The 72,089-nt window shown below is 36.4% G+C and overlaps 1 long non-coding RNA gene across 1 annotated transcript; it reads right to left on the bottom strand.

Annotated features, from left to right (window-relative positions):
* Window positions 1–19,556: 19,556 nt before the first annotated feature.
* On the bottom strand, window positions 19,557–36,293 carry LOC141425455 (uncharacterized). The gene is made up of 3 exons (XR_012450473.1): window positions 36,040–36,293; window positions 20,113–20,151; window positions 19,557–19,577 (listed from the first exon to the last, which is right to left on the bottom strand). It is a non-coding gene; the product is annotated as an uncharacterized lncRNA (long non-coding RNA).
* Window positions 36,294–72,089: the final 35,796 nt, after the last annotated feature.

The raw sequence follows: 72,089 nt of genomic DNA, 5'->3' as shown, positions 1-72,089 counted from the left end.
AGCACAGTATACATTCTTCTCAGCAGCCCATGGAACTTTCTCCAAAATGGACCATATCTTAGGACATAAAGTAGGTCTCAACAAATATAAGACAATTGAAATAACCCCTTGTATACTATCGGATCACAATACAATAAAACTAGAACAAACAAAAGTAGCCACAGAAAATACTCAAAAAATTGGAGGATGAAGAACACATTGCTCCATGATTAGTGGGTTATAGAAAAAATAAGGGAGGAAATAAAAAAGTTCCTGGAATTTAATGAAAATGAAGATATAACCTATCAGAACCTATGGGATTCAGCAAAAGCAGTCCTAAGAGCAAAATTTATAGCCAAGAATGCATATATGAAAAACACAGATCTCAAGTAAACAACCTACTACTGCTAATCTCAGACTCCTAGAAAGACAAGAATAAGCTATACCTAAAACAAGTAGAAGGAGAGAAATAATAAAAATAAAGGCCAAAATTAATGAAATAAAGACAAAAAAACCATACCAAGAATCAATGAAACAAAAGCTGGTTCTTTGAAAAATAAACAAGATCCACAAACTCCTGGCAAATCTGACTAAAATGAGGGAAAAGACCTAAATTAATAAAATCAGAAATGAAAAAGGGGAGATAATGACAAGCAACAAGGAAATCTAGGGAATGATCAGGGACTACTTTGAGAACCTATATTCAAACAAATTGGAAAATCTAGAAAAAATGGACAAATTTCTACATACATATGACCATCTAAAACTGAACAAGAGGATATTAATCAGCTAAACAGATCTATAATACACAATGGAATTGAAGCAGCAATAAAGAGTCTCCCCAAAAATAAAAGTCCAGGACCTGATGGATTCTCTGCTGAATTCTACTAGACCTTTAAAGAAGAACTAATACAAATACTCCTTAAACTTTTCCATGTAACAAAAAAGGATGGACCACTGCCAAACTCATTCTATGAAGCCAGAATTACACTCATCTCAAAACTGGACAAGGACATATCCAAAAAGGAGAACTACTGGCCAATCTCCTTAATGAATATTGATGCAAAAATCCTCAGTAAAATAATGGCAAACCAAATCCAACAACATGCTGGGAAGATCATTCACCATGACCAAGTTGTCTTCATCCCAGGGATGCAGGGATGGTTCAACATATGCAAATCATTAAATGTAATGCAGCATATTAACAGAAGCAAAGATAAAAACTACCTGATCATTTCAATAAAAGCTGAAAAAGCCTTTGATATTATACAATACCATATCATGGTAAAAACTCTGATGAAACTAGGAATAGAAGGACTGTACCTCAACATAATAAAGGCTATCTATGACAAACCTATAGACAACATCATATTTAATGGGGAAAGACTGAAACCATTTCCCCTAAAGTCAGGAATGAGACAAGGGTGCCCATTCTCTTCACTCCTTTTCAACATAGTCTTGGAATTCCTAGCCAGAGCAATAAGGCAAGAGGAAGAAATAAAAGGAATGCAAATAGGTAAAGAAGAAGCCAAACTGTCCTTATTCGCAGATGACATGATCTTATACCTAAAAGATGCAAGAATACTTCACCAAAAAACTCCTAGATACAGTAAACAGCTTTAGCAAAATAGCAGGATGCAAAATGAACTTACAAAAATCAGTAGCCTTTCTATACACTAACAATGAACAGATTGAGAAAGAATGTAGTAAAACAATTTCATTTACAATAGCCTCAAAAAAATGCAATACCTAGGAATAACCTTAACAAAGGATGTAAATGACCTGTACAAGGAAAACTACAAACCATCAAAGAAAGAAATCATAGATTACAGAAGATGGAACAATCTCCCAGGCTCATGGATTGGCAGAATCAACATAGTTAAAATGACTATACTACCAAAAGCAATATATATGTTCAATGCAATTCCCATAAAAATCCCAATGACACTCATCACATAGATTGAAAAAAATCTACCCTAAAGTTCATTTGGAAACACAAAAGACTGTGAATAGACAAGGCAATATTGAGCAAAAAGAGCAATGCTGGAGGTATCACAATACCTGACTTCAAACTATACTTCAGAGCTATAGCAATAAAAACAGCATGGTTCTGGCAAAAACAAAAAACAAAAAACAAACAAACAAAAAAAACCAGATATGAAGACCAGTGGAAAAGAATAGAGGGCCCAGATAGGAATCCACATAGCTATGCCCACCTAATTTTGACAAAAGTGCCAAAAACATGAGATGGAAAAAAGACAGCCTCTTCAACATATGTTCCTGGAAAAACTGGATATCTGCCTGAAGAAAATTGAAACTAGTTCCATGTTTTTCACTCTATGTAAGTATCAACTCAAAGTGGATTAAGGACCTTAATATCAGACCCGAAACCATGAAGTTAGACAGGAAAAAGCAATGGAATACACTGGAAGCAACAGACATTGGCAAGAACTTCCTCAGTAGAACACAAGTGGTTCTACTTGTTAAGCAGTTAAGAGAAAGGATTGACAAATGGGACTACATGAAATTAAATAGCATCTGCATAACAAAAGAAATGGTTTCTAAATTGAAGTGGCCACCCACAGAATGGAAGAAAATCTTTGCTAGCTGTACATTAGACAAGAGATTGATAATGAGAATATACAGGGAGCTCAAAAAACTAAACTAAATAAAGAAATAGGCAACTGAACTGAAACGAACCTTTTCAAAGAAAGAAATTAAATGGCTAAAAAACACATGAAAAAATGCTCATCATCCCTGACCATAAAGGAAGTGCAAATCAAAACCACACTAAGATCCTATCTCACTTCTGTTAGAATAGCTATCATCAAGAACACCACCAATAATAAATGTTGGCGAGGATGTGGGGAATAAGGAACCTTCATACACTGCTGGTGGGAATGTAAGCAAGTACAACCACTATGGAAAACAGTATGCAGGCTTCTTAAAAAACTAGAAATCGATCTGCCAAACAATCCAGCAATACCACTCCTAGGGATATGCCTGAAGGAATGTGAGGTTACAACAAAGGCACCTGCACGTCAATGTTTATTACAGCACTATTCACAATAGCTAAGCTATGGAAACAGCCAAGATGCCCCACCACTGATGAATGTATTAAGAAAATGTGGTATCTATACACAATGGAATTTTACTCAGCCACATAGAAGGATGAAATTTTGTCTTTTGCAGGTAAATGGATGAAATTGGAGAATAGCATCTTAAGTGAAGTTAGCCAGGCTCATAAGGCCAAAAGCTTCATGTTCTCCCTCATATGTGGATTGTAGACCTAAAACAAATGCAGCAATATTATGGGACACACTAAGGAGAGGCTCTGCAAGAGAAGGATAGGGCAAGGGAAGGAAATCAAAAGCTTGAATGTGGTTGATGTGCTTACTGCACAGGAATAAATACAGAAATTTTAAACTGGTCCGGGACACCATGGGAAGCAAACTAGGAAGGAATTAAGAGGACTGAAAGAGGTAAATAATACACATAAGCATAGGAACAACATCAGGAAACTCCCTGTGTAGTTATCTTCATTTCAAACTAGCAAAACGTCATGTTTCTTGTTTTATCATTAATGTTTTTCTTCTACAAATTCAGAGAATGGGAAGGTGGAACAGGTTCTGCCCTGTGCGGGGCAGGGCGGGTGGGGGAGAGTGGTTGGCACCAGTGGGAGTGAGGAGGTCTTGGGAAAAGGTGTATGAGGATGAATATAGTACAAACAATGTATTCACATGTATGTAAATGAAAAAATGATATTGTTGAAACTATTCCAGGAATGGGGGAGGGGAATGGGGAGAGAAGTGGAGGGGGGGAAATTCAAGTATGATAAATTTGATACATTGTAAGAATCTTTGTAAATGCTACAGTGTACCCACACCCAGAATAAAAAAAAAATCAAGATTCTATCAGCACATGCAATTAAGTCAAGAAAAGGAAAAGAATCTGGGTGCCCGTGGCTCACACCTGTAATCTTAGCTACTTGGATGGTTAAGATCCAGAGGGATCACAATTTGAGGCCAGCCCTGGCAAACAGTTCATGAGATTCTCCTCCAAAATTGCCAGAGCAAAATGGCCTCTGAACAGGTGGTAGAGTGCCTACTTTGCAAGTGTAAAGACCTGAGTTCAAAACTCTGGTCCTACAAAACCAAAACCAAAACCAAACCAAACAAACCCCCACAACAACAGAACAAGAGACTCAATGGGAAATGATTAATTAATCTTATTTTCTGTATGGGGAAAGTCAATGGAGAGAGGAAGGAAGGTGGCAGATTAAAGAAACCCAGCAATTTCCTGCATCTCCATGTATCTTAAACATCAGGAGTGTGGCTTCAGAGAGAGGTGGTGTACAAAGGCACAGGAGGGCAACAGTAAACACTAAACAGTTAGAGACCAGGTGAAATCCAGAAATACTGAACTTCAGATTTGTAAAAGAAATCAAGGACCATAACAGTGGACACTAGGCAGCATGCCTTTCACTGGGGCTTTAAGTAAAAGAGAAAAGAAAAGCCTCAGTGATCTCCATAGACACACAATCTTAAAATAAGTCATGTCTCTAATGGAGGGAGTATCAGCTTTACCTGGGAAAACCTGGGACATTGAGGGCCCTACAGTGGTGACCCTCCTCCTTTTCCCTCCACCCCCAGCCTGGGTGTTACCTTCTGTAGAAGTTTTATTATATAGCTACCCTGGGTTGTGTATTACTTTTTATGGGGGGGTTTCATGGTTATTGCTGCTCTTGACTCCTTGGTACACATCCCTAATCTCAGTTGTTTTGACTTGGGATGTGGACACTGTGTGGCTAACAGACTTTCAGTAGAGCTCTGCACTGTGGGAATATTTAGGTCTGAACTTGTACAGGTGACTCTGTTTTCACTCCTGGGGCAGATAGGTGAAGATATTTTATCTCCTGTCCATAGACAGGTAGGCCATTTATGTTCTGTTCCCATCTTCACTTAGGATAGCCCAATTTAAATTCTCCATGTTGACTACCATCTTGACATTGTTCTTAAAACCCTAGCTCTGATCCTGAGACTGTTTTTGCATCTATTTCCTTTTCCTCTCACCTTTCCTGATAAGAGTTTAACTTAATCTTCTCCTCACAGTGTATTCAGTTTGTAGTTCTTGGAAATCACTCTACTCCCATTTTTATGCTTAAGCTTGGCTGTGCATTTATATTAAAAAATATCAGACAGGATTAAGATTAAGCCATACAACAAGATGGTGGCATAGTTCTAAATTACTTTGGCATACCTTTGTTCCTTCTTCTAACCCCTTGGGTCATCAATTTTTGCCTCCACTGAAAAGGATACTATTCATTCAGTTCGGAATCTGGTTTGTAATTTCTAGATACAACATGCTTCTGTTGACTTCAGGTTGGCCTTTGTTTCTGTTCCCAATTTTAGGTCATATGCCCAAACATAAACATGTAGAATTTCTAACTTTGTCCTTGGGTCTGAGCTACTGACTGTATTTTCATCCATGTAGTGAGACTATTTAGCTTAGATTTGTCTTTTTGCTTATGACTCAGAAAGGATATGTGGATAGGGACTTTAGAGGGACACTAGCTCATTCTCTGTTAATAGTGCCAGTTCTCCTCCCTCAATACTAATCCCTTTGTCCTAACATTGAAATTAATAAAATGCTATTATTATAAAAATAATATTCAGAGTGTGTTTAGATGGAAATGGAGGGAAGGTATATAGGGATGTTTGCAATCTGTCAAAGTGATCCAGAATCTATCATGTTTAAAAATTGGGAAATTTTGCCCAAAACTTGGGTTAAGGAGCTGCTTTGGAACTCTCGATCTGTTTTCTTGCATGGGCAAGTTGGCTGGAGTGGAGTGGCATCTACACTGTTTAGACTGCATGGGACCTCCCACTTTTCCACAGTTCTTAGGAAATTTACTTCACCATACTCATTTACAGTACCTGCCTATCCTTTCTTAGCATCTGAATTTTAACCTTGACAGGAACCTTGCCTTTTAATATTAATGTGATTTAGTTTAGTCTGAGAAACCCTGGGGGATATTGTGTTTGCTTAAATATCATTCATAACCTAGGTATGAGAACAGACTTTTCATCTTGGAAAACTAGGAATAGTGTGAAAAGTGGCTTTATGAATTTTATACTTAATATCACCATTGTTAATGCTTAATATGGTTCAAGAATTGAGTCACTTTTTGGCATCTGTTACCTGGGAAATTGAGTTAAGAACTGAAATAGTATGAAATCCCATAGTTATGAATCAAAATAGCTGTCTTGCAGTCAATCTGGAGGTCCTTGTGTAATGTGAAAACAAATGAATATGAGAAACTTAAGTCTCATCTTTTGGCACTTAGAAATAGAATCATCAAAGCTAAGAAAAAGTCTCCGTAAATTACCAGCTGAGAAGTAAAGAACTTACTTGATGTTCTCTGTGAAATCACTAAAAAAATAAAAAGAAATCCATTTACTTTTTCTTAAATAGAAACAACACAGTGTTAGCTAATTATTTTGCTAGTTTCTGTGAAGGGAATATTGGGTTTGCATAAGAAAGAAGAATCCAAAACAACTAGAGAGTAGATGTAAGATTAAGCAGTGATGATGAAGCCAAAGGTAGTATTTCCCTAAGGCCCTCTTCATTTATTGGACTTGATCAACTTTGGGTTATAGTCTTAGGTAAAGACTACTGGATCTTTTTGTTTCCTTTGAATTGTACTGTAGTCCTTGAGGGAACGCTCAAGACCTCTCTCTGTTTTAACCAACAGTATAGACTTCATCTAAAAAATTCTACTTGCCTTTTTTATTTCATAATATTCTTCAGTTTCTTTTTTATTGAAAAATGTTAACTTAGTCCTTCTTTAACCAGTATTTTCTTAAATTATCTACAATGTAGGGGAAGCTGGGTAATAAGGAAGCAAGGCAGGAATGAGAAACTCAAATCACTTTACTAGAAGTGAAATGAAGGGAACCAAAGAGTACTAAAGTAAAGAAACAGATATAATACTCACTTATGGGTGCCAGGTATGGACCTAAAAGGCAAAATTAGATATCAGTGATTTGTATGAAAGGAATAAGTTTCCTTTTGGGGAGGCATATTTGTGTAGGCAGGAAGCGACACAGTTATACAGTTCTGGGTTTGAATTATGGTTCTATGGCTATATATTCTCAGGAAAGCACTGGGCCTCAGTTTCTTACCCCTTACAAAGAAATTAATGGAGTTCTTGTAAGTAAATAGGATAACGTGATAAAAGCATGCTCTTAGTTCTTATGGGAGGTATAAAGTAAATCTGTGTTTAAATTAAATAAATGTACATGGTGAGGCTGGAGGAAAAAAGGCAAAGGAAACTGGGACTCATATGTCTCAGGTTAGTATAGGTTAATGCAGAAATGACCAGTGCAGCCACAGGTATTAGGCCTTATAGAGAATAACAACAACAGAAAATAGTAGAAAACCAGAACATACTGGTAGGCATTGAAGGTGGACCAGCTGAAAAACAGGGAAGTATCTTAGCAACTTTTTTTCTCTTCCACTATTTTTCCCCCTTCCATTTGTTCCTTCTTGGTAGGGCATTATAACAGTAGGGATAATTTTCCCTTTGGTATTTACTTTTAATGTGAATCAGAGGAGCTTGAGCTTTCTAAAAAAATCATTAGTAACTTCATGGAATTTTGATAATAGGAAGATAAATGGTTAAAGTGATGTATACCCCAAGGGCAGAAATTCCAGCAGAGCCAGGGGAAAGTAGATATTCTGGGGCACCACAGAGTTGGAAACATGGACTTACTGACGGCAAGCTGAGTCGATCCAGCTGGTAAGTAGAACAAAGAAAATTGTTATCACCTTTTTCTTTGTTCAGTTTGTTTTTCACTTTGTCAATTTCCTTGTAACATTATTTTAAACTGAGAAACTTTCCCCTCTGCTCTTTATTTTTATATAAATCAAGTTTGGTTTTTTTCATAAAAATTTTAAAAAGCTGAGAGAATTATGGAAAATGTGAAAGTAAGACATTAAGGAAATGACTACTTTAAGCTCCAAAAATCTGTATATGGTCAGGGAAATTTTATTCAGATATTATGGAATTCAAATGGAAAAACCCCAAGTAGGGCAACAAGTCCAAATGAAAAAGATATGAATGTCTCATTTCCTCTTTTTTTCTCCTGTCATTTTTTTTCCTTTCCATATGCAGTCTTTTGCTGATAACTTTGTAAAATTTTAGAACCATGTCAATTTATTCTCTGCTGTAGATATTTTTTTGTGGATCAGTGGAGTTAGAATTTTCTAATACAAATAGGTTTTGATAATGAGCTGTCAAGAGGCAAGATGTGCCAGAAACCATATGCATCCCAATGTGGCCAGATAAAGATTGTTGGACCTCCACACGCTAAGGAGAGAACACATACAGGAGGAATATGGAAAGGTAGGAAACTCAAAACTTGAAAGCGTTTGATGTGTCCACTGCAGAAGAGTTAATATAGTAATCTTAAAATGACAGCTGTCACTATGGGCAGGTGACCAGGAAGTAGTGAAGAGTTCTGGTTGAGAGGAATCAATTCGGGTGGTAATACACAAGTACATGGAAGCAATGCCAGGAATCTCTGTATAGCTGTCCTTATCTCAAAATAGCAAAAACACTATGTCTTTCTTATTATTGCTTATGTCTTCTCTTCAACAAAATTGGAGAAGAGGGCAGAACAGGTTCTGCCTCAAAGCGAGGGGCATGGGGGGACAGAGAGGGGATAGGGGCGGGAGGGTGGCAGAGGGGAAAAATGGCCCAAACAATGTATGTACATATGAATAAATGAATAAAAAATTGTTATTGTATGCACATATGTATAAAAGAAAAAAATTTAAAAGACCCCCAAAACATTGTTGGATCTCACTGGAGGCCTACATAGTCCTATGGAAGAGAATGAAATGAACACACAGACTTACTGATCATATGAGAAGGTGTTCCAACTGAAAAGAAAGCAGAGAAATTTCTTATTACTTGTTTATTTATTTATTTTGGCAGTCCTGGGGTTTGAATGGAGGGCTTTGTGCTTGCTAGGCAGGTGCTCTATCAATTGAGTTATACCACTAGCCCATTTTGCTTTGATTATTTTGGAGATAGGGTCTCACTTTTGGCCCAGGCTGGCCTGAACTGTGATCCCATTTTCCTGCTGAGATTGGGATGACAGGAGCACACCATCATGCCCAGCTTTTTTTTTCCCACTGAGATAGAGTCTTGAAAACTTTTTTGCTCAGGCTGGCCTGGAGCCATGATCCTCCCAATCTAAGCCTCTAATTTATCTTGGGATAACAGGAGCTCACCACCGCGCCATTGATTGGAATGGGTTCTAACTGTTTTCCTACACTGGCTTTGAACTGTGAGCCTCCTGATCTCAGCTACCCAGGTAGCTAGGATTACAGGCATAAGCCAGTGGTGCCTGGCATTAATTTTTTTTTTGAGGTAGGATCTTGTTGCATATCACAGGCTGACCTTGAACTCTCTATCCTACTGCCTTTGCTGCATAAGTGCTGGAATTACAGTTATGTGCCACCATGCCAGGCCATTATTTGTTTCTTATTTTCACTCCTACTCATTTTTTTTTCTATTGGTAAACTTCTTAATGATATAATTACTTGAGAATTTTTCTGATCAAAGGCATTTGAAATTTCTAGAAAACTGTTAATCAGCCTGTGGAATTCTTGATAATGGAAAAATAAAAGGTTAAGAAAATAGGATCTTCAGGTTCTTTTTATTAGAATACAAGTTCTAATTGTATGGACTTTGCTGGACTTTGAGAAACTACTTACTTACTGCTTATATAGGTGAGCCAGCTAGAAAACAGAAGTATTATTTATATAATTTTTTCTTTAATTTATGTTTTTCCTTCTATATGGAAGGTTCTGAATTCACAATCTTTATAATCATGGGGAAAGTTTTTTTCTCTGACCTTCAATTTTTTTTATGTTAGTCAGTGAACATTCTAGAAGCTTATTAATAGCTTGAAGAATTCTGGGTAATGGAAAAATAAGGCATCAAGGAAATCAGAGCTTTTGGCCATTGAATCCTAACATGGATAGATAAACTTTGGTTTAAGATCTGTTAGACATTGCTGGAGATCTTGAATTCCATCATGAGTGGAGATAGACTTACAAGTGGATCTTGCAGCTGAAAAACAAAAAGGAGAAATCAGTGTGGACAGGCTAGTGAAAAAGGAGGTAGTCTTTTTTTTTTTTTGTTACTCTTCTTGGAGGAAACAACAGAAATGGCAATGGAGGGACTATCTTTCTCAGTGGAGGTGCATAGAGTGCTATGCTGAGAGAAAATGAATATCATCATGCCTTGGGGGGAATTCTGCCTTCTAGTTTCCCAGGATAGGAAGATGATTTCTCTGTTCTTTTTTGCAGTGACTGATAACCGCTTGAGATCCTGAAGAAGATTGGTATTTTCTTTAAATTGTGCTACCTTCACCTTTCTTCTCCCTATTTTCACCAGCTTATGTAGATTTTCATTGATTAGTACAAATATTCTCCCTCCCTTGCTGACAAGTCACTATAATCTTTGGATAGTTTCTTCTGATCTCTAGATTTGTGAATAATAACTAAGATTTGTACTCTTCTCAATTCATTCATTTCTTGTGGGGTGGGGGGGCAGGCACCAACTAGACAGTGAAATAAGCAAAAGAAATGGAGGACCAAGAGTTTGTACATCCACAAGACAGAAGCAAGCAGAAAGTGAAAGAATTCCAAACTCTGCACCAAGTTAATAGCATTCATCAAGCAAGAATAGGTGTGAAACTTACTGGTCGTTTCTGAAGTGTCAGCTGGTAGAAAAACAGAAGGGAAAAGGGAAGAAATCAGCATGCATAGAACCAAGAGACCTCTGTTATCTCATGGTAGGTTTAAGAAGATTAACTACAGAGAGGATATATGGTTTCTAAATCCTGCCTGTTAGCTCAGTGCAGTTTTTGTGGTTTGCAGCCTCAGGGCTGCTTCTGCTGATTTGGGACAAGAGAGTGGCTATAAAGTGAAAAAGTGAGGATTTGTTTATTCTTCTCACTTTATTATGGAATGGTAAATGCTCAGCTACATGAAGGTTCATAATGTCTTAAACTTGTACTGTGTGCTTTCATCATTCTCATTTTCTTAACTCTCTTTCATTCATCAAATTTTTTTTGTGGTACTGGGACTTGAACTCAGGGCCTACACCTTGAGCCACTCTGCCAGTCATTTTTTTGTGACGGGTTTTTTTGAGATAGGGTCTCACGAACTATTTGCCTGGGATAGCTTTGAACTGTGATCCTCCTGATCTCTGCCTGATGAGTAGCTAGGATTACAGGTGTGAGCCACTGGCACCCGGCTCCTTTCATCAATTTGAAAATACCCCCCTTTCCACTTACTCTCTTTACTAGGCTTGCTTGTTAAGAGCCACTATTTTTTGTTAAAATTCTTTAAATTTTAGCCAGGAAATTAAAAATTTTTTTCAAATCATCCATAATTTGTAGGAAAGCTAGAAATAGTAATACCAATATAATTTTCATTTATATGTTGCTAAATTTAAATGTATTTACATAAGGGAGAGGGAATCAAGCTGGGGAGAAAGGAAGTGAAAGCAGTCAATTTACCCATATAGATTCTCTGGTACATGGTTGCTCTTAGGCAATTTTGACACGAAAAACCCTTCCTTTAGCCCAGTGAGATCCTTTGAGGTGGTCTGGCTTATGTTTCCCCCCCGCCCATGAGATTTATGGGACATTCCAAGGCTGTAGGTCTTGGGGATAATTAAGAGTACTAAGGGAGGCAGCCTCAATTCGGGGGAATAGCAAATTCTTATACCAAAGCATGTTTAGAATCAGAATTTAGGGTAGGAAGCATTCAGTGTTAGTGATCACAGTGGTCATGATTGTGTGGGAGGCTGCCTGTCCTCTACATTTTGAGTTTGTTTTACTAAGATAATCTTACAGAACTGTCCATGGCACCAGAGACCAACAACATTTTTCTCTCTCTATTCATGGCTTTATTTTTAGTGCTCAGCTCTGTACTTGATATCTGGTAAGAGTTCAACTACACGAAGGAATGTTCATTTGAGTACACTTGATTTTGACTTCTGATAATTTCCTTCTGCTTGGCTCAAACTTTAGAATGCTTTAACTTAATTTCTAGACTCAGAATTTCCCATGTCCTGGATTTGGTTTTCATACGTTAGATTTGGACACTGGTTTTTCCCTAGCTAGTCACAGCATGAATTTTTCCTTTCCTTTCTTCCACATGTGGTTTGTGATTGCCTGATGTTTCTGCCAATTCCTATAATTGAAGTCTAGCTACTGTCATATCCTGTTCCCTGAAATCCCGTTCCCCAAAGTGCTTGGTCCTTCTCTGGAGAGTAGAGGTAGATAAATGGTATTTGGGACTTTAGGGAAAGATAAGACCTGAGGAAAGTGTCCTTGGAGGAGAAGACTGTGTAATTCAGGGTAGACTAGACTCTAGGTAGCATTCCCTGTCAAACTTGCCTCAGAAAACTGACAAGGCTTAAGTATGTTTAAATTTTATTATTATATTTTCCCCCTTTAAACTTATTTTTAAAATTTGCTTTCCATTAGCCATCTTCTCCATGCTGTCTCCATTATTGCTATTCAGGCCTTTTGGAAGCTACATAGCACTTCTGAACTAGACAACTACTATGACAATTCTTTCTGTGGTGCTTTAGAAAATTCTGTATTGTTGCGGAAGCCATCATAACTATAACTGGGGGGAGTTTTCTTATTCCTTTTCTTGAAAAGATGACCAGAGGATTCTCAGTATATATAAACTGGGAAGCATGAAATATGTCCAAAACTATTGGGTTTTTTTTTGGCAGTACTGAGATTTGAACTCAGAGCCCCATGCTTTCTAGGCAGGCATCCTATCACTTAAGCCACAACTCCAGCCCTAAAACTATTGTTCTTATGGCAATAGATACAATTAGAACAGGGAATAGGCCCTCTAAACACTATAAAACACCAAGCAACGCTATCAAGAAAAAATAGGTAAGGGACTTACCACTGGATCCGGTATATTGTACTAAAATAGAAACAAATTATTATAGTTGTTAAACATAAAACCCACATATACTATTGAAGTTTTCTAAAGGAGAGCAGTAAAAATTGTTTTTCCAGGAATTATTCAATCTGAATATTCAGAATTGACTATTTTTTACTGTACTACTGCTGTATATAGTCTCTTTATAAGAACCAGATCTTCCTCTAGGAGACTTGTAACTGTTTTAGTTAGAAGGAAGGATATTCTTGCCTTTCATTATTGGTATTAGAGGTGAAATTCTTAATTATTTTCCTTTCCCCATCTTCCTCCATCCTTTTCCCTTAAAATCACTTTTGCTTCAGTCTCTTAGCTCTCTCTGTTTTGTCTTCTTGCTCATTTATTACACCTTGGATTCTCTTTATTGCATCTTTGCTTTGAAAGCTCTTCTAATGATTATTGACACATCATTACAGTCATCATTACAGAAAATGGCTTGCAGCCTATTATGAATTTTAAGGCAATGAGGTTTCCACTTTCTAAAATATTATGGGTTGTTTATAGAGCCAGTAAGGATATGTGGAAATGAATGTCAAGAATCTTGATTTTCGTGAAGGAGTCAAAGTCCTCATACATAGCAGGAAGCCACTAGAGAGGAACTAATATGTATGTATAGGCAACTTACCAATAGGTCCTGGAGCATGCACTAAAAATAAATTCAAATTGCATATTACTGTGGTTATTTTGCTGAAGAATATATTTTTCATTAATTTTTTTCTAGGGGTGGGGCTTTAGGAAGTAGAGTAAGGAAGAGAAAGTGATACCTGTTATGAAATCATGAGAGAGACCTAATCCAACTATATTAACTGTAGAACAAAAGGGATATTTATATTTTCTGCAATATTTCAACCTGAGGTGAAGGTTTTTGTAGGATTCTTGTCAATGTAGGAGACATTAGAGAAAGGCGAAATTTGTACTTGTACTTTCCCTTCCTGCTTGTAGAAGATATTGCTTTCTCAAGGGACTGCCCTCATACTAAATCTTTCTTTCTCATCAACTAATAATGTTCCAGAGTTAGGTATGAGGGTAGGAGGTAAGGACCCAGTTCTTTCTTTTCACACTTTTCAGCTTTTGGGGGAACTAATAGAATAGTGACTGCTGTTTTGATTGGCTTTAGAATCTCTGAGCAATGGGTCAATAAAACCTCCAGTTTTTAATGAGAATTTAGTCCTTGTTGATTTTCTAGCTGTGATCCCTATCATGACCTGATAAAGATTGAAAACTTTATGTTATTTAGAAACATTACTTTTATAATAATGATCCTTGATTGGTAAACTGTATCCAAACTGGGAGAACTATAAATATCCAGTAAGAAGCCATAGCTTCCCTAAGTGTTGTGGCTTCCCTGAGTGCAGTGACCCATGTGTTTGGGCATGTTCCTTATGGAATACCTTAGGTTATGTGTATGGGGATGTAATAGGAGATCTTGGCTCTTAAAGGAACTTTGAGGCTTCCAAGCCAGTGCAGCTTCCACACTTGTTTGTTGAGAGGCCAAAGAGAACAGTCCTCAAAGGCCTTGTGGATACCTGAGTAGACCACTGTGAGGACTACACTCATAAAAGCTGTTTGTTTAATGCTGCCCTACTAAAAAACTGCTTTGTCCTGTTTTAGGTCATATTGAGTAGACTGGTGCTAGATGAGGGCTACAATAATCTTGTAACTCTGTATGATTAGGTTAATCTAAAAAGAATCCCCACCCCTAGTAGGCATTGCAGTGCCTTTCTTTTCCACAGTTCCTCACTTCATGGTGCTCATGATGAAAAAAATATCCTGTATCTGAAACATAAGCCTCAAATCTTTAACTCTGAATCTTTTTTTTTCTGTGTAAAACAGCTAGAAGGTGGTTTGGATAACCTGGATTATGACAAGCTAGAAATTTAGGTATTTTGCAAAATAATTTAATATTTGCTTTGACTTTATTAATATGTGCCTTTTATATGGAAGTAGAAGTCTTAGGCTACCTACTCTCTCAATATAAGTTAGTAAATACTTGGGTCTAAACTTTATTTTGTTTCTTTCCATATTTTCTTCCATCTTTTCCATTCTTAATTTGTAACTTCTTATATATCTTCCTTTTCTTTTTTTCATAACTTTATTTATATTCATTTATTCTCCTTCTATCTACCAATTCCCTTAAATTTTCTTCCAATTTTTTCCTTATTTTGCTGATTTTATTTTCTTTCATTTTTCTCTCTTTAGCCAGTATTTTCATTCTCTACTTTTTATTTTCTTCCTTTAGGCTCTTTTCCCTCTTGAGTTCCAATATTGGAAGTTCATTTTATTCACTGTAACACTCAGAAATGATAGAGGAAAGAAGTTATCATCATTAACTACTGCAAATATAGCTATAAAACCTGCCTTACCCATAACTATTGGAATTATGTATAGATCCAACAAAAATAATACAAATGAGTGTTTGTAAGACATAGGAATTAAACAATGTGACAAACATAGGACTACATTCATTCTATCATATGAATATAGAGGAGCTTTAAATCATATTTCTTTAGTTGTATAATTTAAAAAATTATTAATTTTTGTTAGTAATACTGTAATATGTGAAACAAACACTATATAAGCAGGTCTTAGTTTATAAACATATAATTATGAACAATTGTATCTTGGAACTTAGCCATTATTTACGTTATTTCTATGGAAAAATAATAGAACCTGTCCTGGAGAGATCTTTTCAGAGAATTAGAATTGCAAACAGCCTTAAAATTTACACTATTTTATGAAGTGAAGATAATCTAATAGTGAAAAAAATTTTCATGGGAGGCAAGAAATTCTAAATATTTATTACATATTATCTCTAAAGATCTAAGTGATATATACTTAAGTGGGTCAGGAAGGACCATCCCTAAGGGACTTATTCTTTCACTTTGTATTTCAGCTTCATAGTCTATATCTATTTATTGCAGGACCTGGGCAAATCCAACCTAGAGGAGGTTCTGGGAAGGATAATGAGGCAGTGGAAGTACTTGATCTTTGAATCTGTGGGCATAATTAGACATTCTAAGAAATGTAAAGGACCAAAAAGCATTATAATTGAGACTTAGATGACTTACCAATGGTTTTTTGAGAGAGCTCTGAAAAAAAAAAAACAAAGAAAAAAAAAAACAAGTAAAAGAAATCAGTAGGTAATTTCAGGCTCTGGAGACCCTAGTTCTCATTTATATGGTTTTCTCAGTAAGAATCTGCATCACTAAATTAGAGGTCAGCTGCAGTTTAGTGGTTGATTTTCTTGTTGGAAATGCTGTGGAAAGGTAATACATAGAAGGACCTTTCCAGCTAACAGATGAGGGTAAGTTGCAAAGGTACTAAGTAGGAGTCACCTCTTTGGACCATTTAAATTCTTGTAGAGAATGGAAAAATCTCTCTCCACTTGAACTTGGCTTTCTTCCTTTCTCCCATTATTTTACTTCCTCTCATCTCACTTTGTTTAAAAAAGTCCTTTGTGTGGTGTTGGTAAGCCATTGGGAACTTTCTGCAAGGGTCTGTCCTCCAGGTTATAGTTTGTGTTTATCAGGGAAATGTACATTCAGGCTCATTAATAACTCACTGAAATGCCAAGTAGAAGAAAACCAAAATAGGCCAAAGAAATGTGAGCTCCAAACCTTTGAAATCCCAACATGAAAACCAGGAATGGAATTTTCTGTAGAATCTTCCCTAAGATATTGCAAGAATTTAAAATACTCCATAGTATGAAAACAGAAAGCAAACTTACTGATAGGTGCCATTGTTCCAGCTGAGAGAGAGAGGGGAGAGAGAGAGAGAGAGAGAGAGAGATCACTATGATGTTTAACTACTGTGAAGGAAATACCTGTTCTCCAGCTCCAACACTCACTCTAGAGCTCACTATGATAGAGGTCCTGTCATAAATGGAAACTCTGGGAAGATCAAGGGTTGCAAGCCTTGGGTAAGCTTCTTGCTGAATATACAGAACCTATAAGAACGGAGGCCTCCTTTTGTTTTCAGTGATGGTTGAAACCTTTTAGTGGATTGAGAAAGACTTATTCCACATTATATTTTTCTTATTACATTTTTCTCATTTCCTTAGAGATGTATGATTTGAAAAAGTATACTTTTCTTGCTGATGGGTGATTATAATGGCCTCTAAGAGGGCCCTTTTCTCTTGTTTTTTATTTTATTATGTTACCTTACAGGATTTGTGATCACTCCGCTTCTTACATGGCCTCTTTGGGAATTGCATAATAAGAAACTATATAATGTGAATACTAGAGGAGATGAGAGACATGGTGTCAAAAAAATGGAGAGCAGATCAAGCCCCAAAGGCATTGTATGAGAGATATCAAAGGGGCCAGAGTGGAGAAACAAACTTGATACTTACGAATAGGTGCTGTGAATTGCACTGAAATATAAAAAGATGAAAATCAATGGGGTTTGACATTAACAGAATTCTCATGACACCAGTATTCTTTCTAAAGAAACTATGGAACAACTCAATCATAGGGAGAATGACTAATGCAAGGACTGCAGATAATGTTAACAGGAAACCTCGTAACCTCCTCATCAGATCAAGTCATTCAGCATTCATGTTAACTGAGAAATTTCAATAATTAAAAAAACCTCCAAGTCAAACTATAAATAATAATGATAAAAATTTAAATATTAATTATTTGGGTTTCCCTTTTCTTAAACTCATTGACAATTGAGACATTTTGTTTCATGTCTTGGACATTAGCAGGTACCAAAAGACTTCAATGCAATCAAGAAACATGAAGGGGAAATACTCCAGGTATAGGAATGGAAACAAAAGGTACTGGATCCCACAGAAGGCCAAAGGTATAAGGATTAGGAAACAAAAAGAAACTCACTTATAGGTCCAATAGCTTCAGCTAAAATATGGAAAAACCAAAACAGAACTAATTAGAATAGTTCTTAGCACAGGAAAGTACAGTTTGCATTGAAATTCTTTCTGGAAAAACACCAGAAATGTAGACACCAGGAGCAAAGCTTCTACTTTGATGGAAGAGCAATAAGCTTTATAAATGCTCATTCCTTACCTTGGGGCCATGAGAACTGGAACCAGAGGGATGCAGTGGTCAACATTCTTCCTTGATGGGAGTTCTCTTTGCAACTAAGTAGATGACACAGGCCACTGCTATTCTTTTGGCAAGGCTGAATTGCACTTGTTTAGCTAGAATCTATAGCCTCATCTTCTTAAGGAGGCAGTGGGCATTTCTGTTTCCACTGTGACTTTGGCTCTTATTCAACAGTATAAGAGAGAATAGAAACTGCTTCATAGATTCAATACATTCACAGGTAAAGTTAGTGGATAAAGGAATTAGGACACTAGATGTGCTTTGACATGCTTGTCAAAACAGTCTTCTTAGACAGAGTGTGATATATGGTGGGTCCAACTCTCAAATCATCCCTTTTCCTCTTTCCTTTAGGGAAAGAAGAGCTCAAGTTCTGAACATCTTTGGCATTTGTTTTATTTTATTTTGTTTTTGTGGGACTGGGTTTTTGAATTCAGGGCTTTGCACTTGCACAACAGGAACTCTATCACTTGAGCCATGCCTTCAGTCCCTGAACATCTTCAGAAATGGTGATTCTAAGAAATGAATTAAACCCCGGTGAGTTTGATCTTTTTTGTTATCAGCTTTAAGGCTAGTATTCTTGTGTAGAGAAGCTGCAGGGATGGAAAAGGTGGTTAACTGTGGGCTATTCCCTTTCTAGGTGAAGAGAATTGAAATCTTGTAGAATGATATTCAAATTTTAATGTGCACACAGATCATCAGGGGATCTTAATTAAATACAGGGTATGATTTAGTAGATCAGGAAAGGGCATTAGGTTGAGATTCTGTATTTGTAACAAACTCCAAGGTGATGTCAATGCAGGTCCTTAGACCATACTAAGCATTAACGTCACAATGGGCTGGTGAAGTCTGGTAAGTCACATCATTTATATGTCACTGTTTCCACTTACCATTATTTTCTTTCCAAATGAGCTGCTTTTCACTTACTCCTTGCTTTCTGTTTCCTCCTAGTGCTCTGCTAGAGATCTTTGTTATGATACCATTTAAAATTCTCTCTGGAAACTTCTTCTACACTTATTCTTTGTTCATAGCAGGGGATATACATTCCACATAACTATCAATGACAGCCTGAGGACCCTTAATCTGCAAGATGGGACTTACTGCATTCTACAGAAACTCTTTTGGTAAGGTTTAGTGGAATGACCATCACCACCCCTCGTTCTGCTGAGTTTTACTGGGACTTCAGAAAGAGAACCTTCTTTTTGTTTCTCTTGACCACTTTTGTTCTTAACACTTTTCCCTTTGCTTTTGAATCTCAAAATTTTGTAAAAATTGTAAGTGATCGTAGTTTCTCCCAGAGGCAACTCAGCTTATTAAGATAAAAGCAAGAAAATGAAGAAGGGGGAAGAATTGACAATTTGTGTAGGAGGTGATATAAAACATGTATGAATATGAATGTTTTACATATTGTAACAATATAGTAAAGCAAAGCAGATGAGAATTAAAGCATAAAAAATGACTTACTGATACTTGCTGCAGTGCCAGCTAAAATACAAACACAAAAATTAAATTGGAGAGAGCATATCTGAAGGATATTCATTTCAGGGACTTTCAGATCAAGCATTTAGTACATGTTAAATTTACATGGAAAGGCAGTGAGAACTGAGCCTGAATCTTCCTTTTGCTGCTTATGAGACTGATAAGATCATACTCTGTAATTATTTTTTCTTGTTTTGAATTTTCACTGTCTTCCTTCTGTTAAATCCTTCTACAAGTTTGTTTTTGATAAACCACTCCATCCAGCCCCAGCACTTTTCTTACACCTTCTAATGAATTAATTTGGTTTATATTAGCAGGGTTTTTACTTTGCTAAATAGAAAATAATCAGTTACCTAAGGAATCTTGAAACCAGGCTCAAGTCCCTCACTGGTAAAGGAAAGGGAGAATAGTAAAATAGCAAGTTTTTCTTCTTTTCTCCATGTTTATGTATCTTTCTTTACCACCTTCCCCAACCTACCCCCAAAAGTAGGCACTTTATAGAAGACCAAAAAGAACTGAGTTGTAGATATAAGAAACTTACACAAAGGTGCTTGAGCTTCTTTAAAATATTTTGTATAACCTGTAATAAAAATTGACAAATATAATCCTATGAATTAGATTATATGAGGCATGGAAAGTAGACAATCCCATTCCCTCCTCCCTAGGCGTGAGGTACAAATACTCTTGAGGTTAAAGACCTGAGTGCCATCTTTGCTCTTCTTTAGCTCTTTGACTTTGAATGAGCCACTCAATCTTTTGAACCTTAATTTTCTCATCTTTACAGTGGAAATTGTTATCTCCTGTCTCTATAGTACTGTGAGGATACAGTGAAAAAATAAGGAGTAATAACAAATGGGAAAGCCAAAAAGTTCTATTAGAAATGCTATGGAGAGAAATATTCAGTAACCATTTGGTAGGACAGTGAAAGGTACTCACTTTGGATTGGAGAAGCAGATAAAAAACATAAAGCTTAGATATCCTGCCAAAAGCCTTAAAAAGCATGTCTGGGATTAAGGACACAGTCTCTGGATATTCTTCTTCTTTTTCCAAAATTTTATTTTTTTTGTTTTATCATACATTAATAATATAAGAGAATTTCACTGTGATAATTCTATACATGTGTGTAATATTACAGTGTTCCTTGAAGAAGTTCACCTCCTCCATTATGTTCCCATTTTCCATCTTCCTTTTTCCCCCTTCTTTCAAATAGTATTGGTGGGCTTCATAATGTTGTCTTCATATTGGCTATTCTTCTTAATGGGAACATTAGAATTAGTTCTTTTAGAGAGTACCAAATTTCCACACCCGTCAGAAATCCTGGTCATCATTGTGGGGTCACAAACTCATTTGACTTCAATCTTGAGTCCAAAAAGTCTCATGATTGTGGATCTACCAGTATAAGGAATAATGGGGAAGTTGCCCATTTGAAAAGTATATGCCCTATTTAAGAAGTATTCAAATTTAACACTTAAAATAAACTATGCTGGCCAAATAAAACACATCTACAGATGTATTAGGTTGGCAGTGGCTTCTTTGGGCACCACCTTTGGGAGAGGAAGGAATCTAAGTGAGCGCCACTCATGGTTCAACAACAGTGCAGTGTGAGGTTAGCATCACATGGGCTGTGGTTTGGTTTGTAAAGCACCTCGAAATTTCATAATATTTTAGGGAACATTATGAAATTTGATATATTTAATTTCATGTTTGAACAAGAAACAATTGTACTACTAGGAAATACGTATATATTATGCAACCAAAAATGTAATGTTCAATATGAAAATTTTTACTTTAAGCATGTAACTCAGGAAAAAAATCTGTTCAACTAGGCTTATCTATTTCTGACTTATCCCTCATTTCTTCATTTTTCAGGCTATTACTCCTCTTTCAATATTTTCACCTATTATTCCCCTCTCAATCTTTTCTTTATTTAGAAAATGTATTTATTTTGTTTTTACAGTCAATTGAAGTCAGTTCCAGGAGATTAGTTTAAATTTTACCACCTCAGTTTTTCTCCTTTCTCTATTTTTTTCCATCTTATTTCTCTGTTCTTTCATCTATTTGAATAGTTTTCTACTGTTTGTTGAGATTAGTTAGGTAACTGATTTAAAAACATAATCAGAGACTGAATAACTTGCTTATGTTCAAACAACTACTAGTAAGGAACTGGTATGCAACTCCAGGGACTCTGCCTCTAGAGCCTGCAGGCATAGTACTAGGCAACAGTCCTCAGTATATTGAAGATACTTTAATTAATAAGCAAACTTCTTTTAAGTGTTTGTTAGTAGAACTTACTATATTATTCTCAGTTCATTGAGAAATAATGCATAGTTCAGGTGAGATGTGAGAAATAACTTTTCCCCAAGCCCATAGTCAGAGTGAATAGCATGGTTTCCTCCCTTTGGGAGTGGGTTGTAGTTACAGAGGTACATGGTAAAGGGAAGATTTATTTAGGATGGAAGAAAAACAAACCTGTTCTATGTCTTAAGGAGAACGAGTTAAAGGAAGGTAAAATTTAAAGATACATAAAAGAGAAGTGATGAGTGCTAAGCAGATAGGTGGGGTGGAAGTATATGGTCAAAGGCATGAGCAGAAGAATTTGCCTAAGCAAGGAATGGAGTCTCATGTCTTACAGAGAGAGAAAGATGATAAAAGTGAGCATGATACAGCAAAAATGGCTAATAAAAAATGAGATGGAGAATCATGATCTTTAATTCCTGTCATCCTTGACATGGCAAGAAACAGATAAGACAGGAAGGGGTCGTCTGCCTAGTGTAGGAAATCCAATAATACCAGATTTTGAAATTAGAAAAAAAAACTTACTTATGGATCCTTGATGTAAAACTAAAAAACAGAAACAAAAAATTCAAGTTGGTGTGGAGTTAATGGGTTAAATCATCCAAACATTTCCCAAGAGTCTTTCCAGAAATTGTGCTCTCAAGATACATTAGGGCCTCTGTTTCCTAGTAGTCACATGCATATACCACACTTGCAGATGGTCCCATATCTTCTTCTCCCTTGGACACTATCCAGGAGTGAATGTTTCCAGGGGCGTATCCAGCTTTACTGTGCTTCAAATATTTTAATTTTGTTCACTGTCTTTTTCTTATCTTTTCATTTTCCTCCTTCTTTTATCTTTTCAGTTTTGAGAGTTAGCCCTCCACAATGTGATCATTCCAATAACCAAAGAAAGGCAATATTAGAAAAGTTCTAATTTTGTAAAGAAAAACTGAGATTGAGAGAGGGAAATGTGTATGTACTGGAGTATGCAAAAAAAAAAAAAAGAGTACAGGCAGTTTTCCTGACTCTGTCTTTCATACGTTTCCCTCCCATTCTCCCTGCAAAATTTTGCTCTTTTAGTTCTTTCTGTAATGTTCCTTTAAAAAGTCATTTAGCTTCTTTCTTACATACTGATCTTCCTCCCTTCTCAACATTTTTTGGTCATCTCTGAAATTTTTTTTCCTCTTGAAAAAAAAGATCTAATTTCTAAAACAAGAATTGTGGAACCTTTAATGATATTAATTTCAATAATAAGTACATAAGTGAACTATGAGATTTAGCAGAGAAAGGCTGGGAAGTGGGGGTGCTCACATATTCTGCAAGACCACACATTATCTTGAGCTTTAGGAATGAACAGCTTCCTGGTGGCCCTATATATCTCTCAGCCAAATACTTTGTATATTAACTGATTATTCACCTTCCTTTGAGATTAATCCCAACATGGGTCATATCCTCATTTAATTTACTCACAATGAGTTGGTTGCCTTTTTTTTTTTTTTGATGCTAGAGGTTGAACTCAGAGCCTTGTGCATGCTAGAAGCACTCTGCTACTTGAGCCATGCTGTGAGCTCTTTTGTATTTTGTTTTTGAGATAAGGTAATTCTAACTTTGGCCTTGAACTTTCAGTCCTCCTTCCTCAGTCTCCTGAGTAGCTGGGATTGCAGGCATGTACCACTAGCTGAAAATCTTTATCTTAAGAATGCTTATTATCCTTTGATATTTGATATTCCTTTTATCTCTCCTTACTCTCTAAAACATATATTCTGAAATTCATATTAGCAAATTCTCCCACATCTTTAACTTCTCCAAAGTTTCTCTTCACCATCTTGCCTTAACAAGCTGGACTGTCCTTTAAGATACTGTGTCTCCAAACAACAACAAATGTTGGCAAGGATGTGGGGAAAAAGGAACCTTTATACAGTGCTGATGGGAATGTAAATTAGTACAACCACTGTGGAAAACAGTATAAAGGCTCCTCAAAAATAGACCTGCCATATGATCCAGCAATACCACTGCTAGGGATATACCCAAAGGAATGCAAGCCAGGGTATAATGAAGACACTTGCACACCCATGGTTATTGCAGCATTATTCACAATAGTTAAGCTATGGAAACAGCCAAGATGCTCCACTACTGAAGAATGGATTAAGAAAATGTGGTGTTTATATACAATGGAATTTTATTCAACAACAAAGAATGAAATTTTGCCATTTGCAGGTAAAGGGATGGACTGGAGAACATCATCTTAAGTGAAGTTAGTGAAGTTCTGAAGGCCAAAAATCACGTTTTCTCTCATATGTGGAACATAGAGCTAATACAAATACAGTAATATGAAAAACAGGTCACACTGAGGGGAGGTCACATATGAGAGGAGTAGGGTGAAAGAAGAAAATTAAGAAGGTGAATATGTTTGATTGTACAAGAATGAATATAGAATTCTTAAACTAGTTGAAACTGAAGAGGAAGATAGCCTTGAAACAAGGTCGTAAAACATGGTAAACTGTCAATTAAAAGCTGTAACCTCGGACAGAGCTGTAAAGCATGAGGAATTGCGCATTAGAGCCATGCAAAAGTTCAGGACTGAGACGAAAGGCAGCATGCAGAGATTAGCATCCATTCCCGCTCTTCTTTGTCTCTACTTGTAAATAAACTTTCCAAAGCAGGTCTCCCCTGCTGACCTTATCTAAACAACATTAGGTCCCTAGATCACTACCAGCCCAATTAACCTAAACAATCTTAGGTCTCTAACTCACTGGTTAGGGCACCATAACCCGAGCACATTTTTGTAACCTGATGCCCTGCACTGCCTTTTAAATATCTTGTGAATCCTTTGTTCAGTGCTTAGACACAGGTACACGTCTGAGCCTGCTGGGGTAAAAGTAAAATCTGAGTTCTCCACTCCTCTGAGTGTTGCTTGGTTTCTCATTTGTCTATATTGCCACAACATTTGGAGGCCCCAGCAAGATTCCAACCAACTGGCCCCTTGAGCCACCAGCTGGTAGCAGGCTGCATGGGAGTAGGGAGGGATACGGGACTGAACGAGGTGGCGCGCCACCTGATGGTATTCCAGGTCCTCCTTCGTCCCGGTGCCCCAACTCTCTTGAGCAGTCTTGACCCGGCTTGTACTCAAGGAGAAGTGGACCAACTCATCTGGCAGTCTCGTCCGGACTCAGTAAGCACCACCCCTGGGAAATCAGTCCTAAGTCAGGTCCCATCCCACTGGACAGAAGGGGAGCTTGATCCACTGCCCAGAACCTCTGAGAGGAGTTCCACATCAGGGACTTCTCCCAGAGGGGGTTGAAAACTGTTATAACTTAGGTGTGAATGTGTGTGTGTGTGTGAATTTGTTTAAAGCATGGGCAAAATTTAATCTGCTCCTGGAATTCCAGCTCATTTTATGTGCACTTAAGTTGACATTTTTTTCTGGCATGCTTAATTTATAAAACTTTTTCTTGTGTGTATGTAAACATCTTCAAAATGGTTCTTAAATTGCTACTATAAGGTTAATATGATACTCAACATAACAAAAACTAGGGTATTTGTTTGAAAGATCTTTGTTATAAACTGCTTAGGCTTTTACATTTAAGTATGTAAACATCTTGAGGCTGATTCTTATTATAGAGTAAATGTAAAAGTTATTACTCTGTTCTACTGCTACCTTAAACAACAACAACAACAAAACAGGTTTTCAAACTTATTTCAGTCAGGTCTCACTAGGATGCAGACATTCAGGGGTTAACATTTTGGCTTAGCCCGGAAGAAGAAAAAAAAAATGTAAAGGGGCTACAGTCTGCAACAGAAATCTTGAAATTAAGTAGTTAAAATGACCTTAGCCTATTTCATTCTGTCATAAATAAAATCTGGGATTTAATTCTCTCTTATAATATATGGAAATGGGCTTTCTATAAATTGCTTTCATACAAAAAATAATTTCAGGGTTGCTTTCTTTCTTGTTTTTTCATACAAATGTAAGGCTCTAAGTTAAAAGATTTGATGAGCTATTTTCAACAAGTAACAAAAATATATAAAAGGTATTAAGGATATGGTTTTTCCAAAATAAATAAAGGGTTAAAAGAATACTTTTAGAAAAGAGGAGGATAAAGACCAGCTCCCCAAAGGATACAAAATAAATTGTCACAAAGATACAGAGTAAATTGGCATAAAATGATACAGCTTATAGATGGTATATAACTGATTAAGTTAACTAAAATCTAGTTACATTAGGGATTTTATAAGGCCAAAATTTAATGTACTGATGTTAAACTAAAATTTAATTCTCTAAGCTTATAACAACAAGTCTACCTTAAAAATATTGTATTGGTCTAGATAACATTTACAAAAAAATTCTTTTATAATGGTTTTGTTTTGTGAAGATAACTCAGAAATTGTTGATACTATAGGTTAGTTCATAAATTTGTCAAGATAACAAGAGTTTATTAAAACACAGACAAGAGGCAGCTGAACACAGGGAGTACTGCTGCACTGATATGAGGGTTAAGACAGATTTACTTATGTGAAGCCAAAGTACATCCTCCAGAAAGGATAAAAATAAATAAATAAATAAACAAATAAAAACTCCAAAAGGAGCACTACACTGGAAGTCAGGATCTCCAGTTTTTATTAAACTCAACAGAGTGGGGATGTTAGACCTACTCCTTCCACATGGTAGGTGGAGGGAATTTTTTCCCTGGGATGACCAGATTGGGTCTGTTATTTTAGAGGGGCTCCATTGACTACAGGTTGGTGGATCCTGCTGTATGTCATGAGTCATTTGTTAATGTCAACAATCTGGGATATGATCCCGTATCAACATCTGAGCCGTGATTCTTGGCCACTATGATTCCTAACTCCACACTTAGTCTCCATGTTCATTTAAGAGTTGGTTTATGTTGGGGTTAACAATGAGGACAGCCATATTAGGACTAGACCCCTCCCCCTCGCAGATGGCTTACCTTTATCATCCTGGCTCTATGCCAGGGATAGTTGGGCAGACAGTGACCTTCCTGGTACTTTTCCACTAGCCCCCTATGTCTAGCCCAAGCCTGTATATGGCAGTGGGCTCTAGCTTTCTTACTGAGGTCCCCCTCCACAGGGCTCCTGCCTAAATAATAAACCCTGTACCAGTGTTTGAGCTGTATCTTTGCCTCTTCCGTGCTTCTTATTTTCTAACAGTTATGTAAAACTTTCCAGATGACCTCATGGTTAAACACCTGTTGTCTTGGATGATTCTAATACAGTTTGTACCCTGGGCTAGTTTGTGACTGGGCTGTTTGGGTTTGCTAAAACTGTTTTTTCCCCCTATAACTGATAAAAACCTAAAGTTTTACTTCAAGAGCAACAACTAAACTAATATGTGTATTAACCTCTATAGAGTTGTGATGCTGTTGCTGGTTCCTGTGTATTAAATATATTTATATTTTTCAAGTATATCAAGCCTTCTAAAATACAAAATTTAGATAAACATGGTAACAAAAAGTTAGTGGTACTGATGTACTGTTCTGTTAGTTGCTAAATTGTCCATGAAATTTTTAATCATGGCTCTTTTAAGTTTTTGTCATTTCAGTCTGATCCTCCTGGGACATTTATAATCAAGTCCATAAAAATGACTCTAATTAGTGCTTATGTGTCAACCAAGCTAGCTGTTTAGACATCTGCTTTTGTTAGATTTTGTTTTGTATTGTCCTTGTCTAAAAGTTCACTGCCTAAGAGCCACTCCTTCTGAGCCTCTTTGTTGCTTAAATTTGGCCAAAAAGGTCTAGTTGGCACTGACTCCCACCTGATCTTCTCATTATTCCCTCCCAACATGGGACTGAAACCAAACAAATAGAATCCAGGAAAAAAACCAGCCAATTAAGGAAGATCTTCAGTCTACAGCCATACCACCCTAAACACGCCCGATGTCGTGTGATCTTGGAAGCTAAGCAGGGTTGGGCCTGGTTAGTACTTGGATGGAAGACAGATCTTCAGAAGAGACTGTTTGGAGACTAGCAATTTGGAGACAAAGGGGGAATGCCATCCAAGTTCCAATGGAGTCATTGGTGCCAAACCTCTCAAAGATAACCAAGGCTGAGAGGATTAAAGAAATGGTTCTTATGTATGTGTGGCTATCTGACATTAAAGCTTTTCCAGACACAAACTCATATTTTTAGACAGGGTCTTCTACTAAAATAGAGACAAAATTACTATTTTTACTGGGTCTAAACATGTCCTTTAATACTTACAGATGGTGTTTTTAACTTTTTAAAAAAAATAACAATGAGTTTTCTTGGACATATATACTGACAGTATGTTGTTGCCACGGTAATTCTACTCAGTTAAAAAAAAAAGGATATGATAAATAAAAGATTAAAAAGAAACTACTCCAACCCAGTTGGTCAGGTTCCCATCTAGTAATGTTAGCAGCTCTTAGGGCTGTTAAAGTTGCAGGTGTCACTCCCAGGATTTCATCACTCCTAGATAAACAGACAGCCTCCCCTGCAGAGCCCAACATCTGACAGGCTGTCTATGACTCAACTAACCCCCCCTCAGATTAAGGTTCCAAAGAATGCCACAACAGCATGCCATCACTGGAGAGATCTCCAGGCCTTCCCCAGCCACATACAGGAAGCTGGTTGGTCAATGCAGGGTGGAAGCCTGAGGATTCATCCACCAGGACACAAATGTATCTTTTCTGTCACCCATACTTTATCCTGCTGATTAACATTGTTGCAGTCTGTTTGCACTAGGACTGGCTGTCACTGCTCCCCAAGATTGGAAAGTAGGCCAGAGATTACTGCTGGCCTTCTGTTATCTCCTCATAGTAGGAAGTCTTACTCCTGTTTGGTGTTGTCTATAGGCCAGACCCCAGTCTCAGGCTTGAGGTCTCTGATGTGTTACTGCCTTCTGACTCTACTGCATTTTAAGGTTGTTCAATCCAGAATCCAGGATGACTGCTCAGCTTGTATAAAACCACTTTCCTTCCAGAGAAAACTGCGTTATGCTTTCACCTTTTATCAATATCTGTCACCTGTGTGCAGCATATCAATTTCTGAATGCATCAGGGAAGGGATGATTTACTATAAAGAAAGCTGATAGGCCTAACTGGGTTGCAAAAACAAAGGCACTATAGGGCAGATTGGTTGATGGCAAGAAGACAGGGACCCCTTAAAGTCATGGAACAGGGGAGGAAATAAACCTCCTTGTGCCACCCTACCCTTCCACTCCACCCAGAGGTGGTTATCTAGGTGGACCTGGGCCAGTAAAATACATTGATCTGCCACTACCATGACCCCCCATTAAGCCTTCCTTCTAGGACAGGAAACCTTAACTTGGAATCTCAACTGTATAGCTACTGCCATTAGATGTACAGTTGACAGGTTATGGTGGACCAGCCTGGGAATCTTCTTTGTCTGAGGGACCCTTGCTTATCAGTACTTTTTTTTTTTTCTTTTATTATTCATATGTGCATACAAGGCTTGGTTCATTTCTCCCCCCTGCCCCCACCCCCTCCCTTACCACCCACTCCAGCCCCCTCCCTCTCCCCTCCACCCCCTCAATACCCAGCAGAAACTATTTTGCCCTTATCTCTAATTTTGTTGTAGAGAGAGTATAAGCAATAATAGGAAGGATCAAGGGGTTTTGCTGGTCGAGATAAGGATAGCTATACAGGGCATTGACTCACATTGATTTCCTGTGCGTGGGTGTTACCTTCTAGGTTAATTCTTTTTGATCTAACCTTTTCTCTAGTTCCTGGTCCCCTTTTCCCATTGGCCTCAGTTGCTTTAAGGTATCTGCTTTAGTTTCTCTGCATTAAGGGCAACAAATGCTAGCTACTTTTTTAAGTGTCTTACCTATCCTCACCCCTCCCTTGTGTGCTCTCGCTTTTATCATGTGCTCATAGTCCAATCCCCTTGTTGTGTTTGCCCTTGATCTAATGTCCACATATGAGGGAGAACATACGATTTTTGGTCTTTTGGGCCAGGCTAACCTCACTCAGAATGATGTTCTCCAATTCCATCCATTTACCAACGAATGGTAACATTTCGTTCTTCTTCATGGCTGCATAAAATTCCATTGTGTATAGATACCACATTTTCTTAATCCATTCGTCAGTGCTGGGGCATCTTGGCTGTTTCCATAACTTGGCTATTGTGAATAGTGCCGCAATAAACATGGATGTGCGGGTGCCTCTGGAGTAACAGTCTTTTGGGTATATCCCCAAGAGTGGTATTGCTGGATCAAATGGTAGATCGATGACCAGCTTTTTAAGTAGCCTCCAAATTTTTGTCCAGAGTGGTTGTACTAGTCTACATTCCCACCAACAGTGTAAGAGGGTTCCTTTTTCCCCGCATCCTCGCCAACACCTGTTGTTGGTGGTGTTGCTGATGATGGCTATTCTAACAGGGGTGAGGTGGAATCTTAGTGTGGTTTTAATTTGCATTTCCTTTATTGCTAGAGATGGTGAGCATTTTTTCATGTGTTTTCTGGCCATTTGAATTTCTTCTTTTGAGAAAGTTCTGTTTAGTTCACATGCCCATTTCTTTATTGGTTCATTAGTTTTGGGAGAATTTAGTTTTTTAAGTTCCCTGTATATTCTGGTTATCAGTCCTTTGTCTGATGTATAATTGGCAAATATTTTCTCCCACTCTGTGGGTGTTCTCTTCAGTTTAGAGACCATTTCTTTTGATGAACAGAAGCTTTTTAGTTTTATGAGGTCCCATTTATCTATGCTATCTCTTAGTTGCTGTGCTGCTGGGGTTTCATTGAGAAAGTTCTTACCTATACCTACTAACTCCAGAGTATTTCCTACTCTTTCTTGTATCAACTTAAGAGTTTGGGGTCTGATATTAAGATCCTTGATCCATTTTGAGTTAATCTTGATATAGGGTGATATACATGGATCTAGTTTCAGTTTTTTGCAGACTGCTAACCAGTTTTCCCAGCAGTTTTTGTTGAAGAGGCTGCTATTTCTCCATCGTATATTTTTAGCTCCTTTGTCAAAGATAAGTTGCTCATAGTTGTGTGGCTTCATATCTGGATCTTCTATTCTGTTCCACTGGTCTTCATGTCTGTTTTTGTGCCAGTACCATGCTGTTTTTATTGTTATTGCTTTGTAATATAGTTTGAAGTCAGGTATTGTGATACCTCCTGCATTATTCTTTTGACTGAGTATTGCCTTGGCTATTCGTGGCCTCTTGTGTTTCCATATAAATTTCAGAGTAGATTTTTCAATCTCTTTAATGAATGTCATTGGAATTTTGATGGGAATTGCATTAAACATGTAGATTACTTTTGGAAGTATAGACATTTTTACTATGTTGATTCTATCAATCCATGAGCATGGGAGATCTCTCCACTTTCTATAGTCTTCCTCAATCTCTTTCTTCAGAAGTGTATAGTTTTCCTTGTAGAGGTCTTTCACATCTTTTGTTAGGTTTATACCTAGGTATTTGATTTTTTTTGAGGCTATTGTAAATGGAATTGTTTTCATACATTCTTTTTCCGTTTGCTCATTGTTAGTGTATAGAAATGCTAATGATTTTTCTATGTTGATTTTATATCCTGCTACCTTGCTATAGCTATTGATGATGTCTAGAAGCTTCTGAGTAGAGTTTTTTGGGTCCTTAAGGTATAGGATCATGTCGTCTGCAAATAGGGATATTTTGACAGTTTCTTTACCTATTTGTATTCCTTTTATTCCTTCTTCTTGCCTAATTGCTCTGGCTAGGAATTCCAGTACTATGTTGAATAGGAGTGGAGATAGTGGGCATCCTTGTCTGGTTCCTGATTTTAGAGGGAATGGTTTTAATTTTTCTCCATTAAGTATAATGCTGGCTGTAGGTTTGTCATATATAGCTTTTATAATGTTGAGGAACTTTCCTTCTATTCCTAGTTTTCTTAGAGCTTTTATCATGAAATGATGTTGGATCTTATCAAAGGCTTTTTCTGCATCTATTGAGATGATCAAGTGGTTTTTGTCTTTGCTTCTGTTAATGTGGTTTATTACGTTTATTGATTTTCGTATGTGGAACCACCCCTGCATCCCTGGGATGAAGCCTACCTGGTCGTGGTGAATAATCTTTTTGATGTGTTGCTGAATTCGATTTGCCATTATTTTGTTGAGGATTTTTGCATCAATGTTCATTAAGGAGATTGGCCTATAGTTCTCCTTTTTGGAGGTGTCTTTGCCTGGTTTTGGGATAAGTGTAATAGTGGCTTCATAAAATGTGTTTGGCAGTTTTCCTTCCCTTTCTATTTCATGGAACAGTTTAAGGAGGGTTGGTATCAGTTCTTCTTTAAAGGTCTGATAGAATTCAGCAGAGAATCCATCAGGTCCTGGACTTTTCTTTTTGGGGAGACTCTTGATTGCTGCTTCAATTTCATTTTGTGTTATAGGTCTATTCAGGTGATTAATTTCCTCTTGGTTCAGTTTTGGATGATCATATGTATCTAGAAATCTGTCCATTTCTTTTTGATTTTCAAATTTATTTGAATATAGGTTCTCAAAGTAGTCTCTGATGATTTCCTGGACTTCCATGGTGTTTGTTGTTATCTCCCCTTTTGCATTCCTAATTCTACTAATTTGGGTTTTTTCTCTCCTCGTTTTAGTCAGGTTTGCCAGGGGTCTATCGATCTTGTTTATTTTTTCAAAGAACCAACTTTTTGTTTCATTAATTCTTTGTATGGTTTTTTTGGTTTCTATTTTGTTGATTTCAGCTCTTATTTTTATTATTTCTCTCCTTCTATTTGTTTTGGGATTTGCTTGTTCTTGTTTTTCTAGGAGTTTGAGATGTATCATTAGGTCATTGATTTGGGATCTTTCAATCTTTTTAATATATGCACTCATGGCTATAAACTTTCCTCTCAAGACTGCCTTAGCTGTGTCCCATAGGTTCCGGTAGGTTGTGTTTTCATTTTCATTGACTTCTAGGAACTTTTTAATTTCCTCTTTTATTGCATCAATGATCCATTCTTCATTAAGTAATGAGTTATTTAGTTTCCAGCTGTTTGCATGTTTTTTGTCTTTACTTTTGTTGTTGAGTTCTACTTTTACTGCATTGTGGTCAGATAGTATGCATGGTATTATTTCTATTTTCTTATATTTGCTGAGGCTTGCTTTGTGCTCTAGGATATGATCTATTTTGGAGAAGGTTCCATGGGCTGCTGAGAAGAATGTATATTGTGTAGAGGTTGGATGAAATGTTCTGTAGACATCTACTAGGTCCACTTGATCTATTGCATATTTTAGATCTTGGATTTCTTTATTGAGTTTTTGTTTGGATGACCTATCTATTGATGATAATGGAGTGTTAAAGTCTCCCACAACCACTGTGTTGGCGTTTATATATGCTTTTAGGTCTTTCAGGGTATGTTTGATGAAATTGGGTGCGTTGACATTGGGTGCGTACAGATTGATGATTATTATTTCCTTTTGGTCTATTTCCCCTTTTATTAGTATGGAATGTCCTTCTTTATCTTGTTTGATCAATGTAGGTTTGAAGTCTACTTTGTCAGAGATAAGTATTGCTACTCCTGCTTGTTTTCGGGGGCCATTGGCTTGGTAAATCTTCTTCCAGCCTTTCATCCTAAGCATATGCTTATTTCTGTCGGTGAGATGAGTCTCCTGTAAGCAACAAATTGTTGGATCTTCTTTTTTAATCTATTTTGTCAAACGGTGTCTTTTGATGGGTGAATTAAGTCCATTAACATTAAGCGTTAGTACTGATAGGTATGTGGTGATTCCTGCCATTTAGTTATCTTAGTTGTTTGAAGGTTTGATTGTGTGTACCTAACTTGATGTTACTCTCTACTGTCTTGCTTTTTCTTATCCTGTGGTTTGGTGCTGCCTTTTCATGGTTAAGTTGGGTGTCACTTTCTGTGTGCAGGATCCCTTGCAGAATCTTTTGTAATGGTGGCTTTGTGGTCACATATTGTTTTAGTTTCTGCTTATCATGGAAGACTTTTATTGCTCCATCTATTTTGAATGATAGCTTTGCTGGGTGGAGTATCCTGGGGTTGAAGTTATTTTCATTCAGTGCCCGGAAGATCTCACCCCACGCTCTTCTTGCTTTTAATGTTTCTGTTGAGAAGTCTGCTGTGATTTTGATGGGTTTACCTTTGTATGTTACTTGTTTTTTCTCTCTTACAGCCTTCAATATTCTTTCCATAGTTTCTGAACTTGTTGTTTTAATGATGATATGTCGTGGAGTAGTTCTATTTTGATCTGGTCGGTTTGGTGTCCTGGAGGCCTCTTGCATGTGTATGGGAATATCTTTCTCTAGATTTGGGAAATTTTCTGTTATTATTTTGTTGAATATATTACGCATTCCCTTCGCTTGCACCTCTTCTCCTTCTTCGATTCCCATGATTCTCAAGTTTGGTCTTTTGATGGAGTCAGTGAGTTCTTGCATTTTCTTTTCACAGGTCTTGAGTTGTTTAATTAATAGTTCTTCAGTTTTTCCTTTAATTACCATTTCATCTTCAAGTTCTGAGATTCTGTCTTCTGTTTGTTCTATTCTGCTGGATTGGCCTTCCGTTTTGTTTTGCAGTTCTGTTTCGTTCTTTTTTCTGAGGTTTTCCATATCCTGGCTGTTTTCTTCTTTATTGTTGTCTATTTTTGTCCTGAGTTCATTTATCCATTTATTCATTGTGTTCTCTCTTTCACTTTGGTGTTTATACAGTGCTTCTATGGTTTCCTTTATTTCTTCTTTTGCTTTTTCAAATTCTCTATTTTTATTGTCTTGGAATTTCTTGAGTGTCTCCTGTACATTTTGGTTGACCCTATCCAGTATCATCTCTATAAAATTCTCATTGAGTACTTGTAGCATGTCTTCTTTTAAATTATTCTTGTGGGCTTCATTGGGTCCTTTGGCATAGTTTATCTTCATTTTGTTGGAGTCTGTATCTGAGTTTCTGTTCTCTTCATTCCCCTCTGGTTCCTGTACTAATTTTTTGCTGTGGGGAAACTGGTTTCCTTGTTTTTTCTGTCTTCCTGTCATTGTCCTTGGTGTTGTTACTGTCCCTGTACTGTGTGTAATTAAGTATTTTCTAGCTTGTAATAATAACAATGGTAATATTGAGAATGGAAGAGTGAGCTGAGATGGAAAGCAAGAAGTTAAAGAAAAGGGGAAAACAAATATACAGACAAGAGGGAGAAAGCAGAACAAGATATCAGACAAGAGAATTTCAAAGGTATAAACAGGGAGTGTTAGTGTACTAATCGACAGTAAGCTGAACAGACAATAGAGAGACAGAGAGAGGATTGATAATCAAAGATAAAAAAATAAAAAATAAGTATATGAAAGTAATATCTATATATAAAAATGAATTAAAATAAAATGGAAAATAGAAAATTAAAAAAAAAAAAACCAAAAAACTTCCAAGTTTATATGCAATGCAATTTCAGTCTTAATAATTTGGATGTCCGTCTCAATCTCCAATCCTGGAGTTGGTGCCTCAGATGTTGTTCTGTAGTTGTCTCATCAAAGGGGATGCATAAAGTAGAACAAAACTACACTCACACACACACAGAAGAAAAAAAAAAAAAGCCCCACCAAGTGTCCCCAGTTCAAATGCAATACAGTTTCAGTAAGTTTTTCGGCTTGCAGGTGTAATTTGGTTGTTCTCTCATCAAAGGTAGGGAGAAAAAGAAAAAAAAAGCGTCTGGAGGCAGTTCTGAGAGTGGTATCTGCAACTGTGGCTTGCCTGCCTGCTGCTCTCAGCCTGTAGCTGGCGGCGTTATTTATGCAGATCTCTGGGGTGAGCTAGCACTCACCTGGTCCCACAGGGTTTGTTTGCTCAGAGTTCTCCCGTGCGGGGGCCTCTGCTACAGGCTTTCCCCTTTCCAAGCACTGGGAAAGGTGCCACTGCCCTGCGTGTCAGGCCTGCGTGTTTATTTACAGTTCACATGGGAAGTGGGTCTTCCCTCCTCTCACAAGCGTCCCCGCTCCTGGTTGCTTGGCGCGCGCTCCGCTCCCGCCAGAGCCTCTCCGGCCCGCCCGGCTTGTTTATTTACAGTCCCGGGAAGGATTCCCTTCCCCCAATCTTCAGCGCTCAGGGCACCCCACCCTCTTTCCAGTGTGTCTTAACTGTTCTTATTGCTTAGTACTCAGTTTCTCTTTTTTTTTCCCGGGTGGAGGTCAGTCTGTCCAGGGGGCTATGCTGCTCTGGCCCAGGCTTGTCTGTGGGGCTACCGCAGTACCGCAAAGCTCACCTGGTCTGCGTCTTCCCAGGCCGTATGAGCGCCGGCCACTGGCGGCCCCGGAGGCCCTCCTCGGTTCTCCGTTTAACGTGAAGTGGAGATTCTCTGCGCCGGCTGGAGATGTGGAGGAGTCAAAGTTATTCCTTTTCTCGGTGATTATGCCTGCAAAGTGTGTCTCCAGCGTCTCTCCACGATTTCACTATAGGAGGGTCGCTTTCTGCCTCCTACCTCTAGCCGCCATCTTGGAATCTCTTCGCTTATCAGTACTTGCCAGCTAACTGGAAGGGCGTTTGCATATTAACATTCCTCACCCCAGATAAACATAGTGCCTAACAGTCAGAACTCCCCCCCCCCCACACACACTGTACCTTTAACGGCTCATATGCAGTTGAAGAGAGCTATCCAATTCATACCTTTATTAATTGGACTGGGGGTAATGACTGGGAAAGGAACAGGCATAGGAGGGACTGCCTCATCAGTTGCCTGCTATAATCAATTATCTGTGAACCTAACAAATGACATAGAACAAGTGGCTAGGTCTATAGTGACCATGCAGGACCAGCTAAACTCTCTAACATCAGTGGTCCTCCAAAACCAGACAGGGTTGAATTTACTCACTGCCAAAAAGGAGAGCTTTGACTTTTCTTAAACACAGAGTGTTGTTTTATGTAAAGCAGATGGAAATAGTCAGAGACGTGGCTCATTCCAGTACCTGGCCTCTCCTTATGCTTCTATTGGCACTTGTGTTTGCATGTGCCTTCTTAACGCCATAACTAACTTCATTAGCTCGCAAATGGGGGTGATAAACTTACAGCTCCTGGTAACACAATATAGGCCTTTGGGACAAAAAAAAAACCTTATAAAATTTCTAAAGTCTAGTGTTGATGCTTGTCCATAAGTGGAAAAAGCATCAAAAGGGGGGAATGAAGAGGAAGATAGCCTTGAAACAGGGTTGTAAAACATGGTAAAATGTCAATTAAAAATTGTAACCTCAGACAGAGCTGTGAGGAATTGCCCATTAGAGCCATGCAAAAGTTCAGGACCGAGATGAAAGGCAGCATGCAGAGATAAGCACCCATTCCTGCCCTTCTTTGTCTCTACTTGTAAATAAACTTTCCAAAGCAGGACTCCCCTGCTGTTCTTATCTAAACAACATTAGGTCCCTAGCTCACTACCAGCCCAATTAACCTAAACAACCTTAGGTCTCTAACTCACTGGTTAAAACACCATAACCTGAGCACATTTTTGTAACCTGATGCCCTGCACTGCCTTTTAAATATCTTGTGAATACTTTGTTCAGTGGTACACGTCTGAGCCAGCTGGTGTAAAAATAAAATCTGAGTTCTCCACCCCTCTAAGTGTCACTTGGTTTCTCGTTTGTCTATATTGCCACAACAAAACCACCATAAGAAAGGGACTAAGGTAGAATGAAGAAAAATAGAGATGATGAATCAATTCGGGTTATAATACGTTTACACATGGAGATGTCACAAGGAAACCTCCTGTGTAGTTATCCTAAACAAGCAAAATGTCATTTTTTTCCCTTTTACAAAATTGGAGAACAGGAGGGCAGAACAGGTTCTACAAGGGTGGGGGAGGGGTTGGTAACAGTGGGAGGAAGGATGTGGTGGAGACAGGGTATTGGAGGGTGAATATGGTGCAAATACTGCATACATATGTATATAAATGTAAAAATGATACCTGTTGAAACTATTACAGAAATGGGGGAAGAAGGGGATAAAGGATACATGATAAGAACTTTTGTAAATGCCACAATGTACCCTCAGCCAGCATAACAATAAATTAAAAAAGTACTAAGGCAAACCCCCCCCCGAGCAATGAACAGACACTTAAACAATAAAGGACAGGAATGTGAAACAGGTCATGTTATGGGGAGAGTTCTAGTGAGAGGGAGAAATGAAGGACAGACCTCGGGAGGTCAAGGAGACACTACTCCTCCCTAGGGAACTGCAGCTGAAAGGCACCTCCGGTCTCGGTCTCAGGCAATGCAAAAAAGGCTATGAAACCCCACTTCCTTCCCTGACCCAGGGGATAACAGGTTTCCGGGTCTCCCTGCATTCCACAATATTCAGTCCTTCTCTTCTCTTCTCTACAAATAAAATCTTTCTGACCTCTGCTGTTGGAGTCTGTCTATGCTTTCATTCTCAGAGCAGGCTCAAGAACCCTGAGCACCTGAAATTTCTGCGCATGTCATCCTTGCATCAGGAGGGTAAGTGAAGAGAGTAAAGGAAGATGAAAATGGTCATTGCATTTTCTATACATTATATGAACATGGAACATTGAAATCTATTGAAGTCATTTTAAGAGAGGGAGGAAGAAGAGGGAGAATAATGGAGGGGATGAACCAAGTGGGGTACATTGTACATATACATGGAAATGTCACAATGAATCTCTCTGTGCAACTATTATATACTAATAAAAATGTTAAAAAAATAAAGTAAAATACTGTGATACACAATATGCTTAAAAAATACCAAGGCAAAATTCCCACTAAACAATGAATAGATATCTAAACAATGAAGGACAGGAGCATAAAACAGGTCATGCAAAGGGGATGACACTAGTGTGTGTGTGGGGTAAATGAAGACAGTAAAGAGGATGAATATAGTTGATGTACTTTGTATACAAGTATGAAAGTGGAACATTGAAACCTGTTGAAGTCACCATAGTAGGGGACTTGGGTAGAAAGGAGAATAATGGAGGGGATGAACCATTTGGGATATAATGCATTTATATATGGAACTATCACAATGAAAATCCCTGTATAACTCTCATGTACTAACAAAAATGTTTCATTTTAAAATGAAGGACAAGAAGCTAAAATAGGTCTTGTTTGAGGGTGAATACCAGTGGGAGGGGGGAGAGCATAAGGAAAGGGTGAAGGAAGGTGAATATGATGGAGGTGTTTTGTATTTGTGTATGAAAATAGAACAATGAAGCCAGTTGAAATTGTTCCAAGAAAGGGAGGAGGAGGAGAGTGAAGGAGAAAGATGAAGGGGGGTGAATCTAATTAAGATATATTGTAAGCACTTATGTAAAGGTCACAATGTACCCCCTTGTACAAAAATAATATGCTAATGAAAAATAAAATCTCACATGTATGGGACGCTAAAAAATACTGTGCCTTGGATGGTGATCAAGGGGTATAATGTTTTCATTAGACTTGAGGACTGAGTTTAGGAGATCTATTATATAATTAGGCAGAATAGTGCCTGGCACATGGCAAACTTCCATGTTTCAGATAAGTTCGTAATTTAATTTTCCAATAGTATTTGCTTCAATTTCTTTCTAATTATTCTTGTTTTCTCTTACCTTCTCTTCTCCTATCAGCTTGGAACATTCATCTCTTTTTCAAGGATATGCACAGTTATTGTAGCCAGAATTAGAAAAATGACAGAGTGGTAAGGGACATAGGAGATGATCTAGTTCAATTTTTAAATTTTACATATGTTAAAACTTGAAACCATGTCATGTCTGATTACAAAATAAGTCATCTGACTCCCAGTCCAGTTTGATTTCTTGTAAGTCACAAAATTTCCTGTCATTGTATTTTTTAATATCTCTAGTTTTCAGTTTTTTATTGTGGTGTAATATACATAACAAAATTTACCATTTTGAGCACCTTAAAATGTAAAATTCAGTGGCATCAAGCATATCACAATGTTGCTAATTCCTGCAGCATAAATGGGAGGTTGTTCAAGTTTCCAGATAAACCCTAAATTAAGCTATATTGTCTTAGCCATAGCAGTTGCAACTCACTGAATTATTTTCATTTTGGAGTGATTTTTATGACAATCCTATCCTCTTGGAAATTTGGTGGGAAAAACTGAAGAAATGACTTTATTAGTTAGCACATTTCAAGCTGAAAATATATAATTTGTTCCCATAGGAAATTAATCTTTAAATGATTGAATTAGATAAAAAAGCAAAACTAAATAAAATATGCCTTAATCATAAAAGGCATAAATAATATGCCTTTTAAAATAATGAGGTTGATTGTTTCCTAAGGGCAGTTTTGGAGTTATACATATTATAAATAGCCTTATAGTCTTATACATAGGATAAAGTTTGACACAGTATTGGACAAGCACAATGATTTTCAGATTTAGATTAATTCACAACTTAAGATTTTCAAATTGCATTTTAAAACTGAACTAGTGTTTTTACATATGCACAATTCATAAATTCCTTGAAACAAACATTTTATTTCAAAAGATACTTTGAAATGGAAGATTAAATACATTTAAAGGTGTCTGGAGGTAGATGTGCACTGAACTTGGAGTGACAAGAATAGTGTTTAGAACTTCAGTTTTATCCTTTTATTAGCTACACACCATTGGAAAAGTTAAATAATGTCCTTAAACTTAAATTTTCTTATTTATAAGACCTGTAAATAAGCATAACTTTCTTTAATTAAAACCTCCACCTATCTTCTACTTCCATTCTCTGTGCTATTTAAAACCAACATTTCCCCTCCTATTTCTAAGTTTAAAAAGCTAGTATTGTTTCACCGAAACCATCATTGCTAGCTAAAACCATTTTAATCCTCCATACTTTTATTAATCAGTGATTAATTTTCTAAAGTTCTCATTAATCTCAGATAAAATACTCAATGATGGATAAGAAAGAAGAGGAAAAAGCTTGCAGAGCTAGGAAAATATTCTCCAGCTTTATGACACATCAAAGAGAACAGAATTTGGAAAGAAAGAACTTACCCCTTTTTTCTCCTAAAAATAAATATAAAAAGTTTATATGGTTATCTGGCTTGAAAGGTACATATATCTTCCCCTTCTTTGGGATATATGTGTGAATATCAGAAAAAAGGAGCCCTTGGGAGCACCAAACCCCTGGGAATGTCAGGGAAGTAAGGTATTAGGTATCTTTTTCTTTGCTGCCCACCTGAGTTGGACTCACCTTCAGGGAGGAGTGAATATCACTCTCAGTCATATAAAGCTCTTAAACCCTCAGAGGACAGTTAACAATTTATGCAAAAACTATTACTCATACTATGTTGTCTCCATTACTCTTCTAATTATTAACTCCATGCTCTCTTCCTTCTTTATTTACTCATTTCTGGCATGATGGGCTTGGAAATTATTCTGTTTCTTGCTGCCATGCTATTATAGTGAGCCACAAGAAACTTTCATTCACTTTCTATAATTTTGACTGTTTAGTGAGGTGTCTGGTTATGTAAAACAAAGAGACTGGAGAAATGTGAAACTCAAGCTTCTGCTATGCTTCAGTGGAAGAAGTTGGGGCAGTTTAGAAAAATGTGCTCTTGATTAACATGGGGTAAATGTTAGCAGAATTAAAGAAAAGTAAAAGAACTTACCAATACTTGATTGAGATGGTGCTAAAAGAAAAACAAAAAAACCAAGAATGAGTTCTATGTCTCAGGTAGCACTTATATTCAGTAAACATTGTATTGCAACAGGGTTGTGGGAAAGAAAGCAGAGTTGAGTTCCATCCTATTTTCTATTATCATTTGCAATGCAATGTGGTGAGCAGCTCTACATTTACTTATGGGTTGCTTTTCAGGTATAAACTTCAGACTTTGGTATATTTTCCAAGCAATACTCTTGTGACAGAGTAGGATTGCAAAATCTATGCCATATGTCCTCTAGTTTCTTCACTAGATCTTAGCCAAGAGGCCAAGAAACAACGTCTCAATTTCCTTGAATAAGAGAATAAAAATATTTTGAGAGACTGCTATTTTCTCAGTCCTTGAAAATTTTCTCCATGTCTTCTTTCATTTTTATCCTTCTACTCTTATTGTTTTCTTCTCTGCCTTTCTTCTGCTCCCTCCTCTTTCTCCTTAATTTTCTTTATTTTTCCCTTTAATTGAAAGATAATTTGTTACACCAAACCATTACTATATAACTGCTTTAACAGGAACTTTACACTTTCAGAAAATTACTATGTCTTGTGAGGATGCAGAATACCAAGAGAACAGTCAGAAAGTTACTGTTTACTAGAAGATAAAGAATTAAAGCAGAGAAGGGGGGGAGGTTGCTGTCATGATAGATACTTTACCCTCTGTATTTACTTGGAAAAGTTGGCCCACAATGTTTTTCAAAGTTTTAAAATATAGAGGTGAGCTGGAAAACTAGAAAGAGAAGTTTCCAAGAGCAATATATCAAGAGGAAATCATTAATCTTGATAGTGAGACGTTTCACCAGCCATATGAATAACTTTTAAGTGGCTGTGTTTGTAATTCTTGATCATCAGCAGAAATTAATGCCCCAGATTTCACAGATTAAAGAACCCAAGACTAGTCTTCCTATATAAATCTAAGGCTCACAAAAGCACTGCAAAAGTGGCAACATTAATTCATTCCTATTGGTTAGGGTATGCTAGAAAGTAACCCATTCACATCAGATCATTATTGGAAATTCAGTCTCCAGCAATGGTATAACCTCCAGTGAAGGCTAAATGTAGGTACAGAGTCCACAGTTGAGGGGGAGAAACAATTTATGCAAAAACTATTTTAGAAGACCAACATGGCAGATAGCAAATAAACCCTGGAACTCTGAACTCTCACAAGTCTGAGAGAAAACTTTTGATTCATGGTAGCAAGGGTCAGGAAACCTGGATTCTCTGTCAGATAAGATCTGCCACCTAATGTACAATGATTAACCTTAAATTAGCTTTTCATAACACAAAACAGCTATAAAAGTTCAAGTGCTGTGGCTTCTGGCTACCACACTGGTCTACAAGACAGCAGTTTCTCTCCCCACTCTTTTCACCCCCTCTTTCCGAAGAGCAAAACCTCAATGCAGAAAACTGCAGAATGAGTTCTGAAAGCACCTGGGTTGCCCTGGGCCCACCAAAATTCATGGACACAGAACTTCTGACTGCCACCTGCCTGTGACCAGTGCTGCTGACCCCTAAAACCACTAAGAGAAACTACAACCCTTTCAGGTGAGCTTGCCACACCATCAGCTCTGGAGGAAGCCACATAGTCCAGTGTAGGTAATGGGCAAATGGCACTCCTCATGGAAAAGCTTTGACCTCATAAATGGAGTGAAAATTCCAGAGGTGCTTGGTGGGGTGGGGGAGGGACTGCCCAGCCACAACTTTCTTTATAAAGCACTGGAGTGATCCAGTCTTTATGGGGAAAGGGTGGCCCAGTCTGTTCAGCCTGGGGAAGATAACAACATAGTCAGCCACCTTGGAGAAGCTGGTAGTGAGCTGAAATTATCAGTCTTTCCAGAGAAGAGCATTGGCCAAACAGCTCAATTCCAGCCCCCAGGCTTGCCTGGCAAGTGGGAGGGGTTGGCCACTGCTCACACATCAGTCCCTCACTAGACAACTTTGAAGAATTCACTTACTCAAACAAGCTGACCCTCACTGCCCCCCCCTCACCCCATGAAGAGCCTGGGCTTAAACATCCTGAGTGGAATCCCTCCCAAACCTGTTCAGTAGACAGTGGCATCATCAATTGCCACAAAGCCCAGCTCAACCCTAAGGAGGGCCAGGGACCCAGAGAAAGCCTGTCAGAAGGGATAGCACTTAGATTAGAATTTGGGGGGAAGTGCCCAGTGCACTCACTGAACTCAGAGAAAACCTACTTCTTTCCATAACTTATTATCTAAGTGTCAATCTCTATGAAAACAACTGTTACCTCCCAAATACCTGCTGTTTATACATAACACTGCAAAGGTTTTATATATTATGTAAAATATTATGTAAATATATATTATGTAAATCATAGCATTAAACCCATGAATTTGTTACTCCTAAGTTATGCCTTCAGGTCAGTGAACAGAAAGATTAAAACAACCTAGATAATAACTAAGCTAGCCAGGGCATAGACATTAAGTCAAGGGAAAAATAACAGGTAATTAAAACCCCCAACCCACTAATCAACAGCACATGAGCAAATCTCAAAATAAAAAACATGCAGAATAAAAGAAGGCAGGGGAATATGACTCCTCAAAAAGATAACGATCATAAAATAGGGGATTTGGTGGACAGTGAAATGGATGACTCCTCAGTTGCTGAGGTCAGGAGAATGATGATAAAAGTGTTTAATCAGCTTAAAGAGAACATACATAAACAATTCAATGAATCCCAAGAGAACATGGATAAAAAATTCGAGAAGACACAAAAACAACTAATGAACTCAGAATTTCAACGAACACCAGAACAAAATTGAGATTTATAAAAATAGAGATAAATGAAATAAAGAAGGTAGTACAAGATGTGAAAGAGAAACTTAGCAAAGATATGGAAAGTCTCAAAAAAACCCCCAAAAACCCTGGAGACAACGAGTTCCTTAAGTGAAATAAAAAATAGAGTTGAAAGCCCCTCCAGCAGACTGGAACAAGTGGAAGACAGACTCTGAGGGCCCCAAGACAAAATAGATATTAAAGGAAAACAGAATATTTACAAAAAAGACTGAAGATTTGCCAAAGGAATATGCAAGAATTCTGTGACACTATCAAAAAACCAAACCTGCAAATCTTGGGCATCAAAGAAGAATAAGTGCAAACAAAAGGCATAGGAAATGCATTCAATATAATAATAGCAGAAAACCTCCCAAATCTTGAGAAAGAGATGCCCATCTAGGTACAGGAAGTCTGTAGGACACCAAACAGACATGACCAAAATACATCCTCTCCATGGCATATTACAGGTAAGACAATTAGCACAGAGAACAAGTAAACAATATTGAAGGTTATAAGAGAGGAAAATCAAATAACATATAAATGTAAACATCAAAATAACATCAGATTTTTCTACAGAAATCTTAATCCAAGAAAGCCATGGAATAAGGTATTGTGAGCACTGAACAAAAACAATCTCAATCCTAGGATACATTACCCAGCAAAGCTATCATTCAAAATTGAAAGAGGAATAAAAACTTCCATGACAAACAGAAACTGAAACAATACATGTCCATTAAGCCAGCACTCCAGAAGGTTCTGAAAAGAATCCTACACACAGTAGATGAAAATAAATAGCCATGAAAGGATGGACATTATTAAATCGTAAGAGAAGAAAAGATAAGTTATCAGAGAGTGGCAAAGAGTTAGTTGCACACACAAACCTTTACACAACAAAAACAAATGACAGGAATCACCACATACCTCTCAATATGAACACTGAATGTTAATGGCCTCTACTCCCCTATCAAAAGACATTGATTGGCAAAATGGATTAAAAAGGAAAACCCAACAATTTGTTGTTTACAAGAAACCCACCTTACAAACAGAAACAAACACTGGCTTAGGATGAAAGGGTGGAAAAAAATTTACCAAGCTAATAGCCCCTGAGAACAAGCAGGAGTAGCTATACTTATATCAGATAAAGTAGACTTCAATTCTATATTAGTCAGAAGAGACAATGGAGGTCACTTCATGCTAATGAAAGAGCAATATATCAAGAGGAAATAACATTTGTTAATTTATATGCACCCAATATTGGTGTACCTAACTTCATTAAATGTACTCTACTGGACTTGAAAACACAAATAGATCCCAACATAGCAATAGTGGGAGACTTAATACTCCTCTATCACCAATAAATAGGTCATCCAGACAATAAATCAATAAAGAAACTTTAGAATTGAATGGCACAATAGATCAAATAGACCTGACATACGTCTGCAGAGTATGCAGTAGCAAAATATACATTCTTCTCAGCAGTCCATGGAACTTTCTTCAGAATAGATAATATTTTAGGTCACAAAGCAAGTCTTCATAAATATAAGAAAATTCAAATAGCCCCCTGCACACTGTATGACCACAACAGAATTAAACTAGAACTCAACAAGAAAAGAAATAGCAGAAAATACTCAATCACCTGGAAACTGAACAACACATTGCTCCATGATCAGTGGGTCATTGAAGAAATAAGGGAAGAAATCAAAAACTTCCTGGAAGTTAATGAAAATGAAAGCACAATCTACCAGAACCTATGGGACACAGCAAAGCCAGTGCTAAGGAAAAAGTTTATAGTGAAGAATGCATATATTGAAAACACAGAAAGATCTCAAATAATCAACCTAATGGTGCATCTCAAACTCCTAGAAAAATAAGAACAAGCTAAGTCCAAAATTAGCAGAAGGAGAGAAATGATAAAAACAAGGACCAAAATCAATGAAAGAGAGACAAAAAAAATTTACAAAGAATCAGTGAAACAAAAGCTGGTTCTGTGAAAAGGTAAGATCGATAAACCTCTAGTAAATCTGACTAAAATGAGGAGGAGAAAGACCCAAATTAATAAAATTAGAAATGAAAAAAGGAGATCACAATAAACATTAAGGAAATTCAGGGAATCACTAGAGATTACTTTGAAAACCTATATTCAAGTAAATTGGAAAATCTGGAAGAAATGCATAAATTTGTGGACACATATGACCAACCAAAATTGAACTAAGACGATATAAATCACCTAAATAGATCTAAAGCATGTAATGAAATTGAAGCAGCAACAAATAGTCTCCCCAGAAAAATTTAGGACCTGACAGATTTACCACTAAATTCTACCAGACCTTTAAAGAAGAGTGAATAGCAACACTCCTCAATCTTTCCCATGAAATAAAAAGGGAAGAAACAGTGCCAAAATCATTCCATGAAGCCTATATTACTCTCATCCCAAAACTGGACAAGGACACAACATAAAACAGAATTATAGTCCAAGCCTGTTAATGAACTTAGATGCAAAAATTCTCAACAAAATATTGGCAAACTGAATTCAATAAGATATCAAAAGATCAAGTTGGTTTTATCCCAGGGATGCAGGGATGGTTCAACATATGGAAATCATTAAATGTAATACAATGTTAATAGAAGCAAGTACAAAATGTGATATAATCTCAATAGACAGAGAAAAATTCTTCAAAAGCATTCAAAATTCTTTCACTATAAAAGCAGGAAGAGGTAATAAGAGCAATTCAAATAGGAAAGAAAGAAGTCAAACTATCTCTATTTACAGATGACATGATCTTATACCTGAAAGACTTGGAAAACGCCACCAAAAAACTCCTGGACATCATAAACACCTTCAGCCAACTAGCAAGATACAAAATGAATTTATAAAAATCAGTAGCTTTTCTACATACCAACAATGAACAGACTGAGAAAGAAGGTAGGAAAACAACTCCACTCATAATAGCCTAAAAAAATAAAATACCTGGGAATAAATTTAACAAAGGAAGTGAATGCCTTCTACAATGAAAACCATATAGCTACTCCCACTTTTTTTCCCACAAATGCACCCAAAATATATACGATGGAAAAAACACAGCCTCTTCTTCAAATGTTGCTGGATATCTGCTTGCAGAAAACTGAAGCTAGATCCATGTCTCTCACCCTGTTCAAATATCAACTCAAAGTGAATTTTGGACAGTAACTTTGAAGCTACGGGTTTGAAAGAGCACGAAATACATTGGCATTAATAGGAATAGGCAATAACTTCCTAAATAGAACTCAAATGGCTCAGCAACTAAGAGAAAGAATTGACAAATGGGACTCCATGAAATTAAAAACCTCTGCACAACAAAAGAAATGGCCTTTAAATTGAAGAAGCTGCACACAGAATGGGAGAAAATCTTTGTCAGTTATATATCTGACAAGGGATTAATAACCAGAATACACAGGGAGCTCAAAAAACTAAACTCCCCTGGATCAATGACCCAATGAAGAAATGGGCACATGAATTGAATAGGGAATTTTCAAAGGAAGAGGTACAAACGACTAATAAATACATGGATGTGTTTTCAACCTCCCTGGCCATAAAAGAAATGCAAATCAAAACTACACTAAGATTTCATCTCACCCCAGATAGAATGGCTATCATCAAGAACACAAACAAAACAAATTGGGATGTGGGGAAACAAGAACCCTTATATTCTGATGGTTAGAATGTAAATTACTACACCCATTATGGAAAGCAGTATGGAGATTTCTTTAAAAACTAAAAATAGAACTTCCTTATGATCCTCTGATACCACTCCTGGGCATATATCCAAAAGAATGTAAGTCAGGACATAGTAGACAGTTGCATACCAGTGTTTATTACAGCACTGCTCTCACTAGCCAAGCTATGGAAACAACTCAGGTGCCCAACAACTGAGGAATGGATTAAGAAAATGTGATCTCAATCTCTCTCTCCTCTCCCTCCCTCCCTCCCTCTCTCTCTCTCTCTTTCTCTCTCTCTCTCTCTCCAATGAACAATGAAGTTTTATTCAGCCATAGGAAGAATAAAAGCATGTGGTTTGATGGTAAATGGATACAATTGGAGGACATAATGTTAATGAAGTAAGCCAGGCTCAGAAAGACAAAGGCCACATGTTTTCTTTCATACACAGAAGATAGATTCAAAAGATAAACATATGTACAAACAAAAACATGATCATATACAAACTTATATGTGGAACATGTTTGTAATAGTGGAACTACTGTACAGAATTCCGGGGAGGAGGGAAATTAAAAGAGAATGATAAAGTGTCAACAATATTGAAATATATTACATCTGTGCAGGTAGACGATGTAACGATAATGTATTGAAATCTATTGAATAATGGGTAGTGGGAGGGAAGGGGTAAGGGAGAGTAATGAAAGGGGTTGAACTGTACAACGTAAAGTACACTCAGAGCAGGGATACTTTGAGGAATTCCTTTGAACATTGACAGTACTGTAGATAGGTATAGCGTGTGTGAGGGGGTACTTGTGAGAGGGGGAGGTAAATGGAGGAGATGAAGATGAGGGAAATGGTTGATGGACTTCATATATGTATATAAAATAGTAATGATGAAACTTCTTGCAGTTGCTTTAAGTGGGGCAGGGAGGGAATTGTGTGTGTGTTTGGGGAGATAGTGGGGGTGACAAAACCAATGTACAATTGTAAGGTTATTTGGAATTGGCACAATGAATCCCCCTGTGCAATGAGTATATCCTAATAAAAATGAAAAAAAACTTATAAAATTGACCTATGAAAACTATAATAGAATAACAACAATATAGGTTTATGGGAAACTCAAACACTTGATAACCAATGTACTCATAGGCTAAAGTTAAAAAAATTAAAGGAACTTACTATCATGACAGATAGCCACAAGAAATGGGACACTATACATAATAAGAGCAATTCAACAGGAATTTCCAAGCCTTAAAAATAGAGATTTTATAAATATACCAAATTGTGTATGTGTACCACATTTTCTTTATCCATCCATACATTGTTGGACATGTAGGTTGACCCCATATTATGGCTACTGTGAATAGTGTTACAATAAATAGGGAAATGCAAATCAAAACCACAATGGGATGTCATCCCATTATAGTCCAAATGACTAAAATCAAAACTGTAAGAATACAGATTTGTTTTGTTTTAAACTGTTAAGTTTGTGGCAACTTGTTACAGCACTTATAGAAAACCCAAACAACCAAGGTTCCCTTGCTGTTAGGTGCTGCCATGTGATTGAGTTCTAGTCCATATAATGTTAAAAGTGATATATGAGACAAGATCCAGGCTTGTAAAGCCTTAGACTCAACATCGAAGGTTTTACTTTTCATAAGGCAAATAAGCATGATGAAAACTCAGAAGCTATTAATTGAAGATGGTGGAGGCATTAGATAAGATGAATTTGAATGCTTAAAGTCATTGCTGAGAGAAGGGATATTCAGCAATCAGGTATTCCTGATTTGGACTTCTCATGAGTAAGAAACAAAATTCTATTATGTAAAGCCACTCAGGTTATAGGATTTATCAATTACAAGAATTAGGGTTTACTTAATGCAGGTGAGGAAAGCAAAAGAGAAATTACAAAACTTGAAAGGTGGAAGGAAAATCTTTGCATATATTTATTTACATACATGATAAATTTGGAAAGAAAGACTACAGTTTGTTAGAGATATAGATGTAGGTATAGGCAATACTCATAGCAATTAAGATCACTTTCCATAATAAGAAGATATGAGACCACAGAATGGAAAATTAGCTATATTAATGAAGCTAATGTCACACTTGGATGCATTCATAATTAATATGCAGAATACAAGGATAAAAAAAAAACTTAACTTAAAATGTATTTACCTAGTAACAATAATCAAAATAGTTGTATTCTTGTCAACAATAATGAATACAGCTGGGCATGGTAGATCACATATGTAATCCCAGTTACTTGGGAGGCAGAAATCTGGAGGATGATGCTTCAAGGCCAGCTTGGATAAAATGTTAGCAAGACACCATTTCAGCAAATAAGCCTGGCGTGGCATGTGGCTGTGATCCTAGCTACATGGGAGGTGGTGGTAGAGGGGCCACAGTCTGAGGCCTGCCCTGGGCAAAAATTGAGGGCCTGTCTGAAATAATAAAAAAAAAAGCAGAAAAGGCTGTGGGTTTGGTTCAAGTATTAGAGTCTTCCTAGCAAACATGAGGTACTGAGTTCAAAACCCCAGAATTACCAAAAAAAAAAGCAATAATAATAAATACAAAAGAAAATGGAATAACTTTTCAGTTTTCAGAGATATTTTCAATTAAACTGTCACTTAAGACTGAGAAAGTGAACTAAAGGTGTGTTCAGACATATAAAGACATAGAAAACAAATTCACACATACATAGGACTAAGAACCACTAAAGGAGGCTTCCAAGGTAAGAGGTGGATTAGAAACTTCCTCCATGTAACTGATAACTAGAAGAATCAGGGTAACAAAGCACATATTATAATCTAAAGAGAGAAAGAGAGGAAGAACATCAAGAATCATGAAAGAGGTGACAGGACAGCTGAAAAGCACGTTGAAACAGAAAGGCTACATAGAGAAAAGCAAGGAATAGCTCACAGCTTCAATCCTGGCTTCCTGGAGTCTGGGGAGTAGAAGAGAAGCCAAAGCCACAATCACAAGGCAACCCAGACAGCTCTCGTGACAACAGATTGGCAGCCTCAGCTGCAGAATAAGCCCAAGGTCCTCACAAGTCTCCCCAGTGGATTTAAGATTTGTGAGAATGGCTCTTCCTGAGTGGCAGGTCAGCATTGGAGAAGAAACTCATTTTGTTTATCTACACATTGTGGAGTGCTGTAGTTAGGCACCTTCTTGAGAAAGGGCCTATTTGAGACTGACCTACTCTGGGGACTTGAAAACAAAGAACTACCCTAGTTTAGGGAACCTGGGGACACCCTGCCACAGTGTCTGGGTATGAGACAGCACACAGAGGCAGTCGTGGAGAAGGGGATGGTCTGATGTGCCTCTACTGAGAAGTTAAAGCAGTAGGGAGCTCAGTCTGTGACGGTCTTGAGCAGCCCTGCCCTAATCCTGGTACAGCATCAGCCTGAACAGTAGGCACTATGAGAGACTTAATAGATACTGAGAATGACTCGCTCCCTCCCCACCCCATCAACTGTCAAATTTTAATATTAGAGAACTCCAAAAAAGCTTCTCCAATTCTTTTTCATTTTTTGAAACTTTTTCCATTCATTCATACTATATTTTACCATGTTTTTTAATTTGTTGGATTTTTTGTTTTTATTTTTATCTTTCCATTTTTATTCATGTATTTCTCTTTGTTTTGCAATCAGATTTTTTGTCTCTTCCTCTTTTCTCTTCCTATCCCTCATATTCTTCTTCCTTTTATTTAACCTGGTTTCTTTCCTGTTTTCTTTATCCTCCCCCTTCATTCCATTCATTTATTATCATTTATATCTTAATTATTTTTAACTCCATCATTATTTCTTTTCCATGGTTATTGGTTTTAATTGATTTAATTCATTTTAATTATAATTCTATATCTGATTTGTTTTGGTGCTATTGTTGTTATGGTGGTTTGTTTTTTCCTCTTTTCAATACTAGGGATTGAACCCTCAAGAGAAGACCACTCACTAAGAAAAGCCCCAATTAAACCTGAAGAAATAGCCACCCCAATAAATGAACAGATTGCAATTTAGAAACATAAGAAGTATGAAAAATTAAACAACATGCGGTTTCCAAAAGTCAGGAACTCTTCAATAACTGAATCTAAAGATATTGAAATGGTTGAAGTGTCAGACAAAGAACTCAAAGCTCTAGTTTTAAAATTACTAGTCACCTAAAAAGTTTTAAAATAAGCACATGAATGAAGTAAAGAAATGAATTCAATATATGGAAGAGAAATTCAACAAAGTGGATGAAAATTTCAACAGAGATAGAAATTCTGAAAAAATAAATCAAATAGAAATCTTGGAAATAATTAATAATTCAAATAAAAAACTAAATAAATGGAAATCATCACTAGCAGACTAGACCAGGTAGAGGGAAAATTATCAGAGACTGAGGACAAGGCTGAAGAATTATTAAATCATGACCACAGTATTCAAGAACTCTGGGGCATGATTAAAACACCAAGCTGACAAATCTGTTGTTTATAAGAGAGAACCGAGACAGAGACTAGAGGCAAAGAAATTATAGCAGAAAACTTCCTAAATCTAAGGAAAGAAATTGACATCCATGAATCATTTGGAACCCCAAATAGATATGACCTACCAGAAAAGAACATCTCCATTTCATATTACAGAAAAGATATAAAAAATACAGAATGAAGAAATACTGAAAGCTGCAAGGGAGAAGCACATGTAATAATGAAACTATTTTTTATAATTAATACATTAAAAAATTTAAAAAGTCCTTAAAGTGACAGAGGTTAACATGAGAAGGGGATTAGGAACCAGTGTAAAGATCAGTTAGAGATGAATCAACATGGGTTGTAACACATGTGTACATGAAAGCAATGCTAGGAATCTCTCTGTATAGCTATCCTTAACTCAACTAGCAAAAACACTTTGTCTTCCTTATTATGCTTATGTCTTTTCTTCATTGAAATTAGTGATAAGGGCAGAACAGGATCTGCCTGGAAGTGAGGGAGGGGGATAGAGGGGCGAGGAGGGAGGCAGGGGGTGAAAATGACCTAAACAATGTATGCTCATGTGAATAAATGAATAATTAAAAGAAAGACACATTGAAGGATTGTATTTGAGCAAGAAACAAAAGAAGAAAGGCATAGGATATAGCAAATAATGATAAAGCAGAAACATTTTGGGAAGTCAATTATTAACTGAAAAATAGTAAATGATTATTTTGTTTTTGTAAACAATCTGGGAAAAGAACATGTAGGATTTGGAAAGAACAGTGTGTAGTGACATCGTTAAATGGGTTATTGTCTAGTCTTGGAAGAAGATACTGATTGTCTTTAGATTTTTAAAAGAAAAAGTAGACAATAAGTACGTTATAAATATAAAGATAAATAAAATCTAGCAAAACACTACAGCCAAATGAGAGAGACAAGGAAATCCAATAATACAGCAGAAGGCTAGAAGGAAGATTTAAAAAAACAAAGCATAGTAAATAGAAAACAATATAAATTGGCAGACAGAGAAATACGTAAACAATTTGTAATAAACATAAAAATGTCATCTAATAAGACAAAATTTTACATTGTTAATATGAACAAACTCAAACAATATACTGTTAAAAAAGAAAATGGATGGAAAATATAATTGGCAAACACTAATTAAAACAAAGGTGTAAGAACACTATTACTATCAGGCCCTTTATAATTTAAGCTGAAAAACAATCATGAGGCTGTGCATCAATACTGTGTCATTAAATAAGGCAAACAACAAAAACAGACCAAATTTCAGCTTGTTCATGCCTAATAACAAGCAATCAAAATATTCAAAGTAAATATGTGCAATATGAAAAAGAAAAATGACATGAAAAGGAGACAATTATAGTAGTATGTTTAAATTTACTCCTCTGAAACTAACATATCATGCAAAAGAATAACAATAGAGAATATTTGAATGGCATAGTTAACAAGTATATCTATGGTTAAAGTTCAGAATCCAACCAACTATGTTCTTTTCAAGTTTATTTACTAGACTTCCATAGCCTTTATTTATTTTTAATAGTCTTAACACATTTAAAAGAATCAGTAACTCACAAACAACACTTTCTGTTACTATAATGCAATAAACTTGAAATAATAAATATGGCAAAGATAAAATATTAAAACTTTAATATTATTTGTTAAAATTATAATGGCAATATAATATATTTAAACTAAGGGTCAAGAAGATGGAGTGGAGTTTCAGCAGTGTTTGGAAGTTACTTAAATATATTAGAAAATTAAAAAGTGTAAAAATTGTCTTCATATATCAAGCTAGAAAAAGATACAAGAATATAGTCAAAGTAGAGAGAACATACTAAATTTAAATTACTGAAAGTAATGAAATAGGAAAGCACCAGTAAATGTTCAATAAAGCTAAAAATTTATTTTTAATAGATAAATAAACGATAACTATCTTTTTAGTGAATGATAGAAAGACTGAAGGCACAGGCTGATGAATTTAGGAATAAAAGTAGGATATAACCATAGACACAGTTCGAAGTCATGATATAATTTCATGACAAATATATAAAATTATCAATGAAAATTCATTCAATACTTATTCTTGATAAGATTTTTGTTATCTGGTCAGAGATAGAAAAGATTTTCTTTGGCCCAATGAGATAGAGCTGCCAAAAAGAAGTAAGCATCATACTTAATGGTGAAGCCAGAGGGATTCCTATTAAATTTAGACCTCAAGAAGGATGCCTGTGATTATTACTGGCATTAACATCGTGCAGAAGAATAAGAAAAAGAAAAGGTAAGAACTGGTTTTAAGAGCTGCCAAAAAGAGACTCAAAAATTCATTTTTTTTCAGAATACATAATTTTCTATATGCAGAATCCAAGTAAATCTAAAAAAGCTTTAGAACTCTAAGAGCACAGCAAGGTGTAAATAAAAAGTATATTCTCAGAGATACAATATATAATACAGTAGCAATAATTATCTGTAAAATCCAGTAGAAATGAAGATTCTATTCTGTTGTGAATGCACAACAGAAATAAAACAGGGGCTAGAAGATCTAGCTCAGTAGCAGAGCATGAGGTCTTGGGTTCAATTCCCAGCACCAAAAAGAAGCACACACATGCAAAACTCAAATGAAATATGTGCATAGGAATTAATCTAACAGAAGATATATGAGACCTTTCTGGAGAAATGTATATTTTTGAAGGGCATATTAATGTGTGAGAAGAGTTAATTTTGTAAATTAATTTACACACAATCACAATGAAATTCTATTGAAATTCCAGTTTGACTGATAGGGAATTTGAGAAATTCTAAAATTCTTGGGAAAGAGTAAAAGTCTGACAGTAGCCAAACCAGTTTTGGAAAACAACAAAAAATAATATACCATTCATTATAATAAATGATATCATAGAATTTTATAATGGAAGCTATGTAGCATTTTAGGAATGGAAGCAATGTAGCATCAGTAAAAGACAAAAGATCATTAAAACAGAAAAGAAAACCCAGGCAAAACTCAACCATACAAGATGAAGATGACATTACAGATCAGAGGTGGACAAAGTGCATTAGTGAATAAATCCAGTTGGAACAATTGATTTTCCAGACAAGAGCAAAATTAGATCCCACTTATTTCCAAAATAACCCCCTGAAAAAAGTTAAAAACTCATTTGGATTAAGGCCCTATATGTGGAAAGGGAAACTTTATAACTATTGAGGGAAAGTGTAAGGTAATATTTTGTGATATCCAGATAAGAAAGCCCCCCATCCAGAAAATCATGAGTTTTAAAAGAAAACAAAAGATAGATGGACTTTTATTGTAATCAATTATATGTTGAGGTAGGTCGAGTGGGGGGCCTTCTAAACAATCAAGACATATCATGAAAATTCAAAACTGAGAGACAAAATTGGAGGAGATATTTTAAATGTATAAAACTTTAGCTTTCATAATATGAAATTACTACGGATTAGTGACATAATAGATAAACAAATGATCTATACAAGATGAAGCATAGCTAGCTAGTAAACCTCTGAGAAGACATTCACTTTCAGTAGGGAGCAGGAGAATGCAAATTCAAAACTGCTACACTTATACAAGTGGCAATAATATGAAAGTTTGACAAAATCTGTGATTAATGGGAAGATTTTTACATATTTTAGTGGGCCTTCTATGTACCTACCATAGAGCTCAATTAAACAATAGCTTATAAAACTTAAAATATGTATACATTTCATAAATGTTCATGTATACCGTAATTCACCAATCCCGCTTCAGGGTACATACTCTGATTCCATCTGTATAAGGACATTTGCAGAATTATTTGTGATATCAGAAGTTGGAAACATTGAGAATGCATCAGTAGGGGAAATGATAGAAATGATAAAAAAATTAGAATATTAAAAAAATTAAAGTACATAATTGGGTTTCTGTATCTTTCAGTATTACATTTTGGAGGAAAATGGAAGCTATATTAATATTTTCAGAATGTCACTAAATTTTTTAAAATAACAAAATTGGCATATTTAATTCAGAGACAGAGGTAATCTAAATATATAAAAGACTTTAAAGATTTATAAAACATTTGTAAGTCTGGGAAGAGAGGAGTGAAATGTGTCTAGACATGGGGACAAAAGGAATTTCAACATTATTTTGTAATGGAGAAATATGACAAAATACTATCAATTGTCACATTGAGGGTGTGCATATACAAGTGTTAATTATTTTTGTATTTTATTTTTAAGACAAAACAAATATGGAAACAACAGGGCTTCAAATGCAAAGCCTTCATTTGAAACCCCAGTACTATCAAAAACAAAACAAAACAAAACAAAACAGCAAAATAGAACAGAAACAACAGGACTTGCAGCCTGGTCAATAGCAGAATTGAAAGACACCAAGGACTTACCTAGGGAGCCAGCTGATGGTGCTAAAACACATACACAGAAGAACATGAGGTGTATTATCAGAATTTGAATCCCTAACGTTTGCATATCAGCTTCAATCACTGTCACACCCTTCTCAGAGGTTGAAGCCCAGGCCCTGGGAGTCAGTACTGACCAGGTGATGGGTACTTGCAAGCCATTCCCATCAGCTGTACCTTATCATTTCAGTCTTTCAAAAGGGTTTAATGTTTAGCAGACAGACACTATTCCTATAAAACTTTCTGGCTTATATCTTTCCCTATTCTGATCCCACCCCCAGTCTTTTCCCTCTCTCTTTTCTTTTCTTCCCTCATTTTTTTCATATTCATCATTTCCTCTATGTTTTTTTCCTTCCTCCTAGAAAAATTTGAAACTTGTTGCTGTCAGACATTCTAAATTAGCATTAGAAAATTCATTAAGTATTCATATGTTTTAATAGAATTTGTTTTTCTTCAAAAGATTTATAATCTAGGGAAGTGTTAATGGGAATAAAACTTTGTTGAGAAACAAGATAATACTTACTGTTATCTCCTTTGGACAACTCTGAAACACATACACACACAAAACAAAGAAAAATCATCTTGTAATTTCTATTTCTAAAGTTTTAGTATTATTACAAAGGATTACCCAATCAACTGCCTCACATATCAAGTGAGGAAGAAACTGCAGGGAAAATCTTTTCAATGACTTAGTTTATGGGTTAAATGAAATAAAAAAAAAGCAGGCAAAGGCTAAGCAAGGTAAATAATGTGTAAACTATAAATGAAAACAAAAGAATATATTAGTTGCAAAATAAATAAGACAACTCAGATAAGGAATAGTTGACATTTACTAAACTGAGAAATCAAGTTCAATGAAAATGTGGTAAGTTTTAACAAATACATATGCATATACTTAGTGTGATTACAGGTGTTCTTATGACTTAAATTTGTTTCTTGTTGATGCCATGAGAACAGAATTTCTAAAAGTTCTGGAGACAAAGCAACTCACAAAAAAACTTGTCATGTTATTATTTTTTGTTTTCATGAAAGCATAAAAATAGTTAACAGTAGCACTGTAGATGATATACATGGTGTTTCATGGTACTGTCATTTCCTGTTTTACTAAAGTATTGTTAAATATCTACTCATAAATGTAAAGACAACATGTGCTTTTTTTCCTCAACTCCTTTTCTGAAAATGAGTGGTTTCTTTCCTACCATACTTGCTTGTCATTATGGTAGAAGTTCAGAGCATATAAAATTTTTCTGTTTTATACTTTTACAGATTTCTCATGGTTGAAGAAGGACTTAAAAATGGAAACTACTAAACACTTTCATGTGCTGTGCTTGAAATTTGTTATAAAATCATGTGCTGTGTTTGCATTTGTTATGAAATTATTATTAAGGATAAATTCAGTTGACTTTGAAATTCTTAAAATTATTGTAGCAACTTTAACATTTTTTGCGATTTTTAAAATTCAACTAAACTTTAAATACCAAATTTCATGTACCTAAGCCATTTTAATGACCTTAGTTGGTATTTTCTTGCCAGAAAACTTCTATAGTCTCAAATTGACCAGCAAATGTATATTTCTATATCTAGAAACAATAGAAGGGAGGCTAGTAGAGCTTGGGAACTAAGAAACTTAGGGTTATTGAGGTTTAAAGGGCCACCTTTGGGGAACAGAAAAGTCAGAGAAATAGTCATTTTGCTTTATGAATTTTAAATTTTGGCTTATTCAGATAACAATGGAATGTTTACTGATTCAAATTTTTCACCTAAGAATGCAAACATCTGCAATGAGTAATTAATAATTAGGAAATTGCTAAGTTGTATAAAAACAAACCACCAACACGAAACTTAGGCAATTCTAAGTCTATATCTAAAATTGAGTGATTTGCAAGTCCCGTGACCCTTGGCTAGTTAATATTTCTCATGCACAAGGTTCTCTTCTATAAATTAGGGATAACCATGCAGAGTAAATTAATTGATTTATTTGAGAAGTACTTATTAAAGGATGTTTCTGACTTTGGTGAGAACAGATTATAAGAGGTGAAGAAGAGAAGTGAAGATACCAGTTAAGAGGCAAAAGATGTTGGTTCTTGGGCAAGATTGTTATGGTGATGAAAAGTGATCTGATTTGGAGTGACATTTGAAAGCATCAGTGATGGGAATTGTGGGTGATTGGGTGAAGAGAATGACAGAAAAGAGCAAAAGATTATTCCAATGTAGATAGTTTGAGCAATTGGTGAATACAGGTGCTGGTAACATGTGTAGAAGAACTGGTTAGCATTTGACTTTTGTATATGGGTGAGGAACATTTCACCTATCTGCAAAAGCACTGTTCACTATACAAAGGGTCATTGGAATTGAAACCTTCAATAGTGCCCCAGGTGTAGGGGCTGCATAAATCTTGAGGATAAAGTACCTTTCCCTAATGTGCTTCTCTGTAGCCTAGAGGAGGACTTGGGCAGCTAAAAAGGAATTTTGGGGCTATGTGTGGATTTCAGGGTTGTTTTTAGGTATAAAATGAGATAAAAATGCCCACTAGAGAGACTACTGCATAGTAGGTACTGGATACCTGTTGATTCTCTCCCCTTCCTATTGTGTGTAGTTTTACTTTACTTATATATGAGCCCTTAAATTCCTCACATTGAGGTAGCTTCTTTCATTAGTTAATTGTGTTCTGAGTATTAGCTGTTACTGGGGAGGTTTTCAGATGGAAGCAAGAATTCTGTTGGGAATTGAAATAGAGGCCATTTGTGTTAAATCTGGCAAATAACTTGTCTCCATATTGTCCCTGCCCTGAGACTTTGTGTGAGGTTGAGTTTAAAGGAGATGAACTAATCAATGTGGTGGAGAAAATTTCAAGGAAGCACAATATTCAGGCTGTGGCATGGGTAAGCTGACTGGTCTTTGTCAGATTTACAGTTAAGAATTGCGAGCAAAAAGTAGAGCAGAAAAACTTGCAATTTGGCTAAAAAAGTACGTGACATTGGTAAAGAGATTAGAGCCATTAAAAAGAAGCCAACTACTTTGTACTAGGACAATAAAAAAGATTCCTTGTGGGCATCTCAGGAATCTTCAAGACTTCACTCATCATAGGCCCAAAGATATAAAATTATAAACTGTTTCAAAGACTTTCAGTTGAGAAGAGAGTTCCAGGGCTTCCTGCTTCTGGAGTTGTTTTCTTGGGATTTATTTCTCCATGTTCAGCCATTAGTCACCTAAATGCTCCTACAGCCATGGACCAAGAGGATTCAGGTACTTCTGTCACTGGTAGTAGACCTTGTGTCATCTGTGTGTGTGTGTGTGTGTGTGTTAATGGGGTCATGGAAGCCTCTACCAAGATTTCTAAGGAAAGTCTAGGAGGTTAGGCAGTGTGCGGCAGAGTCAGAGGGTGATGTATGACACTGTAAGAGTGAAACTGAAGGTACAATGAAACCCAAGAGGTTGGGATGTCAGGAATGTGGAATGTCTGCTGAGGGAAGACACAAGCAGTGATCAGAGCCAACCCAAAAGAGAGTTCATATGGGCTGCAGCCAACAAGGGTATAGGGACAGGGCTTCTGAAGCCCTTTGAGCTTGAGAAGCACATGCATCACCCCAGTGTGCTATGAAAGTTTGGTATGAAGCTATAAGATTTTTTTTTTATTATTATTATTATTTTATTTTTTATTTTTTTTTCATTTTTCTTTTATTATTCATATGTGCATACAAGGCTTGGTTCATTTCTCCCCCCTGCCCCCACCCCCTCCCTTACCACCCACTCCACCCCCTCCCACTCCCCCCGCTCAATACCCAGCAGAAACTATTTTGCCCTTATCTCTAATTTTGTTGTAGAGAGAGTATAAGCAATAATAGGAAGGAACAAGGGGTTTTGCTGGTTGAGATAAGGATAGCTATACAGGGCATTGACTCACATTGATTTCCTGTGCGTGGGTGTTACCTTCTAGGTTAATTCTTTTTGATCTAACCTTTTCTCTAGTTCCTGGTCCCCTTTTCCTATTGGCCTCAGTTGCTTTAAGGTATCTGAGAAGCTATAAGATTTAATGTTTGCAGGACTGTCTGAGTGGCTCAAGCAGTAAGAGTGCCTGCCTTGCAAGCATGAGGCCCTGAGTTCAAGCCCCAGTGCTGCAAAAAAAAAAAGATTAAAGATTTAATGTTTACCTTGCTGGGTTTTGGTCTTGCTTTGGTTCAATTCTTCCTCTTTCCAGTTCCACTCCTCTCTTTTGGAATGGTGCCATTGGCTCTGGGAAGCATGCGACTTGTTTTTTGATTTTAGGGTTTCACAGCTAAGGGTTTTCTTTAAGTCTCAGGGGAGACTTTGGACTTGGACTTTTGAGCAACGCTGTAACTTTAAGAGACTGGGTACTCCTGGAGATGGACTGAACTTACTTTGCATTGTGAGATGGATGTAATCCTTTGGGGATCAGGAGTGGAATGTTATGGTTTGGTTATTAAATGACCCCTAAAAGCCCAAGTGTTAAAGACTTGGTCTCTAAGACAGCATTTTCAGAGATGGGCTTTTGGGAAGTGACGGGATCATGAGGACTCTGACTTCATAACCAGATTAATCCATTTATGAGTTAATAAATTAATGGGTTTTGGGGAAGGGACTTCATTATGAAAATGAGTTCTTTCTGCTTTCCACTTGCTATGAGGTGAGTACTTTCCTCTCTTATTGTGTTATCTACCATAATATACTGCCTTGCCACAGCCTAAAAGCAAGAAACCATGGACTAAATGGACTGAAACCATGAGTCCATATGAATTTTTCTTTCTTTTAAGTTGTTTTTTTCAGGTATTTTATCACAGTGATTGGAGGTTGAGCTTTTTTTTTTTAACTTTATGGTATTTTATTTTTTTCTTTTATTTTATCAGTTTTACATTTATTTACATGTGTATATATTATTTGGGTCACCTCCCCCTTCCTCCTACCGCCCCCCATCCTGTCCCCGGCTTCTGGGAGGAACTTGTTCTGTCCTCTTGTTCTCTGATTTTGTTGAAGAGAAAATATAAGCAATAATAAAAAAGACATAGCATTTCCTCTGTGTTATGGCAAGAGGAAGCATTGATTTTTTTCCCCTCAATTTTACCAAAATCATTAAATATGGTCATCATATGAAATGTCTACAGAATGGAAGAAAAAATCAGATTCTTAATTTCTTATAAATAATTTTGTATCAATTTCTCAATCACCCAATATCTAATTTATTTACCACTTTCTGTTGAATATGCATGTCGGAATCCTAAAAGAAGAGAAAACATAATGAAATTATATGTTGAGAGTATGTGTACTTTCTTATTAGATGAAAATCTATTTACCTCTTCCTCTTGCAGATCTATTATAAGAAACACCTTTTGGGTAAGGAAACACAAATCAGATTAAGTTTACCAACATCTCATCAAGAAATATGTTTACCATTAGTCTATATCCAACTACTAAGAAACTTGCAACTTTTCCAGGTACTCCCATTTTCTTTGAGCTGCATTTCAGAAAAGAAAGGATGCTATAACTCTTTGCTCTTCACTCTTCTTGCCCTTGACAGAAATATCATAGGTGTAAGAAAGAGAGGAATGGACTCTGAATATATATGTGGGGCATGAACAGTAAGCAGTGTGATCAAATTGCTTCCTTTTTTTTCTTTTCTGAAATCTTGGGGTTTTTATATACTTGGACTCTGTGTGTGTGTGTAATTGATTTCACATTAACAATGACATAACCCCATAGCTCTATTTTGGTTGATGGTCCTAGTATAGGCAAATTTGTCTTTTATTTATTTATTGGTGGTAGTAGAATTTGAAATCACAGTATGCTACCAGTTAGACCATGCCTGTAGCCTAATATGGACAACTTTAGTGACTTCAAACAGTAATGAGATACATCTCTAGTGTGACTTCAAGATTTCTGGAGATAAGACTGGTGAAGAGAGAGAGACAGAGAAGAGAAAGAGCAGAGGGCTCATCCATAGGCAGCTATTGTGAGCAGATTTTAAAAGAGAGCAGTGAGTGTTGAGATGTGAAGGTTAAGGACATCCATGGCACATTTAAATTAATGATATGTGCCATTATTTGCAAAAAATTAGACAGTCCCTTAAAGTCTTATAGTCATCAAATTTCTGAAGAAGTTTTATTTTGGGGGATAATTTAAAACCTTATAATAATAGTAAAAATTTTGAATTACACATAAAATAAGCCCCTTTTGTCTTAAATCAAGAGGAAGGAGTAATATGGGGTAAGAATATGAGTACTGGATTCAGAGTGACAAATCTTGAGTTCAATATACAACTCCTTCCAACTTGGGTAAGTATTAACCTTTTTGAGCATCAACTTCTAAAATGGGAATAATAAGTATTTTTCTCTTACATTTATAGCTTTCAAAGTGTCCTTTCATATATACCATTTAATTTAATCTTTGTGACAGCCTGCAATTTACGTATTTTATCCCTATTTTAAATATCTGGGAAGTTGTTTCAAAGAGGTTATCCAACCTCTATGGGATCTTGGGGGTAAACAGGAACTGGAAGCAAATTGGAGAAATGTTTGCCCTTTCTGAGAAAAATGCACAATCCTTTTGCATTCATATATGCACTTACAGGGAGACTAATAAGTAGTTAGACATTATAATGGCAAAAGATGTGCTTTTTAAACAAATCATTCTCAGAGAGAAATGAATCCATTTATTTTCTAAAGAACACATTATTTCATCAATTCTCTAGTAGTTCCTAATCTATTTACCTTTACCATCCTCATAGTCTAGAAGCCCAGCACCTAGGGGCAAAAGGAGAGAGAGATCCATGATTTTGCTTTTTGATTACTAGTAGGGCTTTTCTCTTAAAGACTCCAAAAGTTAATGTAAACATGAACTTCCAATGGCAGATAATGATGTGAATTAATTTACCATGCAGGAACTGTGGGTTGTGATTAAGTAGCAGGAATATCAGTTACCAGTTTCAGAATATAAGTCAGGCTAAATGCTAATCAGAGGTGCTTCAAAGTTACTTTTTCTCCAGTGCCTACCTTCTGTTTCCCCCTCTTATCAATTCTGGGTTATATTTCTTAGCAACTTTGGCATCTCTCCAGACCTTACCATGGAAAGTCTGCTTTACCTCTTCAGTATTATTGGACTTGGGTCACAGAGTAAGGGGAGAACATGCATTGGAGGAATAGGGAAGGAAACCTAAACTTGAATGTGGTTGATGTGCTCCCCATTGAGGAGCAAATAAAGTAATCTTAAATTTGCAAAGGCCTCTATGGGAAGGGGACGAAGAAGTAGTGAAAAGGGCTGGTAGAAATGAACCAATGTAGACTGAAATATACAAGTGCATGGAAGCAATGCTAGGAATCTCTTTGTATAGCTATTTTTATCCCAAACTAGCAAAAACGATATGTGTTTCTTATTATCTCTTAATTTTTTCTTCAACAAAATCAGAGAAGAGGGTAGAACAGGTTCTGCCTGGAAGCAGGGGGTTGGAGGAGGTGGGGGAGTGGGGGGAAGGTGGCACAAACAATGCCTACACATTGTATACATATTAAGGAAATGTAAAAATGATAAAATAAATGGAGAAGAAAAAGAAATGACTGGTTAAAAAATAAATAAAGCCTTGGCAGAAAAAATAAGTGTCTTGAATTCAGTATTCTTCATCTCAATCACCTTATTATGTTCACTCTCATTATTCCCAGTTATCTAAGGATTCTTCTACCCAATTTCCTTACTTAGACCCTCTTCACTACCAGACTTAGATTTTCCATGGGCCCATCTGGTCCAAAGCCTAAGCAACCTGGTGTTTCCCTAGTTAGGTATCTCTGCTGTTCTCTGAAAGGAGCCTCTGGACCATGCAAGCCTACTCCCTACCATATTTCTGGTAGTTCTTTTAGTAACTTAGAAGTTCAGTTCCAGGTGCTGGAAACATAATGGTAAGCCAAACAAATTTTTTCCTATCATATGAAAAATCCATAAATGATGAATATATTTCTTTTTCTTATGGGTATAAGTACTTACTTTGCTCTGAATTGTATCTGGAGATATACATTTCTGTGAAAGAATTAGTCAGAATGTTTCCATTAGTTAATTGGGAGAGGTGTTCTTCCCTTGACCCAATTCTCCTCATTCTAAACTTCCTTTTTTGTTCCTAAAGGGATCTTCCTGGTATTATGCATTACTGATCCACACCTCTTTACAACATCTCTAGTCAGATACATTATACCTATTTTTTCCTCACTACTTTTTTGCTGAGGGCTCATAGACCCTGAGATAGGAAATAGGGAGGCAATATAGGTGATTAGAGGGGAACTGGAGAAATATTGAAAAAAATCCTGGAGAGAGGGACCTTATGACATAGAAAGAAGTTTTGACTTTTATGAGCCCCATATCTGTTTCATTGATAAGTACTGCTTTGTGTTTTGCTCATATTATCATCTCCCAATGTTAAATCACTAGTAGCCTCCAACTTTTTTTTCTATGTGTGTGACTGGGGTTTGAATCAAGACTTTGTACTTGCAAAGCAGGCACTGTACCACTTGAGCCGTAATTCCAGTCCATTTTGCTCTGGTTACTTTGGAGATGGGGGGTCTCATAAACTATTTCTCTGGGCTTGCCTTGAACTGCTTTCCTCCTGATTTCAGCCTCCTAAATAGCTAAAGTACTTTTTTTTTTTAGTGTTGCTAAAGTCTTTGAATTTTTTAGTTGACAGTATTGATAACATAAGCTCTAGGAGTTTAACATTGTAAGGAGAGAATCACTAATAAGTCAAAGATTCTTTGACTCATTTGTTGAGTCAGATTCCCAAAATATTGGCAAAATCTCTAGCTGTCTGATAAGTAGAGAGAAAGTCTACTTATTATTATTAATAATAATAAGTTATTAATAATAATAATAATTAATAATAATTATTATTAATTTCCGGGATTCTGTATCCCGGAATCCCTTCCTCTGTGACTTTCATAGGGAATCTGCATTTTGATTCATTATTACTTACCATTTTGTTTGTGCCGTGTCCATCTCATTACCAAAATAGCCAGAATTGCAAGTCCCAGTAGAGTCAGGATAATAGCCAAAGTTATTTCTGAAAGAAAATCTCACCTATATTCCTGCATATTTGGGGCTAAACTTCTGTTCAACAGATACACTTTTTCTTTCTTTTTCTGCTTTCTCAGCTCCTCTATTTCTTCATCTTCCTAAATTTATTGTCCCCAAATTCTGTTCCTTCCCATCTTTAGTTCTTACATTGGTTCTTTTGGTTATATGCTAAAGAACCTCAGAAGCTGTATACCCTTGCTGCAGAGTGGGCAATCTGTCATATTTTCTCCTCAGAGAAGCCCATTACTCTCATGCAGGAGAAATTTTGAGGAAATCACTGGTTGGCAAACAGTCTTCTGGGGTACAAGGAAAAATATTAGAATTTTAATTTTCATGTAATTTTATTTCATGTATAAATTTTCTAATTGTTTAAAACCATATGTGCTAGTATATTGTACATTCATAACATTTATAAATGCACATATATAGGAAATATATGCTCAAAAAATTTTCTGCATGAATGAACAATCAAAAAGCTTTGGAGGCCCCAGAAGGGTACTGACTGAATGTGGTCATATTAATGCAAGCCATAGGTGAGGATAAAAATTTCTTATTACTGAGAAAAATGTTTCAGTAGTCATCCACCAAAATCTTCACAATACAATTGATATTTGTGAGGTGTGTTACTGTGATTGACTGGACAAAGCATGCTGGGACTGTTGAATCTGTATTTGCTTTTGTGTTATTGATTTGCATTTGACATAATATTTAGGCTTGCAGTCTGAGGAGAAAAAAGTCATAGATGTGCTATAGTTAGAAAGGCAGAGGCTATGAAAGAAAATGAAGGGGCTAGAGCAGAGTGGGGAGGGCAGGAGAGAGGAAGAAAGTGAGGAAGGAAGGAAAAAAACCACCATGTATCTGCTTGTGACAGTGAAAAATGCTGAAGAATATGAAATTCTGAATGACTAATAAAATAGATTACAAGATCAAGCAATAGGTGAATCCACCTTAAGATGTAGTAACACACCTCGAACCAGGATAGGCTGGGCATATATGTACTGGGTCTTTTAGTTGTTTGGTCCTGTAAGAAAATTCTGCCAAATTCACCTTCAGAGATTTGCTTCTAGTGCACCTCTAAAATGAACAGTAAATAGTCTACCTATCAGTTTGCCCTCTATCATGAGAATCAGAGTTTTCTTTGAATGGAGTCTGAAGTGTTCTGGCTATCCGGCTGTTAGAAGATGGACTATTCATTCATGATGAAAATAAGAGAAAGTCATTATTTATCAGAGTTGAGGGAGAAAATAGAGTGACACACAATATTACAAGAAGGACAATATTAAGCTAAGGAATTTTCCTAGTGCTGTGGAAGATGGTCATTTCATTTGACCAGTTCAAACTACAGTCACAGAAGAAGAAACTATCACTATTACTCTAGGGCTGATTTGACTGTGTGCTGTTTTCCCTAAGTTCCCAGAGGAATGAATGACAATGAAATAATGGATATTGGATTTGAAAGGAAAGGCAACAAAGAAGGTAAAGCAATTGTATTAATGTCCCCAACAGAAGGCTCCTGAGTCAGTAGAATCAACAATGCCTTAGAGAGAGGGATTTGGCTCATACCCAAGACTGCCATTTTCCACGTCATCTGGAATCCCTTGTGAGAGGGAGGTCAAGATAAAATGAACAACTCAAGCTGACTGTTCCTGAGCAGTAAGAACTTGAGTGTCAGGGAGGCCCTTGTAGACAAAGACGCAGAGGGTCTCAGGAATTGTGTGGCAGACTAAGCAGACTAAGGGAGGGTTGTCTATGAAAGTTCCAGAATCTGTGTCATAACAAAGCCTTAGAACTTCAGAGAGGGCAGAGGAAAAGAAGAGGAAGACCAGGAATATTTAAGAATATTTTGGTGGATCTTGAACTCATACAGGATATTAGAAGGAAAGTCACTCTTGAGCTCTAGAATAATTTTTAAAGTTCTGGAGATTTCAAGGCTAGAGATTGTGTCTCATTCATTGTTGAGACCCTTCAACAAGATAGACACTTTATGAATGTCTGACAATTAAAAGTGAAAAAAAAAATCTACATTTAAAGGTAGGGGCCTTGAAACAAATGAAGAGGAGTCAAAGAAACCAGTGTCAGAGTTAAGTAAGAGGAGGTCTGTGGTATTAAACAGTGAGCCACTGAAGAGGATTTCATAAGCCAATGTGGAAAACAGAATAATAAACACTTTTTGTCAAGTGTCTATTAAATACAAAGTCTTGTAGTAGGTAATTTACAAACAAAACCACATTTTTTAAAATTGCTTTTGTATTTTGTGGCTCTATTGCTATTTAAATTCTTCATCCTTTAAAAACAGTATTGTCAAAGATATATTGTCACATTCTTTTCTAAAATTATATGTATGTTTATTTTGAAATACTACACATGCATACTCATAAGAACATAACACATATAGAAATAAGAAATCACCAAATTGCTAACAGTGTTTTTTTTTTTTTTTTTTGTGGGGAGATGCTGTTTAATTTTTAGAAATTTTCTCTACCTTCCAGGATTTCACAACCTCTCTATCATGAGTATATACATATACATATATATATATAATTAGCATATGATATACCTACATATATATGTATATATTTTATTAGCATATTATAGTTATATAGGGAGTACACTATGCTATTTATGTAAGTGCTTACAATATATCTTAATTAGGTTCACTCCCTCCATATTTCTCCTTTAAATCCCTCCTCCTCCCCTTTTTAGAACAATTTCAACAGGTTTCATTGTTCTATTTTCTTACATGACTACAAAATATTTTTACCATATTCTCCTTCCTTCACCCTTTCCTTAGCTTCCCCACACCACTGGTACTCACCCCTGTATATAACCTGATTTACATTCCCGTCCTTCATTCTTTAAAATGACATTTTTGTTAGTTTATGATACCTATACAGGGTGTTTCATTGTGACAGTTCCATACATACATATATTATACCTTGAACTGGTTCATTTCCTACATTATTCCCCTTTCTACACTAGTCCCTTTCTTATGGTGACTTCAGCAGGTTTCAGTGCTCCATAACATACGTTTACAGAAAGTATATCAACCATATTCACTTTTTTAATTTACCCTCTCCCTCCTACTAGTGCCACTAGTAGACTACTAGTCCACTTAGTGTGACCTGTTTTATGTTCCTGTCCTTCATTGTTTAGATGTTGGTTCCTTGTTCAGTGCAATTTTTCCCTTGGTTTTTTACCTGTAAATATATTGTGCCTAAGTGAGTCTATCCCTCCTCCACTGCACTTCCTCATCTTTCCCTGCCATCCTGTGTTATTCAACATTATTCATTGTATCTTGTTCCTACACAAATGCCAAGTGTTTTATTATTATTCACAATCTTTGTTTCCTTCTTTTCCTCCTCCTTTTGTCTCCTTTAATAGTCCCACTTTTGGGAACATGCTCTGTATATATTAGCATGTATATATGATACCACTTGTATCTGTGTCTCTCTTCTACATATGAGCGAAAACGTCTATCTTTGTCTTTTTAAACCTGGCTAAATTCTCTTAAGATAATGTTCTGTACTTCCTTCCATTTATCTGCCATTGACAAAATTTTGTTCTTTTTGGCTGAATAAAATCTCATTGTATATAAATACCACATTGTCTTAATACCTTCATCAGTTGTTGGGGTATCTTGGCTATTTTCATAGCTTGGCTATTGTGAATAATGCTGCAATAACATGGGCGTGCAGGTGTCTTTATTGTAACCTGGCTTGCATTCCTTTGGGTGTATGACTAGGAGTCATATCACTGGATCATGTAGTTCTATTTTTAGTTTTTTGAGGAGCCTCCATACTATTTTCCATAGATTTGTACTGATCTGCATTCCCGCCAACAGTGTATGAAGGTTGCTTTTTCCCCTGCATCCTCGTCAACATTTATTGTTGTTTGAGTTCTTGATGATAGTCATTCTAATAAGAGTGAGGTGGGATCTTAATGTGTTTGATTTGCATTTCCTTTATGAGATGTTCTAAAACTTTTAAATTTGTTACATTTGTCAATTCTTGCTCATATTTCTTGGGCAATTGGAGTCTCATTCAAAAAATAATTACCTATGCCTACATCTTTAAGACTTTTCCCTATGTATTCTTCAATTTCTTTTTCCAACATTTTATAGTTTTCATTCTAAAGGTTTTTCACCTCCTTGGTTAAATTTATACTTAGGTATTTCATTTATTTTTTAGGCTACTATGAATGGGATTGTTTTCCTGATTCCTTTTTAAGCATGTTCATTGTTGGTATATAGAAGAGCTACTGATTTTTAAAATTTTGATTTTATTTTCTGCTATATTGCTGAAAGTGTTAATCAGATCTAGGAGTTTTTTGTGGAATCTTTGGGGTCTTTTAAGTATAGAATCATATCATCTGCAAATAGGGATAATTTGATTTCTTCTCTCCCTATTTGTATCTCTTTTACTTCTTTCTCTTGCATTATTGCTCTGGCTAGGAGTTTCAGAACTATACTGAATAAGAGTGGGGAGGGTGGTTACCCTTGCCTCATTACTGACTTCAGAGAAAATGATTTCATCTTTTTCCACATTTAGTATGATGTTGGTGTAGGTTTGTCATATATAGCCTATATTATGTAGAAACACATTCCTTCTATTCCTAGTTTAGAGATTTTATCAAGAAAGGATGTTAAATTTTTTCATAGTCTTTTTCTGTATCAATTGAGATGATCATGTGATTTTTTTTCCCTTTATTCTGGTTTATGTGCTGCATTACATTTATTGATTTATATATGTCAAACCAGTCTTGATTACTGGAATGAAATCAGCTTGATCATTGTGTATGATTCTTTTTATATGTTGTTGAATTAGGTTTGCAAGTATTTTCCTGAGAACTTTTGTGTCTATGTTCATTAAAGGAATTGGCTTATAATTCTCTTATTTTGCTGTGTCCTTGTTTGGTTTTCAAATAAGTGTAATACTGGCTTTATAGAATGAGTTTGGTAGTTTTCCTTCTCTTTCTGTTTCATGGAAAATTTTGAGGCATGTTGGCAATAGTTCTTTAAAGGTATGGCAGAATTCTCAGTGAATCCACCATGTTTTGGGATTTTCTCTGTTGGTAGACCATTACTGGTTCAATCTCATTACTTGTTATAAATCTCTTTAAGTGATTTATATCCTCTTGGTTCAATTTTGGTTGGTCAAATGCATTTAGAAATTTACCCATTTCATGTATATTTTCCAGTTTATAGGATTTCAACATATTTCCTCATGATACTTTGGATTTCATTGGTATGTGCTGTGGTATCTCTTCTTTCATCTCTTATTTTATAAATTTGTATCTTTTTTAGTCAGACTGAAGATTTAACAATGTTATTTATCTTCTTATAGGACTGAGTTTTTGTTTCATTGGTTCTTTGTATAGTTTTTTGTTCTCTATTTCATTAATTTTATCCCTTATTTTTATTATTTCTCTCCTTCTGCTTGTTTTGGGTTTTGCTTGTTCTTGTTTTTCTAGGAGTTTGAGATGTAGCATTAGGTCATTTATTTGAGATCTTTCTGTCCTTTTAATATGTGCCCTCATGGCTATAAACTTTCCTTTTAGGACTGCCTTTGCTGTGTCCCATAGGTTGTGGTAGGTGGTGTTTTCATTTTCATTAACTTCCAGGAACCTTTTGATTTCCTCTCTTATTTCTTCTATGATCCACTGATCATTGAGCAATGTGTTATTCAGCCTCCGATTGTTTGTGTATTTCCTGCTGTTGCTTTTGTTGTTGAGTTCTAGTTTTAATGCATTGTGATCAGATAGAATGCAGGGGGTTATTTCTGTTTTCTTATATTTGCTGAGACTTGCTTTGTGTGCTAAGATATGATCTATGTTGGAGAAAGATCCATGGGCTGCTGAAAAGAGTATACATTGTGCAGAAGTTGGATGAAATATTCTGTAGACATCAGTTAGGTCCATTCGATCTATGGTGCCATTTATTTCTAGGATTTCTTTGTTGATTTTTTTGTTTGAATGACTTATCAGTTGGTGATAGAGGGGTATTAATGTCTCCCACTACTACTGTTTTGTAGTCTATATGTGCTTTTAAGTCCTTTAGTGTATGTTTGATGAAATTGCACTGACATTGGGTGCACATATGTTGTTATTTCCTTTTAATGTATTGCCCCTTTTATTAGTATGAAGTGTCTTTCTTTGTCTCGTTTGACCAATGTAAGTTTGAAGTCTACTTTGTCTGATAAAAGTATTGCCACTCCTGCCTGTTTTTGAGGGCC

The sequence above is a fragment of the Castor canadensis genome, chromosome 8 (assembly GCF_047511655.1).
Source record: "Castor canadensis chromosome 8, mCasCan1.hap1v2, whole genome shotgun sequence".
NCBI classification, from domain to species: domain Eukaryota; kingdom Metazoa; phylum Chordata; class Mammalia; order Rodentia; family Castoridae; genus Castor; species Castor canadensis.
Note: the sequence above shows the minus strand (reverse complement) of the source record. Positions and strands in the feature narration are given on the sequence as shown.